A 56,371-nucleotide genomic window follows, 5' to 3' on the forward strand; every position below is an offset into this window, starting at 1 on the left:
CTTAAATTAATTGGAGCCAATTTAGAGGTGAAGAGATTATGCTTTTTGGAGTGATTTGGGATTCAGGAGTGAGCTGTGGCAAACACAGGTGTAGTGTAAAACATGTGGAACAGCAGATAGACTCAAACACAGAAAGATTTGTAGCTTATACACACTTCAGTTTTGACATCATACTTGATATTGTGCTCCTATTATTCATCATTGCCGTTGGGCATCACATATTACTCTGATATCTTCCAGGTCTACTCTGTACTTGAGTTTTTGATGCTTTGTTATCCGCTTGTACCTTCATTTTGAAGCTAGCTGACATCACACTCAAAGACAGATTCTGTAAATCCAGGCAGAGATTTCATGTAGTCCTTCCTGGCCAAAATCTACCTCACTTTCATTTTAAATGGCAGCAGAGATTCCAGAAAACACAATTATTTTCCCACTAGTTACATTGACTGGATTGATACAGATTCAAATTTGGCAAGCAGGTCCTTGGGGCTAAAATGAATTTTTTTTTTTTTTTTTTTTGAGAATCCAATTTTCCTTTAATTGCCACTCAAACAAACGTTTAATTAAATCATAGAGGTCTGCAGGCTGACAGCGGTGTTTGCAGAATGTGTTCTCAGCTCCTGAAGAGCAATCACCTCTGCAGCATGAATATAAAGAAACTCATATTTGCACTGATGAGGCCTACAAATCCTGGCTTTGTGTTGCAAGAGGAGATTCCCCGTATCGGCTGCTATCTACTCAGAGAAAGGTATTGAGAAATAACATTTCACTAATGCTCTTTGTCTTAGTCACCTTTTGTCCTGACCTTTTTTCCTCTTCCCTCCATCAATTCGTGCACATATATCCCTCGTATAAATCTCTAGTCTCTCTGTGCATCTGTCCCATACTTTGTCATTACATTGGATCTGTTGTGTAAGTTCTTTTGAAATACTTCGTCTTGCTTTCCTCACATTTTGGATATCCTGCCATTAGTCCAATTAAAGTTGACTAAAGGTTGCAAACATTCTGTATGTCATAAATGCACCAGAAATTGTGCCGATGATGTGAACATGACTAAATAATGGTGAAAAACTGGATGTAGGAAGGAAAATAAAGAGGAGGAGGACTGCTAAGGTATCAATTTAAATGCAATTCATAGGACTAGAAATTCTGCCTCTGATGCTTTAGTGTTAAAGAGTTAATGTGATGGCATTTCAAACAGGAAAGAGCAATACACTGACAAACACACTTAATAAATTACAGAAGTCAAAGGTTTTGTTGTGACATTTGTCTCCTCTGTGCATGGCTGACACTGATTGGTGTGCATCCTAAGAGAATTGGACTGAGCTTTTCTTAATCTCTGCATGTAATGAGTTTTCTCTTTTTTTAGTATTCAGATTAATTCTGGGATTGGGCTCAGTCCAATGCAATAGCGCTTGCTTGTCTCTAATCTCCTAACCCCATAATTCTTAATCAAAACCAAAGTCAGTATTTTTTTTTATCATTATCTAATCCGTCATGAGTGAGGCCATGGATTACAACTTTGACCTTGGCATCCTGCTCAGCTGAACACGACCCCGTCCCTCCCCTCCTCCCACTAACCTTAAATGACCTTACCTGAACCTTATTCTTCCATTGGATGTTTTTTTTTGTCTTCACCAGCTTGTCCTTGTTTGTTTCACCTACAGAAACTATCTTTCTGAATGATCCTGAAGCACAGAGACAGCAACCTTGGTGGTGGCAGAGAGGTGAGAGAGAAATGAGGAGAGATAAAGGGATAAAGGCATCTGTCTGTTTGTTCCATCGGTAAGACGGGTTAGAGATTATAATCCATACTTCTTTATCACTGGCACAAATGGTGAGAAAGAGATAGAGAGAAAATGTCTGGAGGAAGTAAGAGGGAGGGTGCACAGAGAAGAGGAAAAAATAAATCCACTCTCAGCATAAAACAAAATAAACAGCACAAAAAGTAAGTAAATTTGTATTTGGTACATTTTTTCTTTGTTGTAACAATGCTTCTTGGCAATAAATCTTATACCTTTGGAAATCCTGTTTATTTCCCTTTTTAATGGGGCCACATTTGTAAGGATCATGCATTTGTGGGATGAGCAGCAGAGCTGAGTATGTGGGTTGCGCCCATGAAAAATTTGCCAAATCTCCTCTGCCAATGCCAAACAACATATTCTGCCATTGACTCTTGTTTGGTGTTTGGTGGATTTGATGTTTGAAGTTTGAAGAAACAAAGCATATTGGCAATTTAACAATTTATTTATTTAACAAACAGGAGCCTCAGTAGCGTGTGGAAGAACCACACACAGCCACAACAGCCTGGCTCCTCCTCGTCATGCTGGTCACCAGCCTGGTTGCACACTGCTGTGGGATAGCATCCCATTCTTCAACCAGCGTTTGTCACAAGTTCGCCAATGTGGTCGTGTTGGTCTCTCTGGAACAAACAGCACACCCAAGCTGATCCCACAAATGCTCAATGGGGTTGAGGTCAGGACTGCTGGCAGGCCATTCCATCCTCTCCACTCCCAAATTCTGGAGGCAGTCTCTGATAAATCCAGCTCTGTGGGGCAAGCGATGTCATCTTGGAGGATAGAGTCCCAGACTATGGAGATATAGGATTGCCACTGGTTGCAGAATCTCATCTCCATATCTCTCTGCATTGAGATTGCCTCCAATGATGACATCCTTTTTCCAGTGATGGAGTTGCCACCCCAAACCATCACCCTGCCTTCACCAAAAGATGTTACTCTATCGGTGCAGCAATCAGCATAGCATTCTCCGCGTCTTCTCCACACTTGACCCTTTGATCCAACTGCTGTAGGCAGAATCTGGACTCACTGTTGGACAGTTGGCATCACATGCCAATCAGGAATCTGATTATTAGCACAAGAGGGTACCAGGATGTCAAATCAAGAGTTAATAGCAACAGCAAATTAAGCTGTTTGGCATTGGCAGAGAAGATTTGCGAGATTTTTCATGGGCGCAACCCTCATACTCAGCTCTGCTGCTCATTGCACAAATGCATGTTCCTTACAAATGTGGCACCATTTAAAAGGCAAATAAACAGGCTTTCCAACAGTATAAGATTTATTGCCAAGAAGCATTGTTACAACAAATAAATAATGTACCAAACAAAAATGTACTTACTTCTTGTGCTAAGTTTACTTTATCACAGAAATTCTTGCAGATTTTCTCCCGCTCAACATATCTTAAATCCGACATTTAAATCCTTCGAACCTGTCAAAGTTGTCTCTCGATCACAACATGAGCCTCTCAGCTGTACACAGCAGTACAGAGGAATCAAACTTACTCTCTGATACCAACAGAAAGAGTGGCAGACATTTGAGTGCGTCCCATCCATCACAATGAGACGAGCAGTCTCTGGGGCTGATAAGGCAGGTCTGTGTCAACAGCCTGTCAATGAAGACAAACGAGGAGGAGGACGACTGCTGGAGGTGTAGAGCATCATTTATCTCTCTCTGTTTGTCTCTGTCGCTCTCTCTACTGGCTTCTAAAAGCCTGCCGCTAAATATTTTAGGGGCAATGCTCTCACCTGCTGGTGCTAAGGTGAAGTGGCCTCAGGGAAATGAAAATGACAGAATATTGCCAAAAATCAGAAAGTCATGAACCTTGTCTTTTGGAGCAGGGCTATCCAATCTGCAATCCGTGGGCCAAATATGGTCCATGGTCTAATTTGAATTGCCTGTCGCAAATTTGAAAATAAAAGAAAATATGGCCTGCATTAAAACACAAAGCTTGTTTGAATGTATTGCACTTATTAATTTTGACACTAGGTGGTGCTGCCTTGTTAGTTCTGTAAACAAACATTTTGACAAGTAGAATAGGTTGGCATGCAATTAGTATCACTAAATTAAGATGAAGACTTAAACATGAACATAATGACCACCAAAATACAAATGATATTTAATTACATACTGCCCCGATGAATGAAGGCAAAAGGATTATGGCTGCACAAATCACACCTGTTTGCTCTGCTTTCTACTCCAAGCACATCATAGCAGTCATCTCAAGCACCAACATGCTTTAATAACGTATCTCTATCCTCTCTGTTGGACAGGGCATAGATCGCAGCCTGACCAGGGGCAAATTCAGTGGTGGCCAGGGCCATCAGGGCCCCCCTGAAAACTTATTGGCCACCCAAAATCCTTCGGTAAACGATATATCCAGTAAACAGGTGCAGGGCAAGGAATTCATCAACTGCAGAAAAAACACAAAAAGGTCTGCACACTGTTTACCTCTTAATAAGTAACTTGACTTTGCAAAAGGCAATGTTATGATCTGCAAGGTCTGAGGAAGGTCTTGTACTTGGAAAAGTTACTTTTTGTAAAATAAAGCAACTCACTGGGAACAGAATGCTAGCCTACCTGCTACCTGCTGTCATCAGGCAAGTCCATATTGAAAAGCTCCAATCTATAATGGAAACGGTTCTGACCAATCAGCGTTGTTCAAGGAGAACGAAGCAGTAGATGGCAGACAGGGTTTAGCTGTGCTGTGACCCATTAGCAATGGCTACCTCCAACGTAGCAGTTAGCTTGGATGTAGCTATAGTATAGCATCAGTTTTATCAGAACTGGACCATATATCTTTATTATAAGAAAAGAAAATAGCCAAACTGAAAGCTTTTAATGGCCAAAAAGATGTTTTTGCTCTTCTGCCTGCCTGTTTCTACATGAGTTTGCAATTGTTGCGGGCAGAGTAGAGCTGTACTGTAAGACTGAGAGCCACACTGAAAGCTTCTCTCAGCAGAGAGGATGTTTTCTATTTATAGGCTTCGGCATGAATTTTCGCCACCAACAAGCTACATTGTACAGACGCTACAGCAGTGCTAGGCTGTTTGCATTGGAGCTGTGCGTGTCTACTACCTTATTTTGTCTCGTCGTCCTGATTGGCCGGTCATGAATGTGACGGACAGAAGGTTTGTCCAGTCACAGAGTGACCTCCTGTCCTTCTTAAATGCTTTTTATGTGAGGTTTTTCAGGTGAATGTGAAATATATCTATGCAATGTGTTATAAAGCTGTCCATCTGGCATGTTGGTTAAGCTGAACAGACCTTTTACCTCATTTTTTAAAAATCCTGATAGCAAAACATGTCTTAACCTGCATTAGATTTGCTTTACTTACTTTAATACACTAAAGTCAAGATATATCAGACTGACTCAGTCATCCCTATATTTTTCAGTATGTGGCCCTCAGTGTAAAAGATTTGCACTATCCAGAAGCAAAAACTCAGCTGGACTGTAAAACTATATTAATTTTAAATTAGTCTTAAATATGTGAGACTATCTTTATATCAGAAGGGGTGTTACACGTTACCAAGGTTCAGGTCCAATTTAAAGACAGCAGCTATGATGAGATATGTCTGCACACATTGGCCACACAATGACACAAAAAAGTTAATCTAATCACAACATTTCGAACAGTCCTCCTCCTCCTGTGACTTTGGGTGTACAGCATGGACAGTGATAAAAAAACAAGTTCTGAAGGTGAAAGATGGTCTGCAGTTATTCTTTTCCTCAGTGCAACTCTGCATCAGCCACATAATAGAGACTCATTGTTAACTCGAAATTACAGGCAAGCATAAGAATAAGGCAATACTGTCAATTAATTTATTGCCAAAAGCAAGAAACTAATTGCCTTGGAAAGACAGATGATTAAAAAAGTATACTGAAAGAAAGTTAGAATCTTAAAAAAAGATCTGAAGATGAGACAAAGGTGTTGAACAAAAGAGTTGTTTCATTTTCAAAGCCTATTTTTCATGGGAGTAGGGGGCACAGCATACATAATGTTCTTTTAGGGGCCCGAGGCTCGCTCTTCCACGCTTTGAAAACCCCATCTTTACTGCAATACATTGAAAAAAAAAAGATAATGAGACTGACATTGGAAAACAGCCACTGAAAAAGACCAAATACATCAACAATTCTGCTAAGGCTGGACGACTTTTCATGGGACAATTCAGAAAACACCTCACAGAAATCATTCAACTAACCATGACTGTGACAGGACAATTTATACAAATATGATTTAAAATTATGATGGCCAACTTATGCTGTGGTTCTGTGGCTCTGTCTTTTGAGACTTATAAAACCGCAGAGGTTGTTTTTTTGTTTTGTTTTGTTTTGTTTTTTTTACAGATTGCTTCAGTCTCTAACTAAACTGCTTGTGGATGCTAAATCCTGTTCCATGGTGGACACACATTTGTTCTAGAGTAGAAGTCATCATTTTTATCAGGTGAGAATTGCTTGTTTTTGAAGTGTTTTTTAATCCAAGATATTTAATTAAAGATAATGTGCTCTAATTTAAAGCAATGTTAGCCAGTAGCCATGTCCAAAAACACGATTAAGTGCTCTCTGGGTTGCCCTCTAAGTAGGCAAATTTTTCAAAAAGTGACCCTTAGGTTGCCCACCAAGTGGACCAAACTTGACAGTGTCCCCTAGAGTGCTCCTTAGTTGACAAAATCTGATAGGTTGCCCTCCAGGGTGCCATCTAAATGTAGACACATAATAAAGTACCCTGACAGAGGAGAAAAGTGCCTTATGAAAGGTACATGTCCGATAGTGGAGAAAATCTAAAGCAAAGCTATCCAGATACTGGCTGAAGTAAAGACCCGCTCTGAGATGAAAAATGAAACAAATAAATTAACCTCAAAACTCACAAGAGGGTGAATATACACACAGTGATCACTTTATTAAGTACACCTGTTCAGCTGCTCATTAACACAAATATCTAATTAGCACATCATACACCAGCAACCTGTGCATTTGGGCATATAGACATGGTCAAGATGATGTGCTAAGGTTTAGAGTGAGCATCGGAATGGAAAGTAAAGGTAAATGGGCCTTGTTTGTACACCAGATGAGCTGGTCTGAGTATTTCACAAACTGCTGATCTACTGGGATTTTCACACACAATCATTGCTAAAGTTTACAGAGAATGTTCCAGAAAGAATAGAAACTAGAAAAGCACTCGGAGAGCACAGACTTCCGCCATTAAAAAATTCCTGGATCCAGACGATGATCCGGATCACTCACAAAATCTAATCAGTTTTTCCTTATGCCGTTTCTGAAATTTCCTGAAAATTTCATCAAAATCCACAACTTTTGAGTTATGTTGCTAACAAACAAACTAACTAACAAATGAACAAACCCATCCGATCACATAACCTCCTTGGCGGAGGTAAATATTCAGTGAGCAGTAGTTCTCTGTGAAAAAGTACTTTGTAGATGGCAAAAGTTAGAGCGCTTCTCGCTCCCCCTCGTGCCCTAATGTTAGGAACAACTCTGCAAGTGTGCAAAATTTGACAAAGGGTTTCATTTGGTGCTCTCTAAGTGTGAAAAAAATTGACAAAGTGCCCTCTAAGGCAACTTGTAAGTATGCCAAATGTGATAAAGAACCCTCTCAGTGGTTAAAACCTGATAGAGCCCCCGAAAGGGCCTAGGGGAGAGTGGGGTGAGTTGTGCCAGTTTTTACTCAAAGTGACTTTAAAGTGAGGCCATGACAGTAATGCCTCCAACTTAAGTATGTACATATATTTCAGGATGTGGTGCATCCCTGGGAACAATAACTTTGGATCTGAAATAAACTGTTTAAGAAATATAGTTTCCAGAAAAAAGTGGTCTCGTGGCAAAACTTGCCCCCGGTGCGGGGTAAGTTGTGCCTTTGGTCAGAATACATGGGGGTAAATTGTGCCAGTGATTATTGAAGATCATTGAAGTAAAACAGAACATTTTAATGTCATAAACTATAATGCTGCATAAAAGCAAGACAAATTCAATACAAAATTACTCATTTAGGGTTTATTTAGGTATAATCACCCTCTTAAACTAATGGCATAAGTCATATTTTCTAGTTTTCGGGAAAACACAAAAAACTTAAATATACAATATTGATATTTGTGAATCATTTCAGGCAAAAAGGCTTTGGCAATAGATTCCTGTTGACATACAGTCTGTCAGTTATGCAACATACATGAATAAAGTGATTTAGGCCAATTTCTGAACATCTCATTGTGACTTAGACCACTCAAAAACTGAATAAACTGCTCTTTAATAACATAGCGTGAACTCAAAACTGAAATCAGTGTTAGCTAAAGTAAATAAATGGCAGGTAAATCAAACACTGATTAGGCATGACCATCTCCTCACTTCTCCAGCTGTTTTTGGCCCTTCTTTGTTGGATACTAGGTGTGTAGGTCTAGGTGTGTGGTTGTGTGGATTTGTTAGGGTAGGTGTGTCGGTGTGTGGGACTGGATGTGAGGGTCTGGGTGAGAGAGTGTGTGGGGTAGGGTCTAAGTCTGGGATTTATGTGTCTGGGTGTGTGGGTCTGCATGTGTGGGTCTGGATTTGCGGGTATTTGGGTCTGGTTGTGTGGGTGTCAGGGTTTGGGTGTGTCTGTGGGTCTGAGTTTGTGGGTGTGCCACTGGCACAACTTAACCCAGGCCCTTTGGCACAAATCCCCCCAGCCCCACTATTTTGAAAAACTAGCATGATCCAGAAGTTTAGAGCTAACATCACGCTAACTGTATAGACTCATTGTGTAGCCTACTAAAGCACTAAAACATGTGTGAAATGTTTTCAAACTTGTCTATAATTGTTCAGACATAACAATCAAAAAACTTGATCATAGAAATTTTACTTTGAAAGGCAAAAAACTGTTTTTTGAGCTAAAATGTGCTTACTTCTCATGCCATGTGTCTGTCTTTTATGCAGGATGATTAAAATGGAAGGCTCCTCCAAAAATATATGGTCACATGACCAATTTCTTCTATGGTTTTCTTGAAACAAGGGGTGGCACTACTTCCCCGCTGGCACAAATCCCCCCACTCTCCCCTATGTCCAGTAAGGTGCCATAAAATTCATTGTCACTGACATACATACATATATCTTTGTGAAATAAATATTAGTTAATAATTCCTCATCTGTCATATTAAAGAGGTGAAGTATAATCAGAATAAAAATGTTAAGCTCAACCAGAATATCTTCACTATTTCATTATAATTGTATGACAACTTTTTTGCACCTAGGACCCTTTAACAAACAGCAGGTGCCTATATTCGTTATTTTCGCCCCTGCCTCTCAAACTTCCTGAGTCCGCCTCTGCTTAATATCTAAACACCACACACTACATAAAATACAGAAAATCTGATGCTCTAAACTGCGTCCTCGGCTAACTAAAATCAGCCTTTCTATTTTTATTGTTTTTAACCAGTGAAACAGAGAGCAGGGCCATAGTGGTTACTCGGGATTCGAATAAAGTTTGATTGAAAAAAAAAATCGTCTGACAATAGTGGTTTTTGCACGTAAAGGCTGCACAATGTAAGCAAAGCCAGGATGCTCTACTTTTTCCTCCGCTGTTTGTTATAGCATGAAAACTTCATTCTAAGTGACTGCCTCATTGCTCAGCTATTGCACAGCCAAACACCATCCCAGCGGTCTGACCGTGTCAGTCAAAGCAGAGCCAGAGCTATGAGCATTTTTGCGGGCTACTGTCATGTCATCTGAGACTTTTAATTGGAGCCCGGCCGCCACGGGGGGACAGCGGACGGCATTCCTCCTCTGCCCGAGTCCCGTTGTGTCGCTCTGCGCCGCGTGTCTGCTGTCCGTGGATAACATGTTTAAACCCACGCAGAGCTGAGCTGAAGGAGAGCCGTTGTGACTGACACCAGTGTAGTGGACGTTTTAACGTTCACGGAAAACTGAGTGCTTAAAACACAGGTGGAGACTGAAGAAGGAAGTGGTCAGCTATTTAAAAGAAAGTTGGGCGATATCTGCTGAAGTTGCACAGAGGAACTTCGACTTTGACAAAAAAAAAAAAAAAACATTGTTGTTTTTGTTAAGAGATTTTTAAAAGTGGCCCGACGGGGTACAAACACGATCCATGCAAAGGACTTAAACTTTTACCTTCTTTTTACCTTTATTTTTGTTTTTTTCTGGGTCGAGTTCGTGTGTTTCAGGTAAGCTAACCTGTTGGTGCTGAAGAGTTTTAGCTACACGGTGCATGTCGAAGACCCATGTGTACCAGTCCCATACTAAGTGGACTAATTATATACTTTTGAATTATTAAAACTTAAAAAATAGATGGGAAAAATCTTTAATCCTTTGGACCACAAAATATAACTTCACAGCCATTTTCAAGAGATTAAACAAAATTGCCTATTTGCTGGAGCAGAAGGTCATGTAGGCACGTTGTGTGAGGCAGAGGGTTTAACAGGGTTAAAGCAGGCAAATGCCCTGATATAAAAAGCCTGTACATTCACTGGAGGGGGGCATGCAAAATCCAGACCTCAGAGTCAGTCTGTCAGAGCTCCCTAATTATTTAATCCAAACACCACTCTAAATGCATGATGAAACTGGCTGCTGTGTGTGTTAATAACACTACATACCTCCATATGTGTGCTTTAACTGCATGGTTTATTTAAGGACCATTTTCAACCGAACATTGCATGTCAAGTTTAGTTTTCTTGGAAAAAGTCGTATAATTTAAGCCAAAAAAAGTTACCACCTTAAAAGTCATGTCAGAGTTGATCTTACAGTACAATAACTTTCAACAGGGTGAATGTCTCCTTTTCCACTCACCTAACTTTAGGACCGTATAACTTTAGCAACAGGCCGTGGTTCTCTCATGAAAAGTGCATTCAGCTTTACAGCACTAGTTCACACCAGCCTACAACTAAATAGCCCATCTTAGTACTGTGTGATACAATGGCTGAGACTAAAAGACAGAAGATGACAACCAAAGGAAAGAGAAGAAGATTGTCACACTGCAACAGACTGAATTCTTTCATATTTTTACTTAATTGTTTGGAATAAACAATACAATTAAGTGCAATTAGATATGCTGTAAGAGTATATTGTAGATAATGAGGATAGCAATAATTCATTTTTTGCTGAAGTTGCTCTTCCATTTTCACAGAAATAATACAAATGTGTAATGTTCCAGTTGCCTCACAGTCATTTAAAACTGATACAGAAAGAAAATAAACATATCTTTGCATTTCAAAGTGGCTTTACAGCTCCTGCAGGGAACTTTTGATGTGGTGATTGTGTTGACTCCTGTGGATAAAGCTGATTTTGATTTTGCTGACCTTGTCTGGGGTTGTTTTGCACTCTGTTAACCCTCTAATGTATCACTGTTAATCTTTGCTGTGGGAAACGTCAATAAGGTTGTTTAGCAGTGAGCCTTTTGTCTTGAATTCCACATACTCCGTCTGTACAGTGCTTTGCATGCGAAGCACACTCCAAAGCAAATTGCTCCCTCAAGATAGGCGCCAGGTCTATTGAAAGTAGAGACCGATACCAAAGTGCATCAATCCATATAGAGCAGACTGACCCAAACAGGACCAAGAACGCTCAAAGCATCCGGTCAATATTAAAATACCTCACAATGCACAGACTCGGGACACGACTTTACCAACAAAGTTGTTTTTAATGGTACACACTACATATCAATATTTTACTTTATTGCAGAGCTGCAGTAACTCTTGAAAATCTATGGTAAGGAGGGTTTTCTCTGGCAAGAACAAGGCAGAGAGTCAACCTCATAGCAAGCTAATGCATAGTAATTAAGAATTCTCACTATGGCTCCTTTAGGAGCACCTAAAGTCTAGGAACTCAGTGGATAACTTCACTCATGGTGCAAATATATCAACAAGAAGCATGAGCAAAAGAACCCCGGCAGGTATCACTGTACAACAGGCAGCAACCAAACACAACTAAAGACATTTAAAACACAACAACAACACTCTGCCATGATGGGGAGCTCCGCCTGCACATCTTCCCAGATTTGTAATCACAGTGGGAGGTTGAAGACCATTTCACTCAGAATGGAGTGAAAATTACACTTTGGGAGTTAAAATCATTTCTGAAATGTTTATCCCTGAGAAATTAACACTCCATTTTTGGCCATCAGTGGGCCAGGAGGTCACCAAGGTAACAACACCATGTACAAAGAAAAGTAAATGCTGGCAGTGGAAAATTCACAAAATTTTATATGGCACCACAGATCATTTTGAGAAAAGATAAACCGTTTAGATTCCTACACTGACCCATGAAAGAAGCAAAAAATTAAACAATAATGTAACAGCAAATCAACTTCAGAAAAGAGTAACCTTTTGTTTACATGCCACTCTCATGTAGGATTCCTTGTTGTCAGATGATCTCCCAATTCCCTGGTACTTGTCTGTAAATTTTCTGACCCCCTCACCTCTTCTCAGGGCTGTGCTCCACTGTGCAGCACTTCAGAAACGCATCCAAAGGGCAAAGGTGTGCAGTCAGCCAAACTGCTGTGTGCACTCAGTGCTGTAGATACAGAATATGTGAAATCTGAGGGTAAGTCACTTTGACAACTACCCCACTGCAGCAGATACAGTCAACCTTGTGAGTGGTGGTCTTATTTATCTTTGGGGTCATAAGGAAACACCAGAGTAGTTTTGAGTCCGTTTCTTAACAAGCTGAAAATGAAAAAAAGAAGTAAGAATCCTTGGATTGCTGCTGATTAAATTTCTCGTCTTGTCTTTGCTATGTCATGTCATTTCTAATGAGACCACTGATTGTGCTAACTGCTCTGTTTTTTTTTGCCTGTGGCTCTTTTAAGGGATAAATGATCACCTCAACAAGAAGAGTGTCTCCTGATAAATCTGAAGTTAGAATCGCCTTCAGCCTCGATGACACATCAGGTAAACACATGCATGTGGAGGCCATCCACACACAGTGGCTCCTCAACTCTCTCAAACTGATCCCAAGTGCCCTCGCTTAGGCGTCTACTTTCTACTGTATTTCCAGTATGTGTGGGACACATGCACGACATTCTTCCACCAAAACAGACTGGGCACAATCTGCCTCAAGCAGTGCCCCCCTCCCTACACACCCTATCACTTTAACTGCGTTCATTCTTCTGCGCTGTAGCTGAGACAGGTGCTCCCTCTATTTCTGTAGGAGAGCATATTAAAAACAAACCTAACATACAAATACAAAGCTTGCAGAGAGTACACTCTTAATGTGCCCAGTATTGTTTAATAACTTGATCTTTAAAACGTGCACAGCACATTGTCACGCCCTTTACAAACATGCCCTCAGAGGTCTACCTATGGTTTGAGGTGCTGTCAGTCAGGATGTTTTAGTGCAGTGGGGCCCAACACTGGGACAGCAGCTGCAGCTATGCAATGGCAGAGTCAGGTTTCCTCTCTAATACTAACACTGTCCCACTGCCTGATTCACTGTTCAGCTTTTAGAACACTGGCCTATATTTATAAGCAGTTAACACTTCCAGTCCTGCTCCACCCAGCTCTGATCCCCCCTTGTCTTTCTCTTAGGAAGTGAGATGAAGGGCTGCAGTGGGAGGGACATGTTTGAATCCTACTCAGATTTAAGCCATGGCATTCTGCTTACCATCTGCACACAACAACACACCTTTAACTTAGCTACTTGTCATATTTTCATTGATATAGTATTTTATATATGTTTCTGGGTAGCTTTTCTCCACCCCAGTTGCTCCATCCGTCTTGCTTCATTTTTTGATGATCATTCAGAATCACAGTGACTGCTTTAGTTGGCAGCATGACAGCATACTTAAGCTTCAGAGCCTCACAGACATACAAACTCTAACCCTCACCTCCAGAATCAGATAGCTCCCCTATGATCATGTTATCGTCTCTTTGAACTCGTGTTTCTCAGCAGGGGGACTGAGACCCATGCTCCGTCCGGGGATCATCCTCTAGGCCCTTCATGACTTCATGCCGGGCATAGTTATCACCCCATGCTGCGTCGATCCTGAGCATGAGAACTGTATTTATTCCACATCATAATTGGCCCCATGGCTGCAGGCTAATACGGCTGCTTTTAGACGGTTGCATCATCCCAGGATTCTCCACATGTGTTCCACAACTCCAGGGGGACATTACTGGCGAGGCAGAGGCTGGTGCAGACAACCTGTCTGTTTCTGTCTGTCTGAATCCCTCTCCGTCCATACATCTGGCCCTGTCTGTGTTTATCTGTCTGCTTGCATAGTTGTTCCTCTTTCAGTCTGACAGCTCATTACTTCTGGGCAGTAAGAGGACATGGCTCATTCATAAGTTTAGCACTGTGTTGCCATGTTGCAGTGTCATATTAGAGGCCCCTATAGTGTTTCATTTTGAGCCATTTTATGAGGCGAAGAAAGGTATTAAAGCAACTGCCTGTAGGACAAGTCACTTGGCGGTACGTCAAGGACACACACAGCGAGCAATATTAATGAAAAAACAAAATACAAACCAAGAAGCTGTCATTTGGAAATCATGCTGTCCTTCAACAGTCACAGTTAAAAGGATAAATTGTTGTTTGTTTACCTCTTATTGAAAGGACTTACCTTAGGACTTCCACACTTTCTCACGGTCATTTCCAAACTTTACAGCTCTCTGCAATGTCACATTTCTTTTAAAGCAGTCCTTGTATTGAGATTTATCATCTCATAATTCCTGAATACAGTTTATTTGTTTACAAAACCAAGGTTTGACAGGAATAAACTTGATCTCAGGAGTTTAGATCATCTCTGGTCCAGTCATCAAACTGAAACTTGAAGGGCTATGATGTAAGATTTGGGGCTATCTAATTGTTAAAGTGCTAAATATCGGTTACATTGGCCCTTAGCAGACAAAAAAAAAACAGGCTTATCTTTCTGAAGATTTTCACAGCTGTCATTAGTCCCGTACAGTCCCTTAAAGAGAGGGTAGGGAGAAATGTAACTGGTTATAATCTGCAACTTCACCACTAGATGCCACTATATCTCTCAGGCTGATCCAGCATGCTTCTGCAAAATACTCTACTTCTTTCGACTACTTTATACATAAGGGGGGGAAACATTAGATTTTGATCTTGTTAACATTCTGACATCCAAAGTTTGGTAACACAAAGATTTTAAACAAAACCCATACATTTATGATATCAAAATATATGCTTACAGCAATGTTCCCCACTTAGTGTATCATGAAGGCCAAATTGCAAAAAAAGTTATTGCAGATGTTATTGCTGTTATATTTACCAGTTTTTTTATAATAGAATAGGTACTAGAGGTAGTATAATAACTGAAAGTTCCCAAATCTTGTATTCAGGCCACACAAGAAGGAATGGAAACAAAATTATTGAAAAAGTGCAGGTGTAGAAGATGGTCCGATGGGCTACCATTTGGGGATCACTGGTTTATAGCTTAACTCTTAGAAGTCCAAAGGCTAGTTTTGCTGTTATTTTATTAGCTACTTTTCTTTTGACAATTTAAACCAGAAAATGTTCATGTTCGCTCATGTTTGGTATAATTTTTTTCAGCACAACCGAACCTTTGTGAAATTATTTTTTTTTTAACCTAGTATTGTTATTTCACTGACTACTTACTACTAGATGTAGGACCTCCAAATAAGACAAAAAAAATTAAAAAAGAAATTAAAAAATTGCCTCTTGAAGAAATGTATATATCAAAATATATGAAGATGTCATTTCAAGAGTCAGGAATTTATAAAATATTGATAATAAATACCAGTGCTAGTGCTGTACAGTATGGTCCCCAATGTGTAAAATAAATTTTTATATCATTTCCAAATTATCATATTTGCTGTTTAACTTGGCCTAAGGATGGAAATTCAATACATTTGACACCAAACTGAATGGGAGCTTGAAAACCACACTTTCCACACAAAGTGATTACAGTGCAAAATGTGGCTTTGTTTACACGTGACAAAAATAGCACATGATGATTTCCCTCACATGATGGTTGTGGTCTCCTGAGGTTTAAAATACTCCATACGGTATGGAAAAATTTGCTTAACCATGATCCTTATACATCCATTAACTATTACTAGACAATATATGCCTATATATACTAGCAAATGTACAAGTACATCATAGTTTCAAAGGTTCCAATTTTCAGTAAAATACAGGAAAAACTTTTGATACTTATATGTTTTTTAATTTTTAATCTGATTAAAAAAATAAGAAAATGACTTTTATTTTACTTTTATTTTTATCCTACTCTTATTTGGACTTAAATATAAACACACTGCATACTCAGGAGAATGATCAGAGTAACACCAAAGCATTAAAATGATATGGTTAGTATATAATGTGCTCTTAAATGCCACACACTGTGATTCACAGTATTTTGCTAATGCCAAAATAATCAGTTCTGACTAAAATATGTGTCCTTTTTCAACAGATGTAAAAGATGTAGAGGATGTCCCTCAGGCTTTCCCTGATCTCGAGCAGCGATTACAGGTATGCCGTTCATGCTGTGGTGCCACATTACATCAAACACACGTCATACTGTCGTCAGAGCAGCACAGGTGGGGACAGACAGAATGTGAAAGACAAGGCAGTGATTCATTCTTTCTACAGATCATGCCTGTTTTTGTTTTTCTCTGTAATACTGCATTTAATAAAGCATTTCTCATATGCTTGTAGATCATTCAAACTTTTATTTACATTCATGTACAGTCACACGGCGCTGATGCAGCAGTGGGAGCACGTTGGGGTTAAGTCTCAAACCTAGGGATACACTGATCATATTACTGCTGAGGAGTTAAGGATCATACAATGACATGGCAAGGAGCCTATCAGCCTGTGGCACTGCTGGGGTGTTATAAAGCCCAGGTTGCCCTGATAGCAGCCTTCAGCATGTTTTGTATTGATGTATTGTTACGTCTGGTGTCTCTCCTCTTTCTCTTGACGGTTCCTCAGAGAATTTCTTTGGAGTTCAGGTCAGACCATGTGGCTGGCCAATCAAGCACAGTAACACCACAGTCAACAAACCAGTTTTCTGGTAGTTTTGGCTTCACTGTGAGCAGGAGCCAAGTCCTGCTGGAAAAAGAAATCAGTATCTCCATAAACTTCTCAGCAGATAGAAGCATGAAGTGTTTTAAAATCTCCTGGTAGATGGCTGACATTGTTGATTTTGGACTTGATAAATCACAGTGGACCAACACCAGCAAATGACATGGCACCCCAAACCATCACTGACAGTGGAAACTGGAAACACAGAGCAACGGTCAAGGTCTTTTTCTCCATAGCCCAGGTGAGACACTTAAAATGTTGTCTGTGGTGCAGGGGTGGCTCGACACTAAGAACCCAGCACTTGCAGGCCATTTTCTGGGCCTGTCTTTTTGTGGTGGCTCTTGATCCACTGGCTCCAGGCTCAGTCCACTCCTTGTGAAGCTCCCCTAAGTTCTTGAATCTGCTTTTTTTGACAATCCCCTAAAGGCTGAGCCCAACTCTGTTGCTTGTGCACTTTTACTTACCACACTTCTCCTTTCCAGTCAACCTTTCATGAATATGCTTTGATACAGCCTCTGAGAACAACCTGTCCTTTCAGCAGTGAACTTCTGTGGCTTATTCTTCTTGTGGAGGGTAATAATTGTCAGTAATTGTCTTTGTGATTGTATTTCATGATACTTTACTTTTTTTAGATTCACCTGTATACCTAAACATGGAAAAAACTAACTTGTTACTGATTGAAAAGAAAAAAAAGGGAACATTAAAAAAGTAAAATGATTGAAAACATTTGACTTGACTAATGATTTTTTTTCTCATCCATTGAACTGCTTGAGTTTTTTAAAATTGAAAAGAGACATTAGGCAGAGTAGTATCCCTTTACACAACAGTGGTTGCAGTCACTCAATCAAAGTGTGTTGAAAGGCACAAAAAAGCATCAGGTTAATGCAATTTAAAAAATGTGTGCAGAACCTAAATAATATGTAAATCATAAAAGAAACTAAGAAGATAAAATAAAATGTGGATAAAAGCTCGACTGAAAGGTAGGACTTGGGTCTGCTTGCTTCCCTCAGGTAAATGGTTCCATTGATGGAGGCTGTAGTAATGAAAAGATGCCTCGCCGTAAGTTTTAGTTCTGACTTTGAGTAAGTAATCAAGTTTTACATGCTGGTACAATAAACTGAATTCCTCTCTTGGGGTCTGTGCTTTTAAAGGTAGAAGATACAGCTGTGCATTAGGATGAGCTGTGGTTTAGTTTATCAACCCTGTAAATCAATGTTTTCACTGTGTGAGCTCACCCTGCTATTACTGTTGTCATTGAATTATCCTTCAACCAGTGCCAAAGCCAGGGTCACAGAAAGTGCATGCTGGTTTAGAGTGTCAAACGAGAACAGTAGTGGCATGCCAATGAATGATAGCATCCATACGCAGCACTAGACGCTAACAGAAGCTATAAGGTTTCTGTTTTGTTCCCTTTGCTCTTAGGTTTTATTTTACTTTTCTTATTCACACAAATCATAAAATCTAGTCCGGTTTGAGGCACCACCATTGCTCTATTGCACTCCCCATGCGAGACCATGCTTTTTGTTGAAAAAAATTTGCCATGACAAAGTCTGTAGTAAAAGGTCAAATTAGGACTCATGTTTCTTTAGCATAGCAATTACATTCCATTACTAATGAATATCATTGAAGTTGTTCTCCAACTTTAAGACATCATGAGTCATGGATTAAAATGTGTGACATTGCTACTACTGGGGGACTATTTAAAAAAAGTCAGCATGCCACTTATGTCAGTAGGATTAATCCCTTTAGCAGCGTAGGAGTAAACATGTCAAAGAAGAGGGAAGAGCTGTAGAAGTATTTTCTAAGTTCATGGTGAAAAAGTGTCACTCTGATTCCGATTTGTAAGTAGAGCTTCTTGAATTATGTAGTCTTGAACTAATACTGTGACTTTCTGATTTCCATGTATCTCTTCACCCTCTTGCAGCCCGTGCCCCCCTGCATGTCTCTGAGGGAGAGCGTTCAGGTGTACAAGGAGCACTGCAGGATGGCCAGAGAGTTTCACCAGGTCAAACATGACATCGCCGTGCTCGAGGAACGCAAGTAAGTCTCTCTACATGCATTTTAAAACAACCAGCAGTTGACTCCTGATCAAAAGTTATGCTCTTTTCTCATCATTATAACTGGGTTTGACAGTGGAAAAACACATTTTAGTCCTATTGTTTATACTGAAATACAGGTATTTAGAACTGCATTTTTTTAACCTTCCCACAATCAAAGGAACACAATTGTTGATTTCTTGCATCAAATACGTGCTTGTTATATGCACATATTTGACGCAACATATATGCATATTCCTTACAAATGTGACACCATTCCAAATGGAAATAAGCACACTTTTTAACAGTGTAAGAGTTATTGCATTATAACAACAAAGAAATAATCTACCAAACACAAATGTCCTTACTTTTTGTACAAAGTTTCATTTTGTTCCTTTAAGACAAATGAGAGCACTGATATAGTTTTCTGAGAAAATCTATTAGCTGTATCATCAACAATATCTAAATTATTTCCAAAAGCAGCAAAAGTAAGCTGAAATGTGAATCACTATTTGTTAAAATACATACTTAGATGAGGATTAATACTGGAGCCACTGCTTTGTCTTATTTGACCAAATGTGATGGCAGATGTCAGGGCCCAAAGTGCAATTGCAGAATTTTGTCTCTGTCCCGCACCAGCGTTAGGTTAGTAGCAAGATATAGTTTTTTTAAATGAAAAACAGGCAATTGAAGAAATTTCCCCTTAAAATAAAAATTAATCAAGATTAATAATTGTGATCTCAGTATTGATCATAATTATCATTTTGGCCTCAATTTTGCAGGCGTGCTTGTAAGTACAGTGCATTAAGAAAGTATTCAGACCCCCTTCACTGTTTTCAATTTTATTATGTTGAAGCCTGATGCTACAGTAAAAAAAATATATTTTTATTCTCATTAATCTACACTCAGGACCCTATCATGACTAAATGAAAAAAGATTTTAAGAAAATGTTGAAAGTTTATTAAGAATAAAAACTAATAGATCACAATGATGCAAATTTTTTGCTGAGATGTTACTACACCTTGACTGGAGTCCATCCGTGATAAATTAAATAGATTGGACATGATTTGGAGAGACACACATCTCTCTATAGAAGGCCTCACAGCTGACAGTGTATATCAGAGCAAAAACCAAGCCATGAGGTCAAAGGAACTTCCTGCAGAGCTCAGAGACAGGATTTTTGCAAGGTACAGATCTGGGGAAGGTGACAAAAAACATTTCTACTCACTGAATGTTCCCAAGAGCACAGTTGCCTCCATAATTCTCAAATGGAAGAAGTCTGGCACAGCAAAAGCTATCAAGAGCTGGTCACACAGCCAAACTGAGCAATCAGGGGAGAAGGATCTCAGTAAGAGAGGTGGCCAATAACCTGCTGGTCACTCTGAGCTCCAGAGATCCTGTGTGGATCTGTTTTTCATGCAATGATTGAGTGTATATAAAGGCAATTTTTTTTTAACTGTAGCATGCGGCTGCAACATAACATAGTTCATAAAATGGAAGGGGATCTGAATGCTTTCTAAATGCACTGTTAGTCCCACTCTGACCAAGTTACTTTCTCGCTTTGGAGTTAGCTTAATTTAGTAAGAAAAAATGTAGAATCTGCCTTTAAGTCAGGGATTTTTAAAATTCTTAAAAAATTTTAAATCACATGTTTTCAAATTATACAATTACCATACTTTTGATAACTGAATCTAACAAAAACCTTACAATCTTTAGTCATATTTTTTACCAAAAGTTTCTGCAAAAAATATTAAGATACATGTTGCCAATGTATTTTTGCAATTTAAAAAGTGTATAGGACTTTGCCTGCATTGTTTAGTAATTCAGAACAAGAAATTACCCAGTATAGAAAGAGGCATCATCGTCTTTGATTTTTGTACCAGGTCTATTGTGACAACAGGGAACGAGTGCACATGTTTTAATCCCACTGGAGTCCCATAGCGTCATGGTGGACCAGTAGTTAGCTCTGATCACTCACAGCTAGAGGTTCCTGATTGAAAACAACGTTAGACAGGGCCCTTCTGTGTGAAGTTTTCTTGTTCTCTCCATGTGTCTCTGACTTTCTTTTTACAATGCAAAGACGATGCACATCAGGTCAAACTGTGATTCTAGACTACCTGTAGGTGTGAGAGTGACAAAGACTGCTTGTTTGTGTCTGTATATCAGCCATTTAATTGACTGGCAAACTGTCCCAATCACACATGGATGGATGGATGGATGGATGGATGGATGGATGGATCCCCCTCCACTATACATGCATGGATTTTGTCCACCAGATGGCACATGTTTATAGCTGACATACATCAATGATCATATGATCTACAAAGAGCAGAGCAGTTTTCTCTGAAATTATATTTAATCACTTGTTGATTCATAATTTTGCAATCAGGTGTATTTTAAAAACTTACACTGACTTTTAAAATAGAAACAAGTTCAAGAACACTTGTTGAGTTTTTTGGCTCATAAACCGTCACTTTCGCTGGGAGTATTTGTATCATCTCAGTGTTGACAAGTGTTATCGAGTGAGACTTGAGCGTAAAACACACACACAGAACCACACAGTGCCAACTGTCCCCTGTGCCCTCAGCAGCTGTGGGTAGTCTTAGCGGAAGGATTTTCAAGGCCTTTGCCATTACCCCCACACCGACACAAACACACACACAGATATGCCCACACACAACTTAGACCGAACGGCAGTGCCTAAATAGAGAGCAGCAGACAAACTGCTGAGATGAGTGTAGCTTAGGGCTGGGCAATATATCAAACTTTTTTTAAAAAGATATATGGATATGTTTTCAAAACAGATAAAGGATTAGTAGTTCATGTTGATTTGAAGAAATTAGTGATGCATAAAATTGTTTTTTTTTTTTTTTTTCCATTATGCTGATATTTCCAAACTCATTTTAGCCGATACCAATACAGTCATACTTTCTTTTTATTGTGAAGAACACCAAATGCGCAAAGAAAGAATGAGTCAAGCAGAGCTGAGAGAGGAACTGTGGAGAAGAGACCTTACCACTGAAAATGTTCAGGGCTCATGATGACTGCCCTTGAGTGTGTCATGCCCTAGGCCAGCAGTCCCTAACCTTTTTTTGGCCCATGGCTTGGTTTCATGAGAGACAACATTTTCATGGACAGGCCATCAATGTGTGGGGGGTAAATACGGCAGAATAAAATCTAAGTACAGAAAAAATACAACTCATCATGATGCTGAATCAGTGGGCACGTGAGAATCACCTGTCACGGTAAACCCCTATTTTAATTAGGACTCCTGGCAAGGCTATCCATAAGGGGGGATAAGGGGGGGCAACCCTAAAAGGGGGCCTATGTAGGTCAGCAAAATCAAGGTTCATTGCAAAGTTAAGCTGTGATAACCATATAATTTTTTTAACCTAAATAATAACCACTCATATCAAAGCAAGAAAATTAGAATTTTATTTACTCATGCTGTAGCTGTTGATAAAGCCTTTTTCAACATATAAACCTCGTTTCTTAAAACAGAATTACCCTGTTACTGGTAATGTTAACAGTGTGGATGGGCACATTGACTAAACCCTTTGGAAAGTGTTGTCAAACTTCATAGCTGAGCCTTTAAGTGCACAAACATCAGGATGCCAGAAAATAGAGTAGAAAATATGAAATAACTGCAAGGGAAAAAATGATTGGAAAAGAATGGCAATATGGGTTAAAGTGGAAGTAGTTGACAGGAAAAAACTGTGAAAAGTGGTTACAGAGAGTAGAAGTAGAAGTGGCAAAAATGGGTTAACCAAGGCAAAAAGGGATAGAAATGAGCAGAAAAATTGCTGAAGTGGTTAGTAATTGGCAAAATTGGGTTAAAGGTGTCAATTATGATGAAAGGGTAGCGAGAATGGGATAGTAGTGACAAAAAAAGTGGAAAAATGGCAGAAACTGGTGAAAAGTGGCTAAAAAGTGACCCTAATAAGTAATTTAAATGCCAGAACCCAATAATAGCTTGACACACTTTTCAACTCCAAAATGAGGGAATTGTTAGCCAGGATGCTAGCACCAGTGCTACTGATCTAACATGCATGCATTGAGATCATCAATAAATCACCAATGATGAGGGCCCAATCAGGGTTTTTCAGGGGCCTAGCCAACTCTGTGGACAGCCCTGCCCTGGGTATCGTTTTTTACATGCAGCTTTCATTGTCTTTGCAGTTGGAGTCTCTATTTCTGTCTTCTCATTGAGCCTTTACCACACTGCAAAAAAGCTCTTCAGTGATGTTTGTTACTCATTTTAGCTAGCTTGTTATGGTGTACCACCGCTGTCAAAAGTCTGTATGCATAACCTTGACACTTTGTATCCGTGTTTGAAAACTTTGTGCGTAAATAAACGTTTTGTACCCCCCAAAAAATGGGTCAGCAAATTATGAGTGTTTTTATGTGAGTATGAATCTAAAAGCTACGACACCAAGCAGTCACGAATATGAATCTGATTTCTTTGCATACGAACTCGAGTCCTTGAGTACGAGGCGAAAAGCATTCAAATGACATCACCGGGGTCACAGGCAGGTGTAAAAGCGGGAGGTCCGTAACGTCACCCACGCCCTGCTGCTTAACGGCGAACACTATATGCAACAAAAAACATTCAATTTTGCCAGGAATAAAATGTATTGCCGCCGTATGTCAAGCTGTAGCATCAGCCCACGAGGTTGCAAGCTAAAGTTTTCTCATATGTAAAACAAGCGGTCAAGTTCTCGGTGTGAAAGGAGGAGGTTCATAACTCACCCACCCCCTGCCACTTAACGGCGAACGCTATTGAATCATAAGATTGAAAAGCCCTAAACAAATGCATTAGCACTATATGCTCACTTACGGGACTAAAACACATTGTAAATTGGCTTCAGTTGTTAATATTACTAAACTAATGTTGTAAAGTCACTGTAAATTAACATTGGTTGTTTATGAAGTATTACTAAAGTAATGTTCTGTAGTACTACACACAAGAATGGGCATATTTATATAGCATACAGCTAAAGCAGAACTTTTACACAGGGCTCAGCTGTCGACATTACTGACCGAAAATGCTTAACATATGGTGGCAATATATTATTTATTCCTGGCAAGACTGAATGTTTTTTGTTGCATATAGTGTTTGGCATTAAGCGGCAGGGGGTGGGTGACGTTACGAACCTCCTGCTTTCACACCAAGGGCTTGACCGCTCGTTTTACATATGAAAAAACTTTAGCTTGCGACCTCGTGGGCTGATGCTACAGCTTGTATGTGTTTAAAACAAATCTATATTATTATGAAATGTTAGCAAAATAATACTTAAAATGTCAATAAAATATCATGTTATTTACTTTACCTATGATGCCGAGTCGGAGCTAGCAGCAGCAGCAGCAGCAGCAGCGTCCCCATTGTCAGCCACCATTGTGCATGTGTGATCGGCGGAATCGGGGCTCGATTAGTCTCCCTATGACCTGCCTGTGACCCCGGTGACGTCATTTGAACGCTTTTTGCCTCGTACCCAAGGACTCGAGTTCGGATGCGTAGAAATCAGATTCATATTCGTGACTGCTTGAAGTCGTAGCTTTTAGATTCATACTCACATAAAAACACTCATAATTTGCTGACTCATATATACAAAACCATTTTTTGGGGGTACAAAGCATTTATTTACACACAAAGTTTTCAAACACGGATACAAAGTGTCAAAGTTATGCATACAGACTTTTGACAGTGATGGTACACCATAGCTTGTTGGCTTAATTCATGCGTATCATGTGACTGAGAAAAGTGTCTTGTGCCAACAGGTCAAAAGGCATAGACAGATGACAGAACGGAAGAGAATCTGGTTGTTTTTTCAAAATAAACTGTCTTTCAGACTCAAATAGTCATTAGAATGGAAATGAAATCTCTTTTATTCTCTCTGTGCCATTCTCTCTGAGTCCCAGTGACTCACGGACTAGATATTTAAGCTAACAAATATTGAGATATGATTGTCCATATCTCCCAGCACTAGTTCAGACATGACTTAGATAAGAATACAACTATTCAGAACGATGGAAACTCTTGGTTCTCTTTTATGCGGTCACTAATGCCAACATCAACTGTTGACGAAGGTCACATAATGTCTGGATTACAGTAAAGGGAAGAGGACAGTAGACATTAACACAACTGGCGCTTTTACTTCCATACTAGAGATACAACATAGCAACATTGTTATGTTGTATGTCAAGGATGTTGTAATCTCACTGACTGCAAAACAAATCTACCTTCTGGTACAAATAAAGTAACATGAACCTGAACCTGAACATAGGGTTTCATTCATTTTTTAGTTTTTATTTTAATAAATGATTTCTATTTTAATGTCTTTTTTTCTTTCTTTCTGATATGTTTTTAGTTTTCATTCTTCTTTTATCTTATCATTAGGCTCTGTTTTTGACATGCATGCTGTGATAGTTTTGTTTGTGACAATCTGTATCTGTTTTTATACCACTGTGTTTGCAAATGTCCAGGTAAAATCTGACCACAAGAAAGGAAGGTTTTTCCACAGACTGATATACTTGTATTTAGATCCATTGGCTTATTTTAGCAGAAGAGGAATTGTGTGATTTGGTCGTACCAAATTTAGTTTTGTTACTGTATATACAGTACATTCAATAAGTATTTACACCCCCTTCCCTTTTTCATTTCATGTTTCAGCCTGATGCTATAGTTGGAAAAAAAATGCTTCTATTCTCATTAATATACACTTAATATCCCATCAAGACAAAGTGAAAACAGAATTTTAAAAATGTTTGCAAATGTATGGAAATTAAAAACTGAAATATCATACTGATAGTATTCAGACCCTTTACAACAACTATTCAATCTTCAAAAATCAACAGGTGGACTCCAATCAAGATGTAGAAACATCTCAGCAATGATCAAGAGAAATGGGAGGAGCCTGAGCTTAATTTCAAGTGTTTTTGCAACAGGTCTGAATACTTGTGTCAATATGATATGAGTACTGAGTGTAGATTAATGAGGATAAGCATGTTTGTTTTTGTTTTTTTAACTGTAGCATCAGGCTGCAACAGCAGAATTGAAAAAAGTGAAGGCGGTCTGATTATTTTCTGAATGCACTGTATGAGGGCGATTAAGGAGTAACAGCTGAGTTTCAGACTTACAGTGAAGTGTTGCAATGATGACAACAGGAACAACACTTTAACACACTACTCAGGGTTTTTCCATAATTTACTCATGTTCCTTTGGTCAGCTTCAGACAAGCTTTGCTCTCATATCATGAGCAGCTATCCAATTAGAACATAATCAAAACAGAGTAAAACCTTTTATTTTAACACCATTGATTATCCACACATACACTGATCTTCCTTCTTTTGCCCACAAAAAGAGACAAGTATTATCTTTAGGGGCATTATTGGCCTTGTAATGACTCTGCATGCCTGTGTACATAGGCCAATGTCCATGAAGTGGGGGGCTGGGGTGAAATCCAAGCTGCAGCTCCTTTCCTGCATGTCAGCCCTCACTCTCTCCCCAATTTCTGACTCTTTCCACTGCCCTGTCCCTCTCATAAAGGCAGGGAAATAGCTCAATTACAGAAGTATTGTACCTAAATGACTTGTCCTCAAACATAATTATCAATAGCTTTGACATTACTTTCCTATACAGGGCTATATAATCGAGAGAGTTCATATATTTGGATTTCTTTAAAGCACAGAGAGTGGAGTCTTTGAGACCCTTTAGCACTATATGTCCTCAAATCTTCACAAAGTATAAAACAGGGATTCTTCTGATCAATAACCAATCTTGATCAATACCACTGACATCAGATAAAGTGTTGAATGTCCAGTTTCTGAATAATTTCAATTTGACTGAATTATCTCTTCTCTTTCATATTCCCTTTGTCACACATACACACACAAACTGTACACACTAACATGAATGTGCACAGTGCTTTAAATGAAACTGTAAAACATTGACAAAATAAAGCAGAGTAAATCATTTACTACGTAAGGATGTGTGTGTTATAAAGATTAGGGGACATATATATATGTAAGTCTGCTTATTAGAAGAGTTTCAAAACCATAATACATGTATCATATTTAATATTTATAAAGTTTTTACTAGATGAATTGTATCATATGAATTAGGTTCTCCAATGAATTCTGTTTTATAGCTATTTAAAATGAGGATAACCGCCACTATAATAAAGCACCAGATCCATCTTCTTTATAAATAGGCCCTTTGTTGCTGCTTTGACATCCTGGAATGTTGAGTAAAGATTTATTTTTCTTCTTCTTCCTCTTCTTCTTCTCTGTTGATGTGGCTGTTATATGACTTGGCACTTCCTTGCTGTAACATAACACCAACATTGTACAATTCAGTGAGTGTGCACGTATGCTCAAGCTAACTTTCAAAGTCCAAACGCTGATCTCGTCCCTGAGTGTGAAATCTCTGTTTGTCAGGTAAAGTCAGGTCATGCTGTCTTTACCAGAAGACGGGAAAAAAAAATAGGATCTGCTTAAATTGGGCATTTTGATCAGAGTAGTATATAAGTTAATCGTAATATAAGCCTTTTTTTTTTTTTTACATCAAACACGTATAACAATCGATTCTAAAGGTTGAAAAAGTACACAACTATTGTCCTCAAGTAAAAGTACAGTTACTCTGGTTAAAATTTACATAAGTAAAGTAAAATTATTGGTCTATAAATCTACTTAAGAAAAAGTAAAAGTGTTGAAGAGTTGTACAGTAAAATGTAAACTTTCCTTATTAGCAAAAACAACAAAAGAAAAGGCCAGATATGAATATCCATAGAGTAGGAAACAGTTTGGATCTCTGTCAAGTCCAAATATTTCCCATTTAGGCAGATATTAGTCCGTTTTTCTCTCATTTTTGCCCGCTTCTCACAGCGCAGACTTATGTGCTTTGAAGCCTGGAGGCGAGCAGCTGATTATTGTGTGTGTAGCTCCACCTTTTTGGTACGGGTAGGTAAGACTGGCATCCCTACGGAAGGGTGCCGAAAAGTGGGATGGTACAGGTCGTTCTTTTGGGACCCTTTCCAACTTTTGCTCTATGGAAACGCAAAAAAATGCGTGCTGTTCGGCACGAACTGAGCCGGACCGCTTGGTGGAAACAACCTATAATTCAGTGAATAACTTCAGACATGGTGCAAATGTGTCTCACATCAAAAACAACAATCCACCTGAAATGTAAGGAAACGAGCCCCAGCAGGGATCACTGTACAACGCATTCAAACAAAACTAAACACATCCAAAACACATCTAAACACTCTGCTCAAGGGCATGACTGGAAACTCAACACACACATCCTCTTGGATTTGAAATTGCAGTGGGCAGAGCTGTGATCAATTGACTCTCTACTGAGTTGAACTAACACTGATGGATCACCGCTGTCAGATAACTCCAACACTGAAATATTTAGCAACGCTCCAGTTTTTGCTGTGTCCTACAGCAGTTTTTGGATGTGATGTGGAGTTATTCTATCTTTGTGTTCTACTGTGTAGTCAACAGAGGTGGAAAAAGTATTGTACAAGTACCTTTTTTTCATTTAAGTCAGAAAATAAAATTTAGAAATAAATAAAAATAAATTTTCTCCCAATATGCCTCACAAATTTCAGGTTGGTTTTAGAGTCTTATATTGTCGAGTTTCTACTCTACTAAGGGTATATAGTATGATGGTATTCTGCTGTTTGTTGACCATGCCATATCTGTACAGCATGTCAAACAGTCTATCTTCCAAAAACACAAGATTCTAATCCTTGTACCTCAGAGTCAGAAAACTCCAAATTAACCCTTGAAACTTCTTTAAATTAACTGATATCAAATTAGTTTAATTAATATAAGCATAATTTTAAACGCTTAAGTCTTAAATTTTGCTCCTCAGTGTAATTTGTTGTTATGTTGTATGTACAAGTAAAAAAAATGACCCCTGAAGCGATTAATGAACTTGCTTGAATATGATTAAATTATGTTCTTATCATATATCGTATGGCTGTCCCCAGGGCTCAACTGGAGGTCCTGTATGAATAGGAACATACATTGCCTCCCATTTGGCCCAGTGCCAAACGATCACCTATGGTGTTGAAAGATGAATTCAGTGCAGAAGTGAAGAAGCTTGCAGTTCCTCGAGTGTCCAATTGAGGCTGACTTCAGAAGCAGCTGAGGTTACATTCACATCCCATGTTAACCCCTTAAAGCCTATTGTGTTATATTTGAGACATACTTTTATGAGACCTCTATCTGATCAACATGACTAATAAATTATTTAAAACCCTTCTGAATACAATCAGATAAATGATCAAAATGCCCTCCAGTGGATTATCAGTTGCCAAAAATGCCTAATGTATCAAATGTGAAAAAAATGGTGAAATTTTATTGCAATTTTTCTTTCTTTGTATTTTGGTAGAATGTTAAATATACATTTTAGCTCCAAAAAAAATCAAATTTTGGGGCAATTGTTTGAGTTATCAAGTTTTAAGGGGTTAAAGTGAGAATAGTAATAATGTTTTAACAGGAACCCACTCATTCCTTTTTTTAAATGGTTCGTCAGTTGAAATTTTTTGAAGTTATGAATAATCAAGGACATGGCTGATACGACATCATGGTGTAGCTGTTGTCAGGAGGCTCAAGGTACACCGTAGCGCCACCTCTTTGTCTGTTTCTGGGTTGATTTAAAGTTAGTCTGATACAGCATTTTCAGACTTTATCTAGTTTTATCTTCCAGTTTTACCTGAAAGTGCCAGCTCACAGAGCAACTTTTGAAATTCAGTTTCATCTGTTATAAGATCTTATTTAAACAATTAATCCAAATGAAATCTTACAGCAGATGAAATTGAATTTCTTTAACTTTACATACTAATTGGTGTTGTTTGGCCATACTTGCCTTGTCACCAGATTGAAAATACACTGAGGCCCTCTTGTCTGCACATTTATAGTTTTATTCAATACTCTTCTCCTTATTTCCTCTAATTTTCTCACTTGCAAATCTATTTCAAAATGAACAAGCTTTTCCAATTAAAGCTCCCAGGCTCTGGAGTAGTATCCTATTTCACACATCACATTGAAACAACTGCATAGTTTCTTTTGCTTTAAGTCATTCTGACTGCCCATAATTTGATTTTGCTCATGATTCTGCTTTCAGTTTATTTCCCTCTATTTTTGACTATTTCTCCTTGATTATTTTTCCCTTTAATTTTCAATTTTCTTCTTAGTGTTAGCACTACTTTATGATAAAATTGCTATATGTATATCAATACTCCTTTAACTGTTAATGACTGTAAACGCTGGAGGTTTGGGTCAAAGGACAGGGTCATTGTGAGTGCAATATCTCAAGAATGCTTTGAGAAATTTTCCTCAAACTTGCACAAATAACCAAAATGATTCAATGGTTAATATAATCAATTTTGGAGGTCAAAGTTCATGGTCATTTGGCCTCATGTTCATCCCGTGCTTGTGAACATAAAATTTCTTCATATTTCACACAAATGTCTTAATTCAGAAAAAAAACAGATTAGATTTTGGAGGTTGTTGATCAAAATTTGAGGTCACTGGGTCTGATATTCATCCTTTATTGTAAAATTTCTACAAACCACACCTGTCACTGTGCTTTAACTGCCATACAATTGTACACCTCACAAAGGCATATGGCAGCCGTGTGGTTGTTCTAAATTCTCTATTTATTTGGGCTTCTCTAGTTCGCTCCATTGTCCCTTGACAGCTGGAGAATCTATCTTTTCATGCATATGACTTTGCATTAACTTTTTAAGCCGTTATGGGTGCTTCTGATCACAAGCATTGTGCATGTTGGCACACCTTGCAGCTTAAGAGAAAACAGAAATAAAACAACTCAGCATGGTAGAGTACAGATTGTAGACAAGTGCTGTAGTAACCAAAATATCTATCTTATATTTCTATGTAGGCGAAAGTTGCTGGCAGAGATGGTAGAGGATGAGAAAGTCACAGCAGAGATTGCCCGTCTCGAGGAGGAGTTTCGGCGTCTAACAGAAGAAAACCGCACCCTGATGTCAGTCCACAACGAGCGAGCCCAGCAGCTGGAGACTCTCTGCCTGACCAGCCCCAGAACAACCCAAGACAACTCCTCATGACCACCGACCTCCGCAGGAACCTGAGACCTCCGTAAACATCCAGCTGGACATTCAGGCCAGGAAACCAACCAGAAATACAGACTCATTCCCCAAAACAACAGTCAGTGAATCAGATAAATCCAAAGAAAGGCTCTGTGTTTATCCTGAGTCATTTTTTTTTAACCACAGACTTGCTGTCATCATCAGTGTGAAGCTGTTAGAGTGATTCTGCCAAGCTAGGACACAAGGCCTTCTTTCTGGGTGCTGTTTTTATAACTTTGCTGGTCAATATTGCAATACCTCACAGTGTATTCATATAATATCTGTGACCAGATCTTCTGAAATCTGTCTCAGGTCTGGTGGAGACTCAGATAAGTTACCTGAGGTTTTAAGAGGGAGCCAAAGGTGGTACGTTGTGGTCCAAATGTTGCAGTTACATCCCTACTTTTTCCTCTTTTTGCCTGTCAAGTTCCTGTCACGCTAAAAGGGAAATGAGTGTTTTAGGCAGTGTCAGTGATCAGGGAATTGAAGCCATGCATGAGGAACAGTGAAAGAAGGGTGACTGTGTGTTTCACAATAAGCCTCTGCTGCAACACAACACTGTCAGAGTTGTACATTTCTTTTGATGTCTCATCCACCTGCAGGAGAGGAAGTATACAGCAAAGTAAACTGTTGCTTATTGTCCTTGTCTATTAATAAAACATATTTTATTTTAACTTCAGTGTCAGTTCCTCGGTTTCATTTCTCCAAGGCAACGCTGTTCTAACACCGCATTGCTTACATGGAAAAAGGAACTAGGTTTTTTTAATTTTCAGAAGGAGATTAGCTCACTCTGGAGTTATGAAACAGCCACCGGAGGCCAGTTTGACTCTGCCTGTCTTCCCCCTTCCTCCTTTAAATCATGTGACTGTGGCAACAGTGCTTTGTTGTGATGACAGCTCAACTTTTATGTACTTCTCTGTCTTTGGCTTTGACAGCAGGCTATTTAATGAGAAAAGGCATCAGTTATGCCTACTCTGACACTTTTAAAAGTGGAATTATCACAAGTCTGTTGTCATTCTATTGGTTGTGTGATAAGGCACTAAAAGGGCGACACATTTTAAAAATGTAAAGTCATATGAGGACAAAAACTCAGTTGTTGCATCAGAGCAGCTGTTAACTTTCTGTACCTCGTACAATAATGCATGCTCTTGCTCCGTCACTCTCTCCTTCACTCTCTCTCTCTGGCACAAACAGAAAAACACATACCAAAGACTGAGCTCACACAAAGATATGCTCATGCCTTGAAAAGTAGGCAGAGAATGAGAAAACATGTACTTCTAATTGCGCCATAAGTCGTTTTTCTTCCTGAAACTGGTAAAATGTGTACATTTCAAACTAAAAATGCTCTAAATCTTTGGTAAGTTGTAGCAACTCCACAGCTATGGACACAGACAATTGATGTTATCCTGTGTAAACTTGGGCTTATACTCCCAAACTCCACCTTAATCTCTGTATTGTGCTTCGGGGTAAATCTATACAAGTATTTTCTGGGAAAGAGCCTGTGAGTTTACCACACGGATCCAAGGGTGGGATTGGTATGGTCGGGAAAAACTGCTTGCTCACTCTATATCAGCAGGAGTGCATGAGTCAGCACTCGCTCTGTTACACCCAGAGTTGTTGCGACACACACACACACACAAACACCCACTCTCACACAGACAGTCTCTCTCCCTCTATTATCTCTCCCTCTCTCGCTCAAACACTCACACACAGGCCATATGACTGAGTCAAGCTCAGTTTTTAGTTTGTAGCCGAGTTGAGATAAGGCTTTCTGGGAAATGCAGCCTGTTGGACAGCATTCCAGTTAGAAATAACCATGTGGGCTCAACAGCTGGGACTTTCTGTAACGCTCTGAGACACTTGGATATAAAAAGTCATCTTTGTAAGGTAGGCATGTTTCTTCTCTTATTCTTATGTACAGAAAGTGTCCTAATAAAGAGGGAACAGTTTACTATGTCTGTTTATTTGTGTGTGTTATTATAGATGTCCCTGATGGCTGTGTCTGCCCCTCGGTCGTCTGTGTTTACGTTTGAGTCTACAGTTCATTCCTCCAATGTGCTGCTGCGTCTGGACGAGCAGCGTCGTCGTGACACGCTGTGTGATGTTACCGTGGTGGTGGAAGGTCAGAGTTTCAGAGCCCACCGCTCAGTGCTCGCTTCCTGCAGCGAGTACTTCACACAGAGGATCTCCTCTCTCACACAGCATGGAGCGGTTGTCAGTTTGCCACAGGAGGTGAGATGTCACCTGTTAATGCTGTACTGATAAAAAGTAGAAACACACAAACCACACAGTGTTGGAACAAATATGTGGAAAAGTGAAGTAAGAGGAGTACGTGAGCTGTATTTCCTCAACCAGTGTCTGATGGGAAGAGACTAGATGTATGATATCCACTGGATTTATAGGATTTTTGCTTTAATATTATCATGATCTTTCACTTGTATACACACAATTTGAAGTAGGGGTTTCATGGTACCAACATTTTAAGATTCGATACAACACTGGTAGAAAAAATATGTGCTTTGATACTACAGCAATGAAATATAATCAAATATAGGAAACCAATAGTGGGTCTTTTATTTTTTCTTTATGGGAAAAAATCACTGAAGAACTCCTGCACATTGTCTAAACCAGTGGTTCCCAAAGTGGGGGTCAGGATCCTTAGGAGGTCATGAGACAGTAGCAGGGGGTTGCGGGATGCTTTCTTTAAAGAAAAATAAATTTAGAATGATTTAAAGAGGCCTATTTGATTGGTTATTGTAAAAAAAAATCCTTAAAATGAGTTCAGTTAAAAAAAAAAAAAAACCTAAGCAAAAAATGAGATTTATGTACAAAAAAAGTCTTAAGATGTTGATCTACATGATTCTTTGTGCAACATTGTATGCTTTAACCACCTCCTGGGACAGTGGGGGTTATCTTTTGGTCACAGGCTGAAAAGTTTGGGAACCCTTTGGTCAAATCTGCTTAGCTATGTTGGCTTTGGGCGACTCTTCTTTTGATTTTTTAAAGATATTTTTGGGGCATTTCATGCCTTCATTTATAGAGGCAGACAGTGGATAGAGTCAAAAACAGGGATGAGAGAGTGGGGGAGAGACATGCGGGAAAGGAGCCACAGTTAGACTTGAAACCCACCTGTGTGTATGGAGCGTGCCTTAACCAGTAGGTCAACTGCGCTCCGTTTCTTGGGATCTTTTTTTTTCTTTTTTTTTAAGATTTATTTTTGGGCCTTTTCATGCCTTTATTTGATAGAGGAAGGACAGTGGATAGACTTGAAAACAGGGAAGAGAGTGGGGAGAGACATGGGGCAAGGGGCCACAAGCCAGATTCAAGCCCGGGCCACCCGCCTACATGGGTAGCGCCTTAAACCACTCGACCATCTGCGCTCCCCATTTCTTGGGATCTTTGATGGAAAAGTTCCTCTTTGAGGCACCTGTCTTACTGAAAAGATGTAGTTTTCTAAAGCCTTGGTGATTTTCAAAAACTACTGGTATGATATTACAGAAATCATAGTGTTTTCATATGCTGTATTGACAAATATCACATTTTTAAAATTTTGATTACCTTGTTCTGAAGGACGCATTGAAAATCTCTGTATTAAAGCTCCTGTCACGTTCTTTTGGGTTTGTTGATTTTGGTGCCCCCTGTAGTGAAAGAGTGATAGTTTATCTCTTTTCTATATGTGTTTAAGTAATTTTTTTCTGACAAAAATCCCATCATTCTTTGTTTAGAAGCAGGGCTGTCACACCATTATTATTAATCTTTTTTTTTTAAATACATGTTAATTACATTTTAGATCTTCAAAAGACATAAAAAGGAACATTTAAAAAAGCGAAAAAACAAACAAGCGGCTCACAAATTCAAATTCATACAAGTGGGAGGCTCAGAATGCACATCATAAACATGAAAGTACATGTTATTATGGAGATGTATGCTTTACATTATCTTTAAGGCAACGGCACACAGTGCTAATAATAACAATACAGAACAAATCCATCGTAGACTGTTTAAGGCACAGCTTTCATATCAAGGACATAAAACGTCTTGTGAGAATTGTGGAAATATTCAAACCAATGTATGACAGAAAGGGTTCCCATTTTCTCAGAAAAACGTCAACTTTACCAGTGAAATAGTCCAGAGGGACATAGTCAAGTATTACCCTCTGCTATTGTATCTTAGATGGATCTTCATCTGTAGCCCAGTTCAAGAGGATACACTTTCTTGCACAGACACTAAACATTTTGTAAAGTTTCCTCTTATATTTGTCAGTGATTAATGAGTTGTTATTTTACATTACACTTCTGTGATTTCAAGTATTTTGCATTCAAATATGTATATATATATATATATATATATATATATATATATATAGTGCTTAACAAATTTATTAGACCACCCTGACCCTAACCAAAGTAAGGTTTATGCCACAGCTGCCCTAAATTAACAGCATTGGTAATTACCAAAATCATTTTTTATGTTTCTGCAATGGTTAATACACCAATATGTAGAAGCTCTTTAACCCAAATGATATATATATATATATTTTTTTTTTTAAATAAAAATTTATTTTTGGCCTTTTTTGGATAGGACAGTGGATAGAGTTAGATACAGGGAAGAAAGCGGGGAGAGACATGCAGGGGATGGTGCCACGGGCCGGATTTGAACCCGGGTCGCCTGCATATATGGCACGTGCCTTAGCCACTCGACTACCGCCGCGCCCCAAATGATATTTTTAATGCTAAAATATAATTATTATTTTATCCATGAATTTTCAAATTTATTGATTTACAAAAAAACCTGAAAAAATAGTAAAGCACATTCATATTTCTTGATTGATATGTCAAATGATAGTTATTTACTTGCATTTCTGAAGAGAAAAATGAGTTTTAGTGGTTGAATGTTATGCTTGATTCATTTCTGACTTCTCAGAGAAGCCCAGTGAGCCGGCTCAGATTTGGGTGACATCAGTTTGAAATTCCTCATTCCTGTTCAAAATGGTAAAATGTCGTGAGCTCACTGAAAATGCAAGAGTCTGCATTAAAGAACTTCATGATGCTGGATGGTCTTTGAGACAAAAATTACAGGTGGTCTAATAAATTTGCACTGTATATATACATATATATATATATTTTATTTTATTTTTTATTTTTTGACTATTTTACTATCTTAAACCAAGGGTTTTTGACTTCCTGAAAATGAGGAACTTTGGGTAGATTGAAGAATATGACATAAACTTTACCACAAAAAGGAACTTGTTATGGATTAAAGAGGAAATAAGAGAAACAGTTAAAAGGTAAATGTTTGACATAAAATGGTTCAGATCATTTTTTACTTGTCGAATGAGCTGTCTGTATTTTTTCATGAAGTGAAATAAAACACTGAGGAGCAGTGGTGGACTTATTTTACATCTCTGTGGCTGTAGGAAGACGTTGCTTAACCAAAGTGACAATCAACCCTCTCCCTGATAGTCTCCTGTGCTTTTGTGGGTCATAGAGAGACACTGGTTTTGGTTTCGGTCTGTTTAATCACCATCTAAAAACTCCTCACAGAAGTTTTAAACATAAAAGTTTTGGGTTTCTAATGGTTTCAAGTACAAAATATATTCCTAAAAACAAAGACTTCGGCAGTTTTTCTACCTGAAGTTGTAAAGTGAAACAAATAAAAGTTAAAAGAAACAAGGTCAAGACATTTCTGGTGTTTTTAGCCTTTGAGATATAGTATGTCAGCAGTTTGAAGGTGGGTGCACATTAAAAAGACTCCTCAATTAGAGGAACTACTGTTATCCTGCTTTTTCCATTGCACTACCACAGAAATCTTGATTTATTTGCCATATATGGACGTTTTTATGCTGGTGGAGTTTTGGAGGATTTCTGAGCTTCATAACCTGGGCTTATAGTATGACTATCTGATAGAAGAGGATAGAATTAGAGACTACTTGCCTTCAAAACAAGTTACAGAATTAAAAATGTAAATTAATGCATTTTTTTCCTTCTTTCCCAGGTGACAGTCGCTGGCTTTGAACCCTTGCTGAAGTTTGCCTACACCTCCAAGCTCCTCTTTAGCAAAGATGACGTGTTAGATGTACGCAACGCAGCCTCCATTCTTGGTTTCAGAGACCTGGACGAGGCGTGTTTTGACTTCCTCCTCCCTAAGTTCTTCTCCAGTTCCCAGGGCTCTGGTCCCTTTCCAAGAAAGACCTGCTGTAAAAAGAAATGTGAGAGTCAATTATCAAAAGACACTGTAGACTGTGACGGTGTTTTGTTGGATGAGAAAGAAGTCAAACCAGTTGCTGAGTCACCGTTTCAGCAGGAAGTGGCTGTGCTGTGTAACAAATCTTTCAACGACCAAAGCCAGAGCACTTTAGGCACTCTAACACCTGTAGCTGAGGGGACGAATTACCTTTTTCACCAAGGTCCAAAGTATCGCAAGTTCCAGCAAGCCTGTGGGAAAGAAGCCTGTTTCCCAGAGAAAAGTGTGAACAATCCGGTCTCGGTTATCAGTAATGGCTGTGACCTCTCCTGCTCTCCATGCTGCAGCAGTAAGACTGAAAGTGAGGCTGAATTTCCTGGAAATTCTTCCTCATATCTTGTCAGACAGAGCCAATGTGGGGCTGATGACTCAAGCAAGTCTGAGATACAAGTCAAGACAACAGAGGCTGATACTGTTAAGAAGGAAAAGGATGAAATGCAGGAAAAATGGAGGGAAAAGGTAAAAGAAATGTGTATGGAGGAAGACATTAGTTTTCCAGACTTTTACAAAGTCACACCAGTCGCCTCAGGGCCAAGTACAAGGTCTTGTGAAGGGCCACCAGGGTTAATATTACACCATTGCCCCTTAAAGACCCTCAGTGACAGGCCTGCAATCAGTGGGTCAGTAGGGCACGAGACGTTAGTCATGGATTTTACAGAGGGTGAAAAAATGAAGGACTTTGGTGCTTTAGTACCCATCCATCAGGAGGAAAAGACAGAGCAGGGAAAGTCAGATGGTGAGATAGAAAGAGGTCAAACAGGCAGCATGGAGACAGCGGCCATGTTCCTGAATAATGCCAGAGAAAGGAGCACAGTGGAGAGGGAGGTGGCTGAGCACCTCGCACAGCGTTTGGGGTCTGACGGCCACTCATCTCAACCAAACTTACATCAAAGCTCCAATAAAAAAGGAAGCACATCTTTGGAGTGGCTCCACCTCAATATCAGCTCCACCACAAGTAGCGGGTGCCCCTTCTTCCAAGATCTGGACCGGGGAAAATGTCTATGGAAGGGGGCAGAGCTGTCTGAGTGCGAGGGGGCATCTCAGTCTGGAGTGTCGTCTTTTAACTCGGGAGAGGACGGAGACTCAGGAACGGAAACAGAGGGAGATAGTGAGGCCTCTGCGAGAGAGAAGGCCAGACAGGTGAGCAAGTTCAGCTCTGTTCTAGGGCTGTCTGATCACGGCAAAACTCATCATCATTATTACTTTGATACTCAGATCAACATTATTAAACCTGATTACAATGAGAACACTTGATAAACAAGCTTTCTTTTGTGATAGTGGTGATGAACTCTTGTTTATAACACTGAAACATTTACCATACATGACAAAGTAAGCTCAATATGGTATACAGCACAGTAATCATTTAATCTCAATCATCCTGCCTTCATGGTTGTCAGAAACTGGATTAATCGCTCAACACCACTTTGTTCTTTACATCTGCCATCCACCTACAGGTGTCAAGTTCATCTTGTACTAGAATTAATCTGCTTAAATAAACATCAGCAAGCTCAGCCTAACTGTAGATTACTTCACTTTGTTTGCGTTAGATAAGAGACTTTGGTACAGGGACAAAAAGGGGATGACAGCATGTGTTTGAGTGTGTGTGTAGTTGATTAGTTCAGAGTCCAGTTCAGCTGAAGTGACAGCTCAGCTTATTGAGTTACCAATGACTACTGGCAACACAAACAACACGTCAGAGGAACTTCTCCCACCGCTGTCCTTTCTGACTACTCCAATAAAGTGAAAGGACGAGCAGTGAATTCTAGATGAGGGGTGTTTCAGAGCAGAAACAGAGTTTATTTAACCAAAATAAAATACTACAGCATTTATTCTGCTTCAGTAAACAGGTGTGTGTAGATTTCCTGTCACACATTGACACCAGCACTTATCCAGTACCTGACCTCTGCTTTTGAACATTAACTCCTCGTATTTGAGGTGTAATCATTAACAGGATGGTGAAAATATAACTATCTTTGTTACATATCCTTTTTGAGTTTGAGGGTAGGCCTACCATCCTTTTCATGTTTGTTTGTTTTTTTCACTTAAGATAGCGCTGATTTTCATGTTTTACAAAAAAATTTCTTTGAATTTTTTCCCCCTTGAAATAGTTCTGTTCTCCTCTTGCTGAAGACATTTTTTTCTGATTGTTTTACATATTAAAACTCTCTTGAGTTTTTAACTGTTTTTTTTTAATGCCTTTTCGTGTCCTATAAAAGCAAACAAGATCATGAGCAAAAAGATTTGGTAACACTTTATTAACTGACAATCACTTAGTCACTTTAGAGTAATTACAAAGTAATTTCATGGTAATAAGTGTAATTCATTTCTCAAGTGTAATTCCTCATTCTCTGGTAGAATCAATGTGCCTTTAATGGACCTTGACACAAGGCCGTCTTCTTTTTTTTTAAATACGGAGAAATTACTTAGGAATTTTCAGGGAAGAACTCACTTTGATTGAGTGGGCTGATATGCAGAAGTTACGTACATGTTACTTGGTAATTATGAAGGAATGTATTACCAGGTATGACCTAAAATTACCTCAAAATTTTGAAGAAAGGCATTAAGCGATTACCTAAAAATTAGATGGGAATTGTGGGGGAAGCAGTCACTTTAATTAGGGGCTGCTATGCAGAAAATACCTAGAATTACGTATGAATTATGAAGGAAGTTTTTAAGAAATTATGAATGAAGACATTTTGAAATTACCTTAAATTTACTCAAAAATGATCCAGGAAGGTCTCTCTTTAGATAAAGAAATTACCAAGGAATTAACAAGGAACTTTTGTAGAAAAAAACTATCATTTTATTTCTAACAAATTACTTGGTAAATACACCTAATTACCAGAGAAATGTGATAGTTAATGCATTATTTCAAGGTAAGTACTTGATAATTACACCTTATTCTTGAGTTGACAGATGATTAAATGTATGAAATTACTATGGAATTACTCTAAAATTATGATGTAATTTTGCCCCACAAAAATAAAGTGTTATCAAATATTTTACCATTTCTATTTATATTAAAGCTCCCATTAAATTTGGCTTTGAATTTTTCACAATAAAGATAGCCATTATTGATGATATGTGACCACTAAAAGAAGCAGGGTGAGATTTTTCAAGATACTATACTACAAGCAAACAGTGAATAGCTTCCGCTTTGTCCACAGGGGGCACCAAAATCGACATGAACTGAGAGTTCCTGACAGAGTTTTTAACACTTTATGAATTAATGGAAGCAGCTCAAATCCTTCTGATAAGCCTGCTACTCTCAGTTAGTCTAATTTCTTTCTTGGGTGCCCACAGATGCAGTTGCCCTTCCCTGTTGACTGGATTATTGATCTGAGCAGAAATGACTTCCAGCAGCTCCTGAAGCAACAGGTGTTCACTCGTGAACAGCTGGAGTTTATCCATGACATGAGACGGCGCAGCAAGAACCGCCTCGCTGCTCAGCGGTGTCGCAAGAGGAAACTAGACTGCATTTATAACCTGCAGTGTGAAATCAACAAGCTGGTAAAACATCATTTAGTAGTTTAATTGGTGCATTTTTACTAATCCACTCTGAAGTTATTTTACTCAGAATTTGTATTCTTCATGTGTGTATCACAGAAAACAGAGAGGGAGAAACTGATCACAGAGAGGAGCCAGCTGAGCCAGCTGAAGTTGAAAACCTGTCACAATGTCTCCGCTTTGTGCCAGAAAGTCTGCAACGAAGCCAACCTGCAGCCAGAGCAGCTCCAGGTGTTAGCCAAATACACAACTCCAGACTGTCCACTGTCCGCTGTGTTCCCTCACATAGACACACTCCTTTTACAGCCTGAGCTGCAGCAGCGACTTCAGGCTTCACTCACAGCCTCCTCTGTGAGCCCTCATCAATACAGAGCATCAGAGGAGGCGTTGTCGAGCTCCAGCAAGGATACAGTCACAGGAGATGGTCAACATTAGGTTTAGAAATGACACTTAAAAGAACATTCAAGGGGCGATACAGCCTGTGGTAATACATCTGATGAGACCAAAGACTCCTACCTTATATGATACAGCATCTCAGGACATCAGCATTGACTGTGGCTGGATAGATGGAAATGATTTACACAATTTTTAATTCAGTCATACCAAAGTTTTAATGTAAAAATGAGACAGTTATGCATTCCAAGGGTCCAAAATCGCTCACTTTACCTTTCCAGACATTGTATCGTTTTAAATGTTCTCCTGTATTGTATGTTTCTAGCTTTGCAAATAGCTTTTTAACATTTTGTTAAAGTCAAAAGTACCTATGGACAAATCAACACAGTCAGAGTAAATAATGAAGAACTAAATTAGCAAAGGACAATCACACCTGCGGTGGTACAATATAAACAATCCTATATGAATAATGTGATTCTCTGCTGAGTAAACTCAGGGTAACTAACTCCTTACACTTGCTATACTTTATGCTTTTATTGTGAAACATTTTGGCACAGTTTGAAACAATAAGGTTCTCAGGTCATGATATCAGATTCAGCACACACATTACCTCTCACTGACAGTGTTGGTTCAAAACAACATTTGGCACAGACAGATCAGACTTGACGCAGCATGCCATGTTTACCTTCTGACTGTCAAATTTAAGGCTGTCATTGTGGCCTCCTGACCACGGTGACACAGCTCTCCTGGGCTGCACACACAACTCTCAGATCTTTATTTCACTCAACAAAACAAACCTCAAAAATTGACCTTAATATGTTCAATGTGTTTTGTAAACCCACAAACATTTATAGTATTTTTTGTACGTGAACAAAGTACAGTTGGAGGAGAAACGCTGCCTCATGGTGTGTAATGAAAACAGCAGAAATCAAAGCAGAGTGTGTTCTTTGTGTTACTCAGCCTGTTTATCCTTCACATCCTTATCTTTATTACAGTCAAGGGTGAAGAGAGCAATGTAGCTATAACTTTATTATAGTTACAGTGTGAGATGATTTATCTTTTATAATTTGAGGCTTGTATTATCAACAGCACACATTATTTTTACTTTTTTATGCATCTGATCTATTTCTCTGTTTTTCTGTTTAGCTTCGTCAATTATCTCCCTAAGAAAAAGCCTTCATTCTGCAATTATCGTACTTCGCAAAACTCTTGAATCCTCAGAATAATTATCTTTTTGATAATCATTATATGTATGAGAAAGCAGCAGGTTTTTTTATTTGAACACAATCTAAAAAGAATAATACCATACTAATATAAAAAGTACTGATTTTTTTCTAGGAATTGTTGTGAGACACTTAGAGAAGCAGTGGTTCTCAAACTTGTGGGCAGCCCCACCCCCACCCACCCACCCCAAACAAAGTATTGACTAAAAGGGACAAGCTTAACTTCATTTAAACACAGCAATAATTATCACATTTTACAGTATCAACATAAATTAAATCTGCTTTAATCAGTTATTTAACAGATCAGTGTTCAATTTTTTTTGTATTTCATATTTAGTCTCAGTCTTTAGATTAAAATAATTTTAGTTCAGTCAAGAAAAGAGTTTGAGTTTGTTAAGAAAAACACTATTTGCCATAATATTTTTTGTCTTTATTAGCAGTCATTAATTTGCTGTCATGGCTGTTATTTATGTTTGGTGGTGTGGTTGTTCTTGGATCCTCCTGCCCCTCCACAAGCCTATGTGGAAAGCAGGAACAGCACATGTTCCTGCTCTTCCTGTGCCTACAAGGAAAGTCTGAGGCAGGGAGGAAAGCAGCAATAAACCCAGAGCAGAGGCATCAGTGACAACAGAATTACAGTAATTAAGGCAGATATAGCATAGAGGAGGAGCTGGGGTGGAGGAGGGTTGCAAAAAGCAACTTGCAGTGGGAGCAGCAAAGCATAGCCAGGCTAGAGTAGTTTAAATAATGCAGCATGAGTGCAATTACCCAATGGTGAAGTGAATCAGCTGGCTGTCAGCTGACAAGGGCTGAGTGTGATCAGCTGATCTCAAATATATAGCAGCGTCTCTGATGCCTGCCTGAAATAGCCCTACCTTACTCCACTTTAAAGGTGCAGTGTGTAAAATCAAGCAACATTAGCAACATCAAACAGTCAGATTGTAGATTGCATTGCTTATTTCTGATAGTTAAAGTGCTAACCAGTGGAATTTTTGAAAACAGGTTTCTGTTATTTGCTTCCATTTGTGGTACTGTAGAAACATGAAGATAAAAAAAAAAAATCCAAGACGGCAGACTCCATGAAGGAGACCATTCCTATGTTTGAATAAAAGGCTTGTTATAAGTTAATAAAAAATGGGAAAATACTGTATATATTCAAGTAATTAAACACTAGATATTCAGATGGGCATATCTTTAAATATGGTTCATTTTTACCAGTTTGTGCCGCGAACTACTAGGCTAAATATTACACACTGCACCTTTAATCGAGGAAAACTCACAAACATTTTGGACCAGTTTTAAAGTCCTTACATTTTAGTCTTTAGTTGCAGTCAATATTTTTAGTCTATTTGGACTCATTTAATCAGCCAAATTGTAAAATTATTAGAAATGATAAACACTTGTATTGATAAAAGTCATAGAATTTGGAAAAGATAAAAAGATCAATAGCCAGTAATGTGGGAAAAGAAACTAATTTGTTTTGTCTTGAGATATTTTCAATTTTGCATCCCACAACTATGACTTAAACTTATAATTTTGATACTTTATCTCATATTTTCACCTTTTAAATTCACTGTTTTCATTTCAAGTCATATTTGACATTTTTAGCTCATTATTTTGAATTTTATCTCACTTTTGAACTCCTAACTTTGACTTTAATCCCATATTTTGAGATTTTTAGACCCTCTAATTAAAATTTCAACTCATATTTTGACCTTTAAAATTCCAAATTTAAAATTTTATCTCATAATTTGAGATAAAACTTTAAATAAAACATGACTGCAACTTTTAATTTCATAAATTTGCCTTTTAAAAACATTATTTTTAAATTTCATTTTGTGTTTTTACCCTATGAACTAATAAGAGTGGCATGTTATCTCAGTTTTTTTGCCTTTTTATTCGGACTTTTTCTCCTCGGGGTCATGCCACACAGCTTGAGAACTACTGTGTCAGAGGAAAGTGTCATCTGAGGTTGTGATGATGTCAAATGATGGTAAATGATAGGAGGTGTATGTATTTCTTTCTACAAAGCCAGATTCTCCTGTAAGATAACGCTGGTGCTTACTGCCCCCTAGTGGCATTGCACGCTAAGTCAAAGTTGTACAGATGTGTTTTTAATGCTTTTCTACTGTTTTTTACTGCACAAATCCTTTTCTATCATTTGACTATGATGTCTGCGTGGATTCCTGTGTTATTTAAGCCAAAATTACACTGAACAAATCAACATTAAAACATTTTTAAAAATATCTCCAAAGCTGTTTGTTATCTTCCTCCACTTATTAGAGAGGTGGTTAGTGCAGTGCAGTGTCATTTAGAAGCCATCAGTAAGGTTAATGAGATGTAAAATCTGTCAGCGTTCAGTGTGAGTGATGAATAGCTGAGCTCACAAGGTCTTCAGAGGACTCATCTCTCAACCTGGACAGATATATTAATGATTTAATACCTCGCTTAGCTTTTCATGTTTCTCTCTCCTGATTCTCAGCAGTCTCTTCAGCTCTCGGTTACTTTTCATTTACTTTCTAACTCCTTTTCTTTACTTTCTCACCCTCCTCTTTCTTTTTCTTTTATTCAAGTAGGCAAAAGCAGCTGTATCACCTCTGTTTCCTTCTCAAACATTACACTCAAGATGATTTTAAACCCAGACTAAGGTGTGTAATTCACCCTCAATGATGCTGCTCAATCTCCCTGATCATATAGAGAGACTTAAGGGGAAGATCAGCTCGCTCTAATAGATTTTGGCTCAGGGGAGTGGGAACAGAGAGTGGCTAAGGTCCAGAGGCTTAGAGATGAGAAATTGGTCCTGATAGAAGAGGTCATTAGCTCTGTGTTCACACGCTGTAATTAAGTTTTAAATCCAGTTATTCTCAAGTGGCTGCACCTCCCTTTAAGGCGCACATGTGTACCCAACAGTGCTTATCTGTAATGTTTTAGTTTAAGAGTTATGACCATCTTGTGACAATTGAGATGTCATTTATCATAAAAGATCTGTTAGTTTTATTCAGAGTAAAAGGGAAGTGAATTAATGAAAAAGAGAACTGTTTTTAAAGTGCTGTGTTCATAGTTTCCCAGCAGGTGGCAGCAGGTGAGCAAGAATTGGCAAAGAAAGCATACTGAACACAGGTAATAGCAATCACGTTGATTTCTTCCATTTAAACCAGATAAACACAGCTGGTCTGCTGATAGTTAACCTGGCTGTTTTTTTATTATCAAACAGAGAGCTACGAGGCATAATCTGTCTCCAAATTTCTCCAAAGCTGCTTAATTTGACCTTTCTGATGCTCCAGTTTACCTGCACTCCCTCCTGCAAAGCTGTTTGTGGCTGCAAAACTTAAATGTTGCCCATCTCGCCTGCCATGATCTTCCTTCACTCCCTTCTTTCTACCCGTTCCTTTGTCTGTCTTTCTCTCAGAGAAAATATGTGGGTGTCTTTTTTTCTGTGGGTGGTTCTCTGGCACAGCCTGAGAATCACAGCAAGCACAATATGTTGGGCTCATAATCCCAGTAATGAAGAGTTCGATTTGTGGCAGCTGCTGCCGTAGGAAGGGTTAACAAGCAAGAGCTTTGGGATTTTTCCCCAAAGAAATTAGAGTTTAATCTTGTTTTACTGATATATACATATATATATATATATATTTTTTTTTTTTTTTTTTTTTTTTTTTAAAGTATGATCAAGGCCACTCATAAGGGGGTATAAAGGGAAGTGCCCAGCCAAAGAGCCCAGCCAAACTGGGAGCCAATGGAGGTCAGCAAAATCACCTAAATTCTTAAATTAAGCTGGGGTAACTATATTTTATCTTAAACCTTATCAAAGCAACAAAAAATAAATGTTAAAGCTGTAGTACAATATATCCTTTTTCAGAATGTACACCCTGTTTTTTCAAAACAGAATTGCTTTTTTATTGTTAAGAATGTGGATGGGCACACTGAACTATGATTAAGAAAGTAATGTCAGGCTTCAGAGCAAAGCCATGATCTGCACAGACATCAGGATGCCAGAAAATAAAGTAGAAGAAACTGAGACATCTTTAATGGAAAAGAATTCAATAATTATAGAAAGACTAAAATAAATGGGTGAAAGTGGCAATGGATGCAGTGATGAATGGATGAATGCAGTGATGAATAGATGGATGAATTGATAGATACAGTAATGCATGGGTGGATGGATGGATGGAGTGATGGATGAAGGATTGATGGATGGATGGATGGATGAATGGATAGATGATGGATGATGGATGAATGGATGGATGGATGAAGGATTGATGGATGGATGGATGAATGGATAGATGATGGATGGATGGATGGATGGATGGATGAAGGATTGATGGATGGATGGATGGATGGATGGATGGATAGATGATGGATGGATGGATGGATAATGGATGAAGGGATTGATGAATGGATGGATGGATGAATAGATGGATGGATGGATGGATGGATGACGGATTGATGAATGGATGGATGATGGATGGATGAATGAAGGATTGATGGATGAAGGATTGATGGATGGATGATGGATGGATGGATGAAGGATGGATGGATGGATGAAGGATTGATGATAGATGGATAAATGGATGGATGGTAGATGGATGGATGCAGTGATAAATAGATGGATGAATAGATAGATACAGTGATGAATAGATGATTGATGGATGGATGGATGGATGGATGCAGCGATGAATAGATGGATGAATGGATGGATACAGAAATGAATGGATGGATGGATGAAGGATTGATGGATGGATGGATGAATGGATGGATGGATGAAGGATTGATGGATAGATGGATGAATGGATAGATACAGTGATGGATGGATGGATGCATGGATGGATGGATGGATGGATGAAGGATTGATGGATAGATGGATGAATGGATAGATGGATGAATGGATAGATACAGTGATGAAAAGATGGATGGATGGATGGATACAGCAATGCATAGATGGATGGATGCTTTAAGAATCCCTAAGGGAAAAAGTTGCAAAAAATAGCTAAAATGGGTGAAAAACATCAACAGTTGGTTAAAAAAAGGAAAAAATAAGTGGCAAAGAAGCGCAAAGGGCCAAACATAGGTTAAAAGTAGCACATATAAATGCCAAAATAACGACCACCATCCATCGGTGACATGTGGGGAAAAACGTGGAAAAGATTGATTAAAGTCCCAAAATGAAGTTGTGAAAAAAGCACAAAGACTTACAAATAAGTGGCAAAACATGGAGGGAAAACTGCAAAACTGGGTTAAAAGCGGCAGAAAACAGCAAAAAAGGGCCAATAAAGATGGGCGAAAATTGGTCAAATGTGGCAAAATAGTAACGTGACACGCTAGATGGATTTGTTTCACACATCTGCTTAACCTTCCATAGACGGTGTTTGGTAAAGGGCAGAGCCTTTGAAAAAAAAACTCGGAGGGGGTACTGGATGAATGTTCTGTGTGTCACATCTTTACAGGCCAATCAGAGCAACAAAACTTGTGATGTCGAAGCCTCAAACCGAAGTGCGCTTTAGCAACATCCACACTAATGTCTTCCGCCATTATTGCACCGGCCTCTTCTTGCTGCTTGCATACGTCACGACTCTCCCGTGCCCAAAAGTACTGCCCCTCATTGCTGATTGGTCCCGTCACTTTCTAACTGGGCCCAAATGGTTCAGATGGGAGCTTTGCAAGATGGATTCACCAGTGAGAAACACAGAAACAGGTGTATCCATCTGCTTTGCAAGGTTAACAAAATGGGGCAAAAGGGGAAAAGAATGGTTAAAAGTTGCAAATAGACAGGACAGTTTTTGCCATGGGTGACAAGTTGGGGGAAAAAATGGCAAAAAACAGTAACAATGGGTTAAAGGGGTCAATAGAAATGGGAAAAAATGGGTGGAGAGTGGGGGAAATAATGGCAAAAAAGGTGAATATGGGATAAAGTGGCGAAATTGGGCAAAAATAGGAAAAGAATGGTTAAAAGTTGCAAAAAGAAATGGCAAAAGTGGCAAAAATAGGCAAAAAAATTAGTGAAGGAGGTTAAAAAGTAAAACCCAAAATGATCATCAGAACCTAATAATAGCTTCACACACTATTCAGCTACAACTTAAGATAACTTTTAGCCAGGACAAATGCTAGCACCAATGCTACTGATCCAACACATGCACTGATATCGATAAATCACAGAAGAGCCTATTCTCTGGATTTTTCCAGGGGCCCAGAAAATTCTGTGGACTGGCTTGAACATGATTGGAATTCATAACAACATGCTCTTTAAAGCATCAATTTTAAGGGCAGTATTGGAGAATGGAGTTTGTTTTTCATTGGTTTTGCTTACTTTTAATGTAATTTTTTTAGTTTGATTAATTTCCAAATTGTCCAAAGTGGTTTTTAAAACCTTTCTGCATCATTTCATGGGTTTCTGGGAGTCATGTCTTTACAAGAGCCAAGAGCAGAGGACTGAATCTTATCCCAGGAGACAGAAATAATCCACTCAGTCATGTGCTTTTAATGAGCACCTGAGAATCCTGAACACACACACATTTTAGAAATATCCCTCACCGGTTGTAGGATTGTTCACTTCACGCCAAAAGTTAATAAACTTCAGTGCACCTTTGAGTCACTCATTAAACAGCTCATTTGTTTTTACTTCTTTGAAATAAATAATGTACAGGTACAAACAGCAAGTCAGCTGAAGATCACTTGTATGTCAAAGAAAGAAAGTAGGGTATTGTGCTGCAAAGAAAAACAGACGTGCATGTGTGATCCTGTGTGACTGTGGGGCATGCAGCCCTTTCTAAAGTTCACATCAGTTTACAAGTCTGCAGGGTGAGACCACAGTGGTGTCACATGATGAGCCAGGCAGACAATGTGAGGAAGTAATCCTGTGTGAAACGCTAACATCTGGGTTCATTAAGCCTTAATGTGCACAGTTTTTCAACTAAAACCAGGAACACACAAGAAAACTTGTTGAAATATGACTGCTGCAGCTGAGATCTGGTGTATAACTGTGCAAATACAACTAGACACAATTTGTTTTACAGACCTGTGTCTGATATATCTATAAGTTTGTGACAAAACCAAAGCTAACAGGTTAAATGTGGCCTCTGGTCCATTTTTAATTGGTCCTGCAGCTATTTTCTAAAAATAAAAACAGCTTCCGGCCTCTATTAGAACACAAAGCTTATGCTTGACTGTACTGTACTTCTGAGTTTTGACACTGGGTGGTGCTGTTCTGTTAGTTCTGTAAACAAACACTTTGATAAGCCAAAGCTGACACATTTCATCACTATATTGAGCAAGTAATATAAGTGATAAACATAATAACTAAAACAATGATACACTATATGGACAAAAGTATTTGGCCACGTGACCATTACACTTACAGGGACTGTAATGACATTGTATTCAAATACATGTACTTTAATATGGAGTTGGTCCCCATTTTGCAGCTTTAAGAGGCACCACATAATGCAGTCAGGCATCCTTTAAACCAAGACTCACCCATCTGACAGTCTAGCAGATAAATTTGATTCATCACTCCACAGAACACGTTTCCACTGCTCCACAGTCCAGTGTCATTGTGTTTTACATCACTTCATCTGATGCTTGGCATTGGACTTGGTGATGTGAGGCTTGCATGCAGCAGCCCAAATCATCAGTGACTGTGGAAACTTCACACTTGACTTCAAGCAATGTGGATTCTGTGCCTCTCCACTCCTCCTCCAGACTCTGGGACCTTGAAGAGTGGAGAGGCACAGAATCCATGTTGCTTGTAGTTCAGTGTGAAGATTCCACAGACAGTGATGATTTGGGCTGCCATGGCATCTGCTGGTGTTTGTCCACTGTGTTTTATGAAGTCCACAGTCAACGCAGCCATCTACCAGGACATTTTAGCCTCCATGCCACACTGCATTGATGCAGTAATTCATGCAAAAGGAAGCCCAACCAAGTATTGAGATCATAGAAATGAACATACTTTTCAGAAGCCTGACATTTCTGTTTAAAACAACCCGTTTTATATTGATCTTATGTAATATTCTATTTTTTGAGACACTGAATTTTGGGTTTTCTTATCTGTAGCCATAATCAACATTTCAAGAAATAAAGGTTTGAAATATTTCACTCTGTGTGTAACAAGTCTATTTAATATATGGGTTTCACTTTCAGAAAAAAAGAGACAAAAAATATTGAACTTTTTCATGTTATATTAATTTTTTGAGATGTACCTGTAGATATCTTTACATTTCATTTTAAGCTATGGTAAAAATAATTCAATTTTATCACATTGTTATTAAAGATAAGATAAACATTTATTAATCCTCAAAGGGTAAATTTGGTAATTACAGCTGCTCAAAGCTGAGGGTAAGTAATCAGCAAATATATAGTAAAAACAAAATGTAAACCATGAATGTTTGTAATACTTGCAATATTTAATTAAGAAATTAACACAAAAAAGAAAACCATAAAGTTCGGGAAAAATGAACCAACAATACTTCAATACAAGATGACAAAAAGTAGTGATAGAATAGTCTCATTTATATTTACAAATGTACACTGTCACTTTTGGAAGGATCCCTCCTCTACAGCCAACCACTGCATAAAAGAGAGCACACGCCATCCTACTATCATAGAATTCCGTGACAGAGTCCTGAAGGACCTCAGTCTCCTCAGCAGGTGCAGAAGTCTTTCCCCTTCTTGTACAGGACACTTGTATTGTCTGACATTTCCACTTTATTGTTGCGGGGAACACCCAGGTATTTTTTTATATGCCTCTACCCTCTTAATGTCCAGTCTCTGGATGTTAATTGGTGCAGTCTGGGTGCCAGCTGACAGATTACAAAACTGATGATAATCTGCCTGTACTCCACTGGAGGAGTCAAAGAACATGACCCACACAGGGCTGCCAGGGTTCTCCAGGTGAACCGTGGATCTGTACAGCAGGTAGATGTCGGCGTTATCCACCCTGATGTCTGGTTGGTAGGCGAGGCGCGGGGGGTGCAGGCTCAAGCTCACCAGGGTGCAGAGGTTGCTTAGGATGATCTCCTCCGTGGAATTCATCAGATGAAAGGTGAGGGCCACAGGTCTGAAGTGGCTCAGCTCCCTGAGGTGCAAAGTCTCCAAGTCAGGATCCTCTCTAGACTTGAGCTCAGGTTAAAGATGACCAGAAGCAGAGTCTGGGCTGATACCATCAGGACCTGTTAAAGAATGTACATTGTAGATTTATTGATCCCATAAAAAGTTCCATTTATTATTTACAGTTTCCCAAACAATGTTCATTGAAATCAATACTTCCATAAAAGATTGAAATTAAGGAAGTTTAAAATGTTAACATTATTAAGCGACTGGTTTCAGAGGTAAAGTCATTGAAATTAACAGTCAGATTCTCAAAATTTGGTTATGATCTTAAAACATGGCAGTATAACCTGAGAACATTTAAAATTTCCCACCAAAAGTGAAACGTCACAGCATTAAGAATACGGTGTATAGGTGGAGGCCTAACAATTAGACTTAAAAAAATCAGAAGTTGATGCTCACCTGCAAGCACCCTTTGCTGTCGAGAGCACGTTAGAGCAGCTTTGGCCTCTGATGGCTTCAGGTATCCAATGGTTAGTCGACGACCCAGGCTGAATCCTGGCTCAGCTTCCATTTAGAGATGAAGGGCATGGGGTCTTCTTATTGGATGAACACTGGGTGAGAGAAGAAGAAAATAGGTTCAGTTGTAGGCAAGGGTTCATATCCTCCTGTAGCCTATGGCCAGAGACAAGTCCAGAGCCACAAAAGGCTGACTTGTAGTTGCACTCTTTCTCCCTGGAAGACCGTCATTATGCTAGCTATAGCTCCATCTATTTTTTGCCTTGTTTCAACCTGTCAGCCAAATTACTTGGAAACATTGGGATGTACAGACAGATGAAAATATTGGGATCCAGTTAAGCATATTATGATAGTTGTAAAATAGCAACAAGTATCAAAAGTATCTAAAAAAGTTGTCCATTTTCCTAATCTTTGGGAACTTTGGACCAGTAGTTTTCGACTGGTCTAACCTCAGGACCTGCCACCTCCAAATGAAAAGATCATGACCAAAAATTTTGAAGAATTTCAGCCACACATATATATTAAATGCTGCAGTTTTGACCTTCAACTGGACAAAAAAAATAAATTGGGCAAAACAAAGATGTTTCAAACGTGCATCATTACAGCATCTGTACATCATGGTCACAACCAAGGTGGGCTTAAGTTAGAAATTATTTAGGTGAAATATGGCATGAGGGTGTCAAGTCCCAACTTCCTCTTACCTTCAGCTGTGGTCTCCAGCACGAAGATGCCTGGCTCAACTTCTCATGTGGACGGAAGAACCAAAGACCATCTCCTTGTAGAGGCCATGATTTTCAACAGCAGCAGTGCATCCCTGAAAATTTTGCCAAAATGCCCAATACTGCAGCAATGGGCATTTTGGCAACTTCTTAAGAACAGCAGAGATATACAAATACACAAAGGACTGAAAATATGACCAGTACAGTACACACATAAACAAGACAAGTTATTAGTATATGCCATGGCTTCTGGGTTTCATTATTAAAGTCTTCATCATCATTTCGTTATCTTCATATTGCTGGGTGACCGTGCAGGAGCAATAGAAACAAGGTCTGATGCCTCACTGGCTGTCACAATTCTCCCTCAGTGTTAGGCTGTTGTTCCTTCAAGAGCACTTTGAACGTTTTCGTTGCTGTTCCATAGTTTCCTTGAAAAACTTAACTGAACTTTGTCATGTTGTTGATCCAAGAGTACTTTGGGCCATTGTTGGTCAAAGTTTGCTTGAAAACACTTTGAGAATATTGTTTTTTGCCGTTGGTCCATTGTTGGTCCGAGATTCCTTGAAATCTCTTTGAGAATATCATTTTGATTGTTTTTTTTGCCGTTGGTCCATTGTTTGTCCAAGATTCCTTGAAAGCACTTTGAGAAAATCATTTTGCTGTTGTGCCATTGTTTCCTTTAAAGTATTTTGCCCACATGATTGATGTAGGAGCTCTATGAATTTTGTCGTTCGGTTGTTGGTTTCCCTTGAAAGTACATTGCTATCTCTTTATATGATTCTTTCTATAATTGTGTTGAACACATTTTATGTTTGTTTTGTAATGGACACATTTTTGTATCAGATGCATTTTTTAATATTGAGAAAGTCTGAATTGTTTTTCTTTTATTACACACATTGAATTAAGTTTGTTTTTTTCTTTCATTTGAAGTCATTGTTTATATTTTTTGGTAATATGAAAGACAGTTTTTTTCACTCATATTGAAAACACTTTGAACTTTGGTTGATAAGTTTGATTCTCTTTTTTTCATTTAGAACATTTTTTTAAAGTTTTTTCCATTTGAATTCAGTGGTTTTGTGACTTTTATTTTGCATTATACTGAACAAACATTGCTTTTTCACTCATCGTGAACAACAGTTTTAAACCCAGTTTAATTAAGGTATTTTCTATGTTGCACTTTTGTTTTTTGGTTTTGCTGGTAATTATTGTGGTTGTTGTAAGTGACCAACCATGCAGCATTGGGGAACTTAATAAATTTGACTCACCTGGTGATGGTGACCTACCTGCTACATGAAAGAAGTCTGACAAAAGAACCCTCTGTAGGGTGGAGGTAGACTCGTAGGTCAAGGAACTCTTTGCAGGTTTGACGTGGACCAAGAGGTCAAGGAAACCTCTGAATGGAGGTTGTGGACCAACAGGTCAAGGAAACCTCTGAAGGGAGGTAGTGGACCAACAGGCCAAGGAACCCTCTGAAGGGTTGAAGTGGACCCACAGGTCAGATGAACCATCCATTTGGACACCAACACAAGGCTGGCCAGTGGGGGCCCTCTGATTGTGGGTCAAAGTAACAATTAATCAGGTTGTGAATTCTTATTCACAGCAAAACACTAGAAAACACTATCATTGGCAGAATGAAATAAAAAGGCCCATTGCCAGCATAAATGCTTGTTTTGTATTAGCATTAGCAGAGTCAAATAAAAGGCTCATTTCCAGCATGAATGCTTGATTTGTATTACCATTAGCAGTGAAATAAAAAGAGCCACTGCCAGCATGAATGCTTGTTTTGTATTTAGTTTAGCAGTGAAATAAAAAAAGAGCCTTTTCCAGCATGAATGCTTGTTTTGTATTACCATTAGCAGTGAATTAAAAAAGAGCCATTGCCAGCATGAATGCTTGTTTTGTATTAGCATTAGCAGTGAAATAAAAAAAGCCATTGTCAGCATGAATGCTCGTTTTGTATGAGCATTAGCAGTGAATTAAAAAAGCGCCATTGCCAGCATGAATGCTTGTTTTGTATTAGCATTAGCAGTGAAATAAAAAAAGAGCCATTGCCAGCATGAATGCTTGTTTTGTATTAGCATTAGCAGAGTAAAATAAAAGGGCCATCTGCAAATAGAGAAAACAGTGACACATTCAACACTAACAGTAAAAAACCCCAACCTCCAATACCTGGTCAGCGGACATCTAAGTGTTCAGTCCTGATGGTCAAGTCCACATCTCAGGGTTAAAGATGACCAGAAGCACCTCGCATTTTGCCCAGTCCTTCAGGAGTCTGGGTTGATACCATCAGGACCTGTTAAGAATGTACATTGTAGATTTATTCATCAGATTTTGCATTGCATTTACTTTTAAGTGTGTGTGTGTGTGTGTGCGTGTGTGTGTGTGGGGGGGGGGCAAGGCCAGAGGAACCCTTTTTAGGGTGAAGGACCCAGAGGCCGGAGGAATCCTCTGAAGGGTGGAGGTGGACCCGGAGGCCAGAGGAAACTGTATGGTTGGAGGACAACCTGAAGGCCAGATGTACCCTCTATAGGGTGGAGGTGGACCCAGAGGCCAGATGAACCCTTCTGAAGGGTGGAGGAGAACCCAGAGGCCGGAGGAACCCTTTTTAGGTCGGAGGTGGACCCAGAGACCAGAGTAACCCTTCTGAAGGGTGGAGGAGAACCCGGAGGCCAGAGGAACCCTCTGAAGGGTGGAGCAGGACCCGGAGGCCAGAGGAACCCTTTGTAGGGTGGAGGAGGACCCGGAGGCCAAAGGAACCCTCTTTAGGGTGGAGCAGGACCCAGAGGCCGGAGGAACCCTTTTTAGAGTGGAGGAGGATCCGGAGGCCAGAGCAAACTTTTTGACAACCTGGAAGCCAAATGTATCCTCTATAGGGTGGAGGAGGACCCGGAGGCCGGAGGAACCTTCTGAAGGGTGTAGGAGGGCCTGGAGGCCAGAGGAACCCTCTTTATGGTGGAGCAGGACTGGGACTCCAAAGAAACCCTTTGTAGGGTGGAGGAGGACCCGGAGGCCAGAGGAACCCTTTTTTAGGGTGGAGGAGGACCCGGAGGCCAGAGAAACCCATTGTAGTGTGTAGAAGGACCCAGAGACCAGTGACTCTTTAAAGGGTGTAGGAGGACCCGGAGGCCGGAGGAACCCTCTTTAGGGTGGAGGTGGACCGTGACTCTGGAGAACCCCTCTGTAGGGTGGAGGAGGACCCGGAGGCCGGAGGAACCCTTTAAAAGGTGTAGGACGACCCGGGGGCCAGAGGAACCGTCCACCTGAACACCAGAACACTGCTAGCCGGCAGGGGCCCTCAGCTGGCGGGTCATAGTGCCAATCGACCAGGATGTGAATCTTAATTCACATCAAACAAATACCTAAATACACCCATCTTTGGATTTTGTCTTTTTTTTTTTTACATAGAATTCAATTTTTCAGTTTTTTTGTTATCCATGCACTTGCATTTTGCACACTTTTTACTGATGCCATCAAAAATATTGTTAAACATATTAAATAAAGTTTTTTATTTAGATGTAAACACGTTTTTTGGCTATTAATAGCATTTTGTGATGTTTGATATGTTGTTTGATTGAAAAGGTTGATTGTTTGAACTGCTTTTTAATTAGTTATTGTAAACACATTTTGTGACATCATTGTTTTGTTTAATTGAACACAGTTTTTCATTTGAATTCAGTGACTTGTGATTTTTCTTTTGTTATAATGAACACATTAGCTTTTTCACCCATATTGACCAACAACCTATTGAACTGTTGTTGTGCTGTTTAATTAAAG

General features: G+C 39.1%; 2 protein-coding genes across 3 annotated transcripts; both read left to right on the forward strand.

The window, feature by feature from the left end:
- The first annotated feature begins 9,375 nt into the window (after positions 1-9,375).
- Positions 9,376-31,625, forward strand: map3k7cl (map3k7 C-terminal like). Of its 2 annotated transcripts, XM_041801628.1 has the most exons (6): positions 9,376-9,958; positions 12,598-12,679; positions 16,183-16,241; positions 16,938-17,037; positions 18,721-18,836; positions 30,744-31,625. In XM_041801628.1, exons 3-6 carry the CDS (start codon positions 16,201-16,203, stop codon positions 30,928-30,930), a joined length of 444 nt encoding a protein of 147 aa, XP_041657562.1. In that variant the 5' UTR covers positions 9,376-9,958; positions 12,598-12,679; positions 16,183-16,200; the 3' UTR covers positions 30,931-31,625. The 2 variants fall into 2 exon arrangements, with proteins under 2 accessions (XP_041657562.1, XP_041657563.1); XM_041801629.1 differs by lacking the exon at positions 16,938-17,037 and having other exon boundaries at positions 9,382-9,958.
- A 987-nt stretch (positions 31,626-32,612) lies between these two features.
- Positions 32,613-43,895, forward strand: bach1b (BTB and CNC homology 1, basic leucine zipper transcription factor 1 b). The gene is made up of 5 exons (XM_041801818.1): positions 32,613-32,838; positions 32,935-33,183; positions 36,946-38,334; positions 40,498-40,704; positions 40,801-43,895. The coding sequence occupies exons 2-5, from the start codon at positions 32,935-32,937 to the stop codon at positions 41,134-41,136; spliced, it is 2,181 nt and encodes a 726-aa protein (XP_041657752.1). The 5' UTR covers positions 32,613-32,838; the 3' UTR covers positions 41,137-43,895.
- Positions 43,896-56,371: the final 12,476 nt, after the last annotated feature.

This window comes from Cheilinus undulatus, linkage group 12, assembly GCF_018320785.1.
Source record: "Cheilinus undulatus linkage group 12, ASM1832078v1, whole genome shotgun sequence".
Taxonomy (NCBI): Eukaryota; Metazoa; Chordata; class Actinopteri; order Labriformes; family Labridae; genus Cheilinus; species Cheilinus undulatus.

Bases quoted from the DNA above. Each gene is read 5' to 3' on its own strand.
- map3k7cl (XM_041801628.1), top strand. From the start codon at position 16,201: ATGTCCCTCAGGCTTTCCCTGATCTCGAGCAGCGATTACAG. The intron at 16,242-16,937 runs GTATGCCGTTCA...GATAAATCACAG, and splicing joins ATCTCGAGCAGCGATTACAG to TGGACCAACACCAGCAAATG. The intron at 18,837-30,743 runs GTAAGTCTCTCT...ATTTCTATGTAG, and splicing joins GCCGTGCTCGAGGAACGCAA to GCGAAAGTTGCTGGCAGAGA.
- bach1b (XM_041801818.1), top strand. From the start codon at position 32,935: ATGTCCCTGATGGCTGTGTCTGCCCCTCGGTCGTCTGTGTTTACGTTT. The intron at 33,184-36,945 runs GTGAGATGTCAC...CTTCTTTCCCAG, and splicing joins TTGTCAGTTTGCCACAGGAG to GTGACAGTCGCTGGCTTTGA. The intron at 38,335-40,497 runs GTGAGCAAGTTC...GGGTGCCCACAG, and splicing joins CGAGAGAGAAGGCCAGACAG to ATGCAGTTGCCCTTCCCTGT.